The sequence below is a fragment of the Caloenas nicobarica genome, chromosome 5 (assembly GCF_036013445.1).
Source record: "Caloenas nicobarica isolate bCalNic1 chromosome 5, bCalNic1.hap1, whole genome shotgun sequence".
Lineage (NCBI taxonomy): Eukaryota > Metazoa > Chordata > Aves > Columbiformes > Columbidae > Caloenas > Caloenas nicobarica.
In genome coordinates this window covers 24,547,414-24,608,361 of record NC_088249.1, presented here as the reverse complement: position 1 = coordinate 24,608,361, position 60,948 = coordinate 24,547,414, and the positions used below count along the sequence as shown (strand labels likewise).

The window sequence follows — 60,948 nt, the reverse complement described above, 5'->3', positions numbered from 1 at the left end:
CCACCACCAAGGCGAGCAGGAAGGGCACCCGTGCAGCTGTCCTGCAGCCAGCCAGGGCTGGCTCGGCCAGGAGCGCCACAAACCGGCACCCTGTGGCAATACACAAGTCTGTTTCGTACGAGGAATCGTAGGTAGCATAACTCATAGGTAACGGGACGCGTAACGGCCTGCTCCTGCCCCAGCCCCCCCGCCCGCCATGGTGCCGGCCCTGCTCCCCCCGCCCCGTCCGGAGAGCTTCGTCCGGTCCTGCGCGCTTCCGGCTCGCGCCGGGCCTGCTTCCGGTGTCCGCCCTCCGGCTCCTCCCGCCGCCGCCGCCGCCGCCGCGATGCTGCTGCTGTGGCGGTCCCGCTGCCTGGGCCGGGCGCTGGGCCGCTCGCTGCGCGCCCTCCGGCAGGTACTGCCCGCTGCGGGCACCGGCCGCGCGGAGGGAGGAGGGAGGGCGGCGGTTGGCCGGCCGGGCGGGCGGGGACGGCGCCGCCAAGGGCACCGGGACGCGTCCCCTCCCAGCCCCGCCGCGAGGCACCGCCGCCGCTGGGGCGCGCTGAGGGCGGGGAGGGGCGGCGGGTGCCCCCCCGGGGGGCCGGGGTGAGCGCGGCGCTGCCGCTGCCCGGGCCTGGCGCCGCCGGACCGTGTGCCGCTGCCCCGGGCCGGGCCCGCCGCCCCGCCGCGAAAAGCGGCGGCTCTCAGCGGGGAAAAGCCGCTGGAAACCGCCGCTCTTGGGCTTCGCCGTCCGCGCCTGTCGATGGGCCGGAGCTTTTGGGCGCCTCTCTGCCTCAGCCGCTTGGCAGCCCTCGCCTCACCGGCAGAGACCCTTCCCGCCGCCGTCAGCCCGGTGCCGGAACGGCAAATAAACCGGTGTCTGTTTGCGTATTTAATTCAACTTCTCGGTTCTCAGAGCAGCCGTTGAGCCGCTGCAGGCGGCAGCGAGCGGTGTGTGACAGCCAGAGCCGCTGGAACCAGCACCGGGGCTGCGCCCGGCCCGCCGGCGGCTGCCGCTGCTGCCGCATCGGCCGTTTCACAGCGCGCTGCAAGCTCGGTGTACGCACACGTGTATGCGTGCATGCGTGTGCATACACGTATATGCTAACCTACAGGAGGAAAAAGGTCTCTTCCATGTGACCAGCTGAAGCCTTAGAGCATGAGATTTGATTTTAGCCATCGTGTGAATGTAGGCGAGCAAGTGTTGACAGCCAGTTGTAATGCTGGACATTAACTATGTCATGCATCCCCGTAGGGCTGTTGTATGTTAAATGCTCGTCTCTGGGTGCTACAAAAAGGTTTGTGTTTATAATTATGTCTGTATATATATATAAAACTCCATTATAAACAATTTATAATTAACTACGTAGTTTTCTTTTGCTATACGTATATGTAGATACAAGTTGATTGTAGTGCAGTTTAAAAAAGCTTATTTAAGTGGCAGTCCAACCATACTTAAACTTTGTCAGCTCTCAGTGGTGCTGTGTAATTATACAGAACAAGGGGGAAGCCAGATGGAGTATTCAAACCTTTTACAAAAGTAGTCTGCAAATCAGGAGGTTATAGCTGAGTACTAGGAAGGGGAGATAACTTTAGTTAACCCGTTAAATGTACTGGGAAAGTTGAGAAATCAAGATAGTGGTAGTAGTTTGATTTCCATTTGAGAAAGGATATGGGAAGTAAGTTTTGATGAAGGGGATGATACAGGCTTTTTGGAGAGACAGAAATAAACACCAGAACGTGGCAAACCTCTGATGAGAGAAGCGAGAACAATTGACATGTACAAAATTCAGAAGTGTAGGGTTGAATGGAAGAATAGTGGAGTCAGCAAAAAACAACAAAGGTAGGGAAGGGTTGTCTGGAATTTTATGATATCATAAAACAGAAGAAGGTCCTGGATTCATATATCAAGTAGAAATCATGAATGCACATCAATATCCTGCATCTGAGCCTGTAAGACTTGGCGTAGTAGAGGGGAGGCAGCTGTTGAGGGATGACCTGAAACAGTCCAGAGAAGAGCTTGTCTGAAAAATGATAGTTTGATCAGGAGCTTTGAGAATCAAGTCCTTTTATTTATCTGGGGAAGACTTTGTAAGGAACTTTTTCTTCCCTGTTTGATCCTCCCCACATGCTGGAGGAGTTTTCAGCCTGTTCTCTCAGTAACAGTATCCTCTGCTGCTCAGCATTGTTATCTCCATCCCATCTTAGCATCTGCCCTGCCGTGCTCTATATAATTGTGTTAAAATTGATGAAAGATGTGCAGAGGTTTTTTTGTCTGTAGTAGTGGTTTGCGTTCATCCTTGTTTTTAAAGCAGCAGCTTCTTTGCTTTGAAGAAGCCGGGGCTGGAGAACCAAATGCTGCTTTGCCTGTCATCAGAGTCACCCAGCACCTGGCTTCTGTTTTGCCTCTGTTGAAATTAACTGTACCTGCCTGTTCAGTTCATGTCCTCACCTGAAGTGGTCCCTGCTCCTGCTGTTGGAGAGGAAATCTTTGGGTATACAGGCTGTCGCTTTAACTGATTTATTCCATAGTGTATTTCAGTGTGTAGTGACCTACTGGAAGGTGGCTGCTCCTTGAAACGTGTGGCCTGGGACACCGTGTTCCAGGGCTGCTTTGGCATAATAACAGTTGTAAAAACAATTCTAAGAAGTCATGTGAAACGTGGGGAAAAAATTAATCACTTGGTACATGAGTCACTGACTAATTAGACCAAGACTTATTTCTCCAAGTGAAGGCTCTTTTTAAAGTGACCCGAAGTGCTAATGCCAGTTAGCAAAACCTAAATGTTTCCATTTTAACTGAAGAAGCTCCAAGATCAGACAGAGGGCAGATTTAGCCAGGTGATACCAGGAGCAGGTACAATCACAGTGATTCCTTCAGGGAAAGAGGGAACAGGAACCAGCCCTGTCAGGCATCTCCTAGAGCTGCACGTGCATCTCCGAGGTACTGTAGTTAAGAGGTGGATGCATAGCGGTACTGCAGAACACAAGACAGAGGAATCTCAGTATCTTTTATTAGTGGCTATCAGCTCATATTAGAGCTCTTTCCTTCATTTCTTAACCTAAAAGACAGAAGGGTAGAACGGTACCATTTTTTTCCTTAATTTTGCAGCAGTTGTGTCACACAGACTTGGCACCTTTCTCGGAACAGAGCTGCAGATGTGTTTTGTCAAACTGACTTATTTTAGGACAAGCCTTCTAAACTTTTTTTTTAACCTTACAGTAAACTGGTCCAGAGCAAATAAAATTCGCTGTTTCTGCTTCAGTCTGAGATGTTATTCTTTCTTAACAAGTTGTTGTCTGGAATGTGAGGAATACCTTTAACCAGTTTTTTTATAAAGCACCCAGGAAAACATTGATGGGCAGAGGGGAGCTCAGGTCACTTGATATTTTATTTGTGATTGACTTCGTATTATCTGTGACACTATGGGAAGTGGGAAGAATTTGATCAATACAGGAACTAACACGTGCTGAGGGTTGTGGTGCTTAAGCTGAAGTTCGCCTTACTGATCCTAGCCTAGGACTGGCTCTACACAAACCAGATCTGAGTTCGCAGGGGACTGGTGCTGCACCAAGATTAAGCCTTGTAGTCTTCACAATGACTCTGCAAAGTCTGCACAGTGCTCCCTGCTCTCCCTTTGCCAGTCAGGCCTGGGGCAGGGGCTCCAGCTGGCCCTGCCGGAAGCCAGTTTTGCAGGACGGTGGGTCCAGGCTGGCTGGTCCCTGCAGTGGGCTGGCAGGCAGGGTGGCTGCGTGGGGCTGTGCTGGAGCTCCTGAGCTCTGCCAGACCCAGGCTGGCTTAGAAGCGAGTCACCCTGGCTGCCTGCATCCTCGGCAGAGCTAATCATAGCCCTGTTGAACTGCCCATTGATCACTGACTTGACTCTGTGTTAATATCTGAGAAGCCAATAAGTTTGGATAATTAAATTGTCAAGGGGTTGATTCCAGGCGTGTTAGTAGCTTTGATGGTATGAAGTGTTCAGTGAATGTATTTTTGTATGCTACAGTGCTCAGTCCTGTAGATGGTGTGACAAACTTAAGTGTCTCTTTGGTCCTTGATCTCTATGTTGTGTTATCACACGCAGCTCCACGAATTATTTCGATATTTAAGATCAGTTTTATCCCATCCTGCTTGCTCTGGTGAAGCTGAAATCAAGGCTTATACGCAAACTTCACTTCAGACACTGAAGATGTGAATGAAATCTAATTTTTACTTCTTAGCTTAGCACCTGGATAAGGGTGCTTTGAGCTGTTGAGTAGCAGCTCTTCCAAACTGCATTTTAGTCATGGTTACTGTGATATTTTCCTATAGCTTTTAAAGAGTTCTTAGGTTCTCCAGATCTGCAGGTTCGATGCTGAAGAAATGTATAATAACAACAGGGAAAGTAACCGGAATATGTCTTTTACTTTTGAGGAATGTTATGCTGAGCTAGGAGTAGAGTCAATGATTACATGGGTATGAAGGGAAACATCACCAGAAGGTGGAATTCCTGGCTCACTGAAGGCAGTAGAAATTTTGCCATTGAAGGAAATTCTGGCCTTCTGGAGTTCAAAGGCTCCATAACCTTAAAATAAACAAACAAAAAATCCCAGATACTGCATTCATGACTGTAGGAGTAAACATCATGGCATGTTTTTTCATGATATCCAGTAGCTACCTTTGACCTTCTCATTCATAGCAAATTTTAGTGAATGTGTCTTTAGAAATCTGTTCTTTCTTAAAGAGGAAAGTGTGCGTGAGAAGGTCAAAACAGCTGGAGCCGCAACTGAAAATGAAGTGCGTCAAGTTCAACGTCACTCCATGGGAAAGCATTCTGGAAACAGCCAAAGCAAAGAGAAGGGTGTAGATGCTCTCACCATCTTCTCTTGCACACTATGGGGTTGTAGTGTGTCTGGAGTGTGGGAATGGTGGGTCTCATCTCTTATCCAGGTCTTGTGGGAAAACTAAAGTCCTTCTAGGGTGGGTCTGTCTTTTTGCAGTACTGATAGTTCCTCTTCTCTCTGACAGGGGAACTGTACTCTGGCAAGATGCTCTCTGTCTGGTGAGTCTTACACTTTTATTTCATTTCCAACTACCTAGACAGAACAGAGCTGATGATGGCAATTGGTAATAAGTTTCATTGGGGTTTGTTTCTTTCAATGATGTAATGAAGAAACAGTTGGTGAAATTAGCTGTGTTTCCATGTGAGTGCCCCCCTTGCCTAATGTACATGCTGCCCCATCCATTCACCTCTGGTGAGGATTTCACAGTAGCAGCACAGTATATTTCAAGCATTGCAGCACTTGAAGCACGTGCTGTTGCAGAGCCTGGATCTCTAATAAACTCCTCTGAAAATGATGGGTGAATGTTAAGTGGCATGTCAAATCTAGTATGCCTGTGAACTCCTCTTCAGTGCTTAAACCGGATTTTCCCAGACCTCTGTTTTTTCTAGCTGTTCTGTGTTTATACAGCATTACATCACTCCTGGTTCCGCTTTGAGAAACCAGTTAAATCTGCTTACCTTTTCTGCTTTCTAGAGCTCCAGTGTCAGCTCTTTAGTAGGGGATGGTGTAAATATTGTTTTGCTTTAAAAAAAAAAATCAAGTATGGAAATGGTTCTTCCTTCTGGTGTTGTGTAATTGAGATAATTATGTTCTCCTATTGCTATGCTGACTCTCTTTAAGATTGGTCTGGAAAACTGCCCAGTGCCCTGAAAGAGACAAAGGACAGGGGTTCAGTTCATAATAGAAACTGCAGTTTGAGGGCAGTGAGCAGTGTGGGGAGGGGGCAGGAGCTATGTGAGACTGAGAATCTATGCAAGTAGCTCCCTGCTGTGAGTTTTGGAAAAGAAGTGTTCCTGGGATAGGGGGTGGACAGAGAAGAGGGATGATACTGGTTTGCTACTCTGCCCTACATCTTGTTTTCATTCTTTTTCTTCCTCCTTACCTGTCCATGCAACTGTGAGGCTTCCTGGGGGTGCCTGTTAGGCAACTGATTGCCTTGCTTCTCTTATAAACTGCTTTGTGTTGGTGAGGGCAACTCAGCAGCAACTGAGGTTTTAGCAGTCCTGGAGATGTCCCTTGTAGCTGTTTCCTAGTTTTGTTCTGACTGGGGCAGCTGCTGCTTTGTTTAGCCTTTTCAGAGTTATTAGCCTTGTGGTCAAGATGTAACTGCTTCTCCCACCTCTGTAAATCTAGATGAAGGCAAGACCACTGTTTTCGGCATGCTCTGGGCAGGTTTGGTAGCACTGGAGTACCTCTATACTGTTATATTCTCCACTTAGTCTCAAGGTTTTTTTCAGGGTGAACAGTGGTATCCTCTGCACTCTTTTACCTGGCAGGGACACCCGAGGGCTGGAAGGCTGGGTAACGTTCCTGTGGGGTAACACCATTCTCATTCACAGGTGTGGCTGGGAGCCAGGGACTGGCTTACACCAACAGCAGGAAGCTTGTGTAAGTATCCCCAGGACAGCTGCGATGTGGGGAGGCTGGGGCTGCTCCAGCCCTGGTAAGATTTGGGGGCTGGAAGGCAGAATATGGTTGGCTGTCATAAAATCCCTGTACATATAGTAGGAGCGTGGAGCTACCCTTACAAAATCTAGGTTTTGAGGGTCAGGAACCGTGACATGCTTAAAGAAAATAAGCTTTGTTTGAAACCAGATACCGAGGCAGGGAAGGGACAGGAATGAGGAGACTGGTGATAAATGGATCTCTACCCTTTGATTAACTGACTAGAGTCTTGTTTGCTCTATGGTGGCCTCCTGGAAGGACTTCTGTCAGAAGTGGGGTGGTTCAGGAAGCTGTTGTTCATACAGCAAGATTTGCATTGCAGAACTGGTCTTGTAAAAATGTGTTTAGGGAAATAACATTAATAGTGTATCCATAAAAGCCCTAAATGCTGATCTCTTTGCACCAAGTAGCCTGCATTAGCAGAAATGCTAAAGCGCTTTTACTTTAGGTTTCCAGATGTGGTGTCAGTAGGTGTAAAAAACATCCTTTGGAACACTTGGGATTTCCAGCTCCTTGTGAAGAGACGTGGTGGAGAGAAATAGCTGTCTCATGGTTGTGTTGACATAGGCAATTTAAGGTGCTTTCTCTTTTTCTGGCACAGTCTAGCAACTTCTGTAGAGATGACAGTCCTGATCTGGAGGTAAAATTGGTTACTGTGCTAGTCTTGGGCATAGGTTGGGATGGCTAGGTCACCCTTTTATCAGTATTCAGACCACAGGGATTCTGTTGGGTTGTCTTCCTAAATTAAAATTCCATAAATGTCAGTTCTCGTTGAATTTCTGAGGGCACTAGTGATAGTAAGCTGTAATGTTTCCTTTCTTAGTGGGGTTGTTGCAGCATGAACAGTAAGTAGGAGCCCCTTGAAACAAATGCATCAGAACAGCTGAGCAGCCTTTCAGATCAGTTAAGCAAATGTAAGTTCTGTACTTGAGCTTGGTGCCAGCAGCCTGTAGAGCAATGTACTTCTGTGTTCATACCTTTCTCTCTTTCTACAGAGTAAATAGCTCCAGTGTCTTCACTGTCCGTTACTTCAGAACCACTGCAGTACGTGGTAAGTAAAAAGTCAGGAGTCAGTGGGATGGCTCTTGTGCTGCCTGTTGCTGTCCTGACACCAGCTGAAGCCACCTCTTCCATCCTTGGTTTAGGCCCACTGCTGTCCCACCTCGATGGGTGGCTGAGGGTTTATGTCATGGGGCCCTAAAGATTTTGTCTGGTGTTCCTGTCACAATGTGACTTTCAGTCAAGTGGGAATTTCTCTTGTGGTTAGATGTCGATCAGTGTTGAAGCAAGAAGGCGGCCAGCATTTGGTGTATGTTGACCTACCTTCTGTACCAGAGACCTGGTGACAAGAATGAAGCAATGCCATAACTTTTGAGCTCTGAATGCATTCAAGTCTGTCTGTCTCACAGGGAATGACGTGATTACAGTGAACACACCAGCCTTTGCAGAGTCAGTCACAGAAGGAGATGTCAGGTGGGAGAAAGGTAAGCAGTTGCCTCGTCCCTGAAATTCTCAGCACCGTTGCTGCTGCACTGGACAGTTTAGGGATGGATTGTAGTTCACAGGCTCCCAGCCTGCTTGCTGTCTTGCCATCTGTGACAAATGAGGCAGTTAATTGCAGTTCTCCTAAGGAGTAAGAATAGCAGTTACTGCCTCGATAACTCTTTGGCATGGGCGATGTTGGGCGAAGGGTGATGTCTAAACTGGAATCAGACTCTGACTGTTCAGTAGATTGATTGTTTGAGCTAGACTTTTCTTTAGAAGTTGTGGAGAACTGGGATGATAAAATTCTGGGCTACTGGGGGAGACTGCTGTGGGTTAAGAGGGGAGGCCAGAGCACACCTCCCTCCTCACAGTGGTCTTCATATCTGTCACTCAGCTGTTGGAGACACAGTGGCGGAAGATGAAGTGGTGTGTGAGATTGAAACAGACAAGGTAGGAGTTTTCTGGACCAAAACTTTTTCTAGTTCTGTAGCGGGTACCCTGTACGGCTCCTTTCCTGCTAAGTGCTCTTGGAGCCTGCAGGCCCTGCCTGTGTCTTCCGCTCCCTTCACAGAGAAAATCTTTTCTCATCTAGTATGAAAGCTGGCTGTGCCTTAAGTGAGAATTCTTTGATAATTCTTCCTCATACACTTGAGTAAGCACCAGTGGTGCTGATGTTTGTTGCAGCTGCAGTTCCACTCTTCCTTCTAATTTGGTCCTCTAAGCTTTGAAACCTATTTGTGTTTAAACAGAGGAGAAATCTGCAGAGCCATAGGGTGTTTTCAGATTGTTTTAAATTTAGCCTTTAAATTTACTCACTCCTTAAAGGACTCTTAAGCTTTGAAGTTCTTGCTAAAGCTCCCTGCCAAGTTCTGCTTTGGGTATTGCTGTCAGGAAGATGCTGGCAGTAGGTCAATTCTTGATTGTACCCTGGAGCAGGAAGATCAAGCTATATGTTACACTGCCAGCATCTCCTAAAATTTCTAAGTATTGGCACAAAATCCCAGTGGAGAGTGTGAAAACTGCTGCAAATGGTGCGAGACAGAGCTGCTGTCTGTGCCAAATTATGTGTATCTGTGCGTATTGGTATCTTGGGCATTTGTTCTCCATCCAATGTTTGGAGGAATTTAACTGATTTTCCTTTTTGCAGACATCAGTGCAAGTTCCAGCCCCAGCAGCTGGTGTGATTGAAGCCCTTTTGGTACCCGATGGTGGCAAAGTGGAAGGGGGGACACCTCTGTTCAAACTCAGGAAAACTGGAGGTAAGTCAGGCATGCGTAACTTGCGCAAGCCTTCCTGTTTCCACCAATCTTTTTCTGAAGATGGAATCAAGGCATTTAGGGGGATCCTGAGAGAGGTTAAGTGTTTCCTCCATCTGCCTCTGTAGCTGGAAGAAAATACTCCTTTTGTCCATTAACAAAGCATAATTTTAGTCCTTCTGAGAGGGGAGTTCTTCTTTTGCTCCTTCTGGAGGAGACTGCAGCTCTAAGCTAAAATCAGTTGAGGATTCCTCGGATACGATTCCCTTCTCCACCCTCTTTAGCATCCAGTCTCCTGCACAATGAGGAGATCTAGGGTGTCAATGAGTAAAACACTTTCACCATGGGATCCTCTTGTGGTGGCTCCGATCAGTTCAGTAGCGCTGAGAACATAAGGCACTCTCCCAGAGGGTCAGCTTTTATCAGGTTGGTTGGACTCAGGGATCCCTGACAGTAGAAGCTGTCTTTGCTCTTACCATGGTTCTTCCTTGTCTTTCAGCTGCTCCTGCCAAGGCCAAACCAGCAGCAGCCCCTCCTCCTCCTCCTCCTGCAGCCCCTGAACCTGTAGCTGCAGCTGCTCCTCCACCTGCTGCAGCACCAATTCCCACTACAATGCCACCAGTGCCACCTGTGTCAGCTCAGCCCATCGACAGCAAACCAGGTGAGGCAGCATCTGTTTTCTCCTATTTTCAAGGCTCTTTTCCTTGGGGAGAGTGTGTAAGGTTAAAGACAACAAACAGTGTGGCGTTTATGGTGAAGACCTCCCTGTATTATAGCCCTGCATGCTCCAGGCTGGAGAGCTCAGCTCTGCCTGGTACCTGCACAGCCCAGTTCAAGGCTGCTTCTGTTCTGTGTTGCTTGAGCAAGGAGCTCAAATGGGCTTTCTACCTCAGGGTGTTGTGATGAAGCCTTGGCTTCCCTTTTTGACTGATGTGTTCTCTACCCTCAGTGTCTGCAGTGAAGCCAGCTGCAGCCCCAGCGGCAGCTCCTCCTGGGGAGGCAGTGCCCAGCAAAGGTGCCAGATCAGAGCATAGGGTAAGCTGCGGGAATAGGGTCCTTGCCAGCACTTCGGTTGCTGAGTGACAACTTGTTCTGGCATAAGCCTGAAGCTCTTTGGATGTGTCCATATCTATCTGTTCACACCCAGCTCGGTGGGCCTGTGACGAAGAGATGCTCTACATGGGGGCACCACTTAGAGATGGGGTGGAGGAAGACCCAGGTCAAATATGACTCAGGTCTTTTCTAGGTAGAAGTCTTGTTTGAGCTCTCCTGACTGAGCACAGAAGGCTCAGTGTGATCAGCTTGGTCCATCCACAAGCTCTCAGCAAAGTGCTGAGGCTGCTGCACCTGCCTTGTGTGTTCTTAAGATAACCTGTTTGAGCAGCCTGCCTGCTTAGCAGTCTCGCTCTCCCCACATTTGTCTCATGCTGAAAACTGCTGAGCTGAGCAGCTCCGTAGTGAAATCAGCTCCACAGCCTGTCATGCTCCTCAGGGAGACCTGGAGCAAAAACCTAGGCCATAGGCATCCCTTGCTAGTCAACCAGATGGCAAGAAAAAGGGTCTTTTGAGTTTCTTCTGCATTTTGTCCCTTGGGTGAACTTGAGGCAACTTCTGCTCATATCTTTTTAATTTTCAGGTGAAGATGAATAGGATGCGTCAACGTATTGCTCAGCGGCTGAAAGAGGCTCAGAATACTTGTGCCATGCTGACCACTTTCAATGAGATTGATATGAGGTGAGGAGCAGACCTCTTTTTCCCTTTACAAGTAGAAACAGATGCAGGCAGTCTTTTTTAAATACCAGCCAAGACCTTGCTGATTCTCTTTGGAGAGAACAGCAATGTGCCTTGGGGCCTCTTTCTTAGCTGTGTACCACCATCTGCACAGCTCCATCAAGGCCATGTTGGTGCTGTGGCGTGAGGGGTATGTAGCGTCCTAACGACCTGTCTGTCATTCCTTGGGAGTCATCTGCTGCTTGTAGGAGGGGGAACCTGGTTCTTCATCTGTGTGCTTCTTGGTTGAGGACTGGTAGATTTTGAGCAGAAGAGCAGGAGTGACTAGTGTCACTTGTATAGTGGCTGTCAGGAGACACCAAGATGAAGCATCTGCTTTCTGCGGCCCCACCAGATTACTGGTGTTGGAGGTTGGCATATTTTGCTTCCCATGGGTAGTTCTCCAGGGCTCGTCATCCTTTCAGGTGAGCAGTAAATATATCTGAGGCCCTTGCTCTCGGATGGTGCAGCTTTCCAGAGGCAGACTAGCATCCTTCCCCATCCCCTTCGGGCATGTGGGGGTCTCCTGACTCAAGTGCTTGCATGGACCGAGCGCACTAATGGCTTTGGAGGGTGGGCAGCTTATGTTACAGTGCATTAAGGGGAAATTGTGCCCAAATCAAATTGCCTTGTGAAATCCTATTCTGCTCCTTAAGACAAAACATGTAAATATTTGGGTCTCAGAACAATAAGGTTGGCAAAATAGTCTTGATTGGAGTGGAAGTGCTGCAGCTTTATCTCCTCTCAGAGGTTCATCGAGGTGTCGCTTTACGCTGGCCTCCGGCTCTCATTGCATCTGGTAATCTAGTTTGGATTGATTGCTGTGAGGTTGACTGGAGAGGGCCTGCACTGGGGCCTCCTGCTTCCCGTGGGGGTCAGTGTCTGAAAGGAGGAAGCCATAATGAGCCAGTTTCATAGCAAACCTTGTCCTCATTGCTGCAGTCCTTGTGTCTTGGGAGGCACTAATGTCTTTGGGCAGTAATCCTAGCCCTAAACAAGGTTAGGTGCAGGAAAACAAACACTCTAAACTGTGGAGACCCCTGCCCCTTGCTGAAACTGTCTCTTCAAAGACTCAAGGTCTCTGGAGGGGGAAGGGATGGACTATGCAATTCCACAGCATCTGGTATAAGCCTGGAATAGGCAGAGCTTGTAGCCACGGCTTGGCTGACTTTTCTTAAATGGCCTCAGTTCTGAAAAATAGAAGCAGTGGGGAAACATGATTAGTCTGGTTGAGGGTACGCCTGGATCATACTTGCTCAACTCCCGAAGCCAAAGGGTTGGATATGGGGGCATCGTTGTGCTGGCTGGCACTGGACTTGCACAATGGTTGAAGTCTTTTGCTTCCCTTGATCTCTACATGCATCTTTTCTGCTCTTGGCATTTCCTGGTTTTTCACCCTTCGAGGGCGAGCCCAGCCACCCTGGAGTTGCTCTCTGCCGTGCTGCGCTGGTATCAGCACTGGTGTCTCCAGAGAATTGGTGGCAACATCAAGCCCAAGTGTGAAATACACTGTGCCTCATCTTGTTTTTCTGCTTGGCAGTGTGGGCCAAGCAGATTAACCCTGTCCTGTTGAATTTGTGGTCCAGGACCAGTTCCTGTTGGATCCTTAGGCAGGATCCTTAGAGCCACCCTCAGCCCATTTCACCTGTGACATTTGAAGGATTTTTTCATCAGACTGGAGCTTTGACAGTTGGTGGTGCAGGTTTGTGGTCCTTGGGGCTGGCACTGAAATCTGTTACAGAGTGAGGGAACAGTGTTTTCTCGAGCTCCGTGCTGACCAGCACTGCCATGTGTTTTACAGCAACATCCGGGAGATGAGAGCCGTACACAAGGATCCCTTCCTGAAAAAGCACAACCTGAAGCTCGGTTTCATGTCAGCTTTTGTGAAAGCTGCAGCCTTTGCTCTGCAGGACCAGCCTGTTGTGAATGCAGGTGAGTGGTGACCCTTGCTGGCGAGTTGCACATCTCATCAGCAAATGTGGTGGAAAGCAGAGCGAGGGGAAAGCAGGTGGCCAAGTCCATGGCAGGGCTAATAGCCTGGGCAAGCAGGACCATCCTACGTGCTGCAGCTGATTTTGCTCATGCCACTGATGTAGGTAGAGGACAGCTTGCCAAGAGGGGCTCTGTTAGGAAGGGGTTGCCAGGAGCGGTGCTGGGGCTGTGTGTACACAGCCTGCAGAGGAAAGAGCTGCTGGTTGGTGTAGAGGTGGCTGCTGTAGGTGCAATGCAGTTCCTGGGGGTGTCAGAGGTGCTTGCCCAAATCCAGAAGAGGAGAATAACCTAGGAGATGACTGAGGGGGACTGACCATCTGGACTGTGTTTCCTTTCTGTCCATCCTGATGCTTCTCCCGCAAGTGCAGTGAGGGTTTATTCTTCTCTGGAGTTACGTTTAAGCTAGAGATGAGCAAACTGTTATGATTTTGTGGCTACTTCTGGCCTGTTGAACTCTTGATCTTGGGTATTGCATGTGTAACACAGCTTTTTTTCTCCTAGTGATTGATGACACGACCAAAGAAATTGTGTACAGGGACTATGTGGACATCAGTGTCGCTGTGGCAACTCCCCGGGTAGGTACCTGGGATGCTTTGGCCATGATTCCTGCAGCCTCAGGTCTGGGATGATCATATACACGGAGCCAACTCAGCTTTGAGCTCCTCTGCAGCAGAAACTTTCTGATGAGACTGGGCTTCTGAATGAGATGTCTGATATACTGTGGACTGCTGAGATGGGTTTTGGGAGAAGACAGAGGACCAAGAATAATCTGCCACTGTACTAGGAGATGTAGTAACAAGGTCAGTGTAGATGTCAGTGGTTGATGAGTAAGGCCAAGTTAAATAAACCCTTTTTTTCATGGACCTGTGAGGATATGTCATGGACAGTAAAAGCTTTGCATGTCCTGTCCTTCGGCTAGCCCTGCTGTGCTGTCCCACCATTTCTGTGAATCACATTGCTGCTTCAAAGAGGTATTTCTGTCCAGGGAGAGTATGGGGTAGAGATTCAGATGTTGAATTTGTTGGTTCTGTTGTGAGGCAGAGGTTTGACCAGGACTGCAGTTCTGTCACTGCTCCCAAAGTCTGGGGAGGTCCAGCACAAAGGGACTCTGCTCACCCAGAAAGAGGAGGCAGCTGAACTCTGCCCAGTGCCTCACCTGCTTTTATGGATGCGGAGCTGGATCCAGACATGCTTGGCTGATTATACGAGATGTGTTTACAAAGGCAAAGAAGATCTCATTTATGATGTGGCCTTTGGTGTGTGTTGTGCCAGGTTTCCCGGCTGGCTGCCAGGGCGTGAGGCAGCTCTGCCAACCACCTGCTGCGGGCCGAGGAGGCGGCAGAAACTCTGCTGGGCTGAGGCCAGGCTCCTGCCCGATAACAGTTATCTGTGTGTGGCTGTGCTGACTTGCTGATCGTGCTCTTTGCTTCTCCCTAGGGTCTTGTGGTCCCTGTTGTGAGAAATGTAGAAAACATGAACTTTGCTGACATAGAGCGCGCTATCTATGAGCTGGGGGAGAAGGTAAGGAAAGTCGGAGATTTTTCTGAAAAGGGTTGGGAGGAATGGGAAAAATCGAGGGTGCTGAATATGCATGAATTGAATCAGTCCCTCTGTGTTGTCATCTCTGACCTCTAACACACTGAGTTGTGCTGTGGGGAGTGATCCAGTTACAGCTGTAGCATTGCCCATGCCTTACAGGATAGGCCTATCTACTTCTTGCCCTTCCAGAAGACTGCAAACTATGCATTAGTGATACGGTGTGTCTTCACCCTGGTCTTTAGAGACCAAGACTGAACTGCCCAAGGATAGAAGTCCCTCTGTCTGTCTCCTGCAAAAGCCAGAGTTGGCAGCGAAGGCAAGAGAATCCTTCCCCAAAGCCAGTAAATGTTCAGATCTAAAGACAGGATGCATTTTCATGTAATTCATACTAGTTTTCAGCTGAACAGATCAGTAAGTGAAGCTCTTGCCATCAGCATTTGTTCTTGGAAAGGATGAACATCCAAACCCTTGTCCTCTGCTCTCTGTGTCTGTGTGGCTTTCTAAGACCTTACTTTTTCTTGCAGGCACGGAAAAATGAACTGGCCATTGAAGACATGGATGGCGGCACTTTCACAATCAGCAATGGAGGGGTTTTTGGGTCACTCTTTGGGACACCTATCATTAACCCACCCCAGTCTGCCATCTTAGGCATGCATGCCATCGTGGACAGGCCTGTGGCTGTGGGAGGCAAGGTAGGTGGAGCTGCACAGGAGGTTTCAGTGAGCAGAGAGGAGGGCTCAGTGGGATGAGGACCATAGCCCATATGCTTTTTCTAGAGGGTTGGTGGCAACTTCTAAAAGGCTCTACTGGGAAGGAGGAGCAGAGACTAATGGGTGTAGGGCAGCTTTGCTGTCACTGGTACTTGCCTGAGGTGTGCAGGGGGCCTTGTCCTATCCGCGAAGGGGGAGGACTGGATAATCTACTTAGGTGTGGGGAGGAGGAGGAGGAGGCTTTAGCCTTTGTGATGGAGAACAGCTCTGGAAAGGGACCTAGTCTTGTGTGGTGCGGATCCAGCCTGGGTGGTGATCAGTGCCTGGGGGAGTGAGTGGGTAGGTAATCCTGCCAGGCAGGACACATCCAGGAGGGCCTGAGCCCTGGATTCAGGATAGGAAAAAAACAAGTCTGCCCTGAGTTCCCAGGAGAGCATCATGCAGGCAGTAAGGCTGAGCTTACTGATGCCTGTCTTATTCCTCCCCTTCAGGTCGAGGTGCGGCCCATGATGTATGTGGCGCTAACATACGATCACCGGCTGATTGATGGCAGAGAGGCAGTGACTTTCCTGCGCAAGATCAAGGCAGCGGTGGAGGATCCCCGCGTGCTGCTGCTCGACCTGTAGAGCAGCCGCACCCCCACACAACCCACCCCGGGCAGGGCCGCAGTACCAGCAGGGGCAATGCAGAGCATTCAGGAACTGGCAGGGGTGATTCCAGTCTCCCTCCCTCCACGGTGATCGGAGCTGTCCCAGAGGGAATTGTGGGGATAGCTCCTACCTCCTTTCCTATTCTGTTTAACGGATGTTCAGTTTCTCATGGGGAATTGCTATGCAGTGGGCCAACCGCTGAATGGCACTGCCTTTCCAGAGCCGTCTGTATGGCATCCTCTCCCTCACAGCACCAAACTCTCACCTCTAGCTTGTCCTATACCACTGGAAGCTGCTTGCTGCTGCTGTGCTAGGGTATCCTTCCCTGCCACTCTGAGGCGGGTTCAGCTTTATTTCCTAGCACTGAGGTTCCTGGGAGGAAGGGGAGAGGAAAGGCTACTGTTCTGTCCCTGTTTTGCCTGAAATAATTTCACAGTCGTCTGCCTTGCAAGGGCAGCCTGGGGAACCCCAGGCCACTTGCAGCAGAGGTTTAGAGCAGAGCAGGGCTTGAGGTAGGTGTCATGCCTCTGGCAGCGCCCTAAGTTACACTCCCTCTACAGACAGGAAGGCAGCGGTAGCAGCTCCCCTGCTTTCCCTTGGAGACTGTTTCTCTCTCGCCAGCCTGGTCACTGTGGTGTGAATTGATGTCTGGGTGGGCAGAGCCCATGACCATGTGGAGGTAGCACTGTTCCTGGGGGGACAACCCCTTCACTATCACATGCCCAACACGGGGGTAAGAGCCAACCCCCAGCAGCTCTCCTGGAATCAGAGTTCACTGACGGTGGATCCGACTGCTGGCTTCCTGCGTGCGAGGTCTTGGCCTGCCACCAGCAGACAGCTGGGGAGGGCCAGGTCTTCAAGTGTCATGTATATCCCAGCCCCAGGCTGCTGGTTTTGGGGGGAGGGGGGCAGTCCTTAATCTGATAGCGCACACATGTATCGGGGAGTGAGGGGGTTGCTAGTGCCTGCAGAGTCTATTACTCTTACCCTCTACACAGAACTTGTAACTAAAATATTTAACACAGCGGATTTTAAATGAAATAAAACTGGGCAATGACTGCGAGGTGGGGTGTGTTTGAGGGGGGGAGCAGCAGCTCCTGGGCGAGGACTTGGGTATCACTAGCATCCCTAGGGTAGTGCAAGAAGCCTGTTATCTGGTGGTGGAAAGAAAAGAGGAAATGGGAGCTGGGCCCACCACTGGTGAAACTGAGGCTTCTCTAGTTGTGAACTCTAGTGTCCTCACACTCTCTTTGGCACAGAATTGGCTCTTCCCAGCAAATATGAGGTTTTCAGGACTGGAAATCATCCTTTTCTTTGTCTAGGAACAGAACTCTTACAGCTGGTGAGGAAAGCCTGCTGTTTGCTAAATGGCATGATGGCCAAGAGGGAGACCTGGGACAGGCTCTTAAACTACAGGTGTGGAGCCACATTGGTTTTTTTCCTGCTACAGCAGGGGAGACTTGTAAGTGACAAAAGGTGGGGGAAAAGGCTGTTCAGGGTTGCAGAGGGAGAAAGGAGTTGAGATAATAACTAAAGCAAAAGCTGTCTGTGGTGCTAAGTGTTTCCCCGAGGACCTGTCCCTGTTGGAACAGTATGAAGTCGTTCCTGGATCAGGGCAGGGTTTTTCCAGCTCTGTCATCAACTTCAGAGAATGGTTTGCCCTTCCCAGCTCAACGCCTTTTAACGGAAAACGATTGCACTCACAGCTGGCATAAAGACGAAAAGGAGAGCAGTTCCTAGTACTTGTTCCTACGGCTTCCTGGCAGCTATGAACAAGTGCATGGAGTCAGCTTTCCTCTGTCTCTAGTGGAGGTAGAAGGTTAGGAGGAGAGGGAAAATCCCTTCCCTGTACTGTGAAGGAAAGGCAAAGAGTCTCACTGCTCTTGCACAAATAAATTGAAAGAGAAGGTTCCGATTAAGGCTTGCTGCCCTCAGTGCTGGTTTAGGATACAGAGGGGCCACCTTGACTTTATACATGAGCCTGGGGAAGGGCAATGCCTGTGTTCTGTCTGGAGATGCAATAAATGAGGCCGTTGAATTACCCAGAGAGTGAATGTACAGTCAAGCTCTTAAAATGTTGCAGCCTAGGAAACTGCTTTACTTAATCTGCCCTGTTGGGTTTTGCTGTAGGAGGGTTGTGCAGCTGCCATGCTTGAAGCTTCCCTTTTTGCCTCTCCTGGATGACACCCATGGCACTGTGTTGCAAGAAGCCGTGCCGTGGCTTTGGCCACAGGGTCAGTCCTGCTGAACCTCCCCTGAAGCACAGGAGCTGGTGGCCAAGGGTGGAAAGCTGCTGCAGGAGGGGTCTGTCAGGGCAGGCTGCCCAAGAGAGGGAAAGCCCCAGGCTTGGCTGTTCCTGCTGTGGCATTAGTGCTCAGCTCCCTGGTCAGTTCTCTTGCTTCTGCACAGATGAAGGTGTCCCCTGCCTCTGCTGGAGTGGGAGGTGAGTTTCTCCTGGGCTCTGCTTCCCTCTCGTGGACAAGTGCTCCTGCTGCCACCCCAGAGCCAGGCTGAGTTGGCAAGGAGCAGGGTGTTGCTGCTGGTGGCAAGCAGGAGCTGGAACCAACTACCCACAGAAAAGTTTAACTGGGGCTGGTAATTCCTTACTATTGGGGATGAGTGAGCAACGGAGGGAGCACTGGGAGAGGTACGGCAAAACTTCCCTTGCCAGCTCCTCCTTCAGCCTATGCCTTGGATGTGCACGAAGGAACACAGCAGCTTCTGCCTTGGGCTACTGGCAGGTGCCTTTTGTTCACATTTATTTTTCTTCCAGCCTGGTTTGTATTTACTCTGATCCTCCTTCCAGCAGTGCTGTTTCTCAGAGTTCTCCCATTTAAGGCCTTACTGTTATACCAGGAATGACCATGCTCAAAGCACAGTAACAAGGGCAGCGGGGCTGCTGCCATGCGAGCAGCAAGGAGCATCCAGGCATGGGAGGCTGGAGCCAGAACGGGTAACAACAACAAAAGTCAAGGCTGGAAGAAAACACAGGAACTCTGTGCACTTCCCTGACTCTCAGAGGCAGCTGTGTGGCTGTGTGGATCCATGGGGCCGTGAGACCCTCAGTGCCATTTTCTGGGTTTTGGCTGCAACGTGCTGACAGCTGCTGGGTGATGCCACTCCTGGGCTCCCAGGCGGGTTTGAGACAGATTTGGGCCCCCTGCTCACTCTGCCCACGCTTCCCAGGTCCAGCTTAGACAAAAGGACAGTTCTGCAATTGATAATGAGTGTTTATTCTCTTCAGAGAGCCAGGGGGAGAAGAGCAGAGGGCTCCCTCCCCTCACCCCACAGCAGGCATTACCCACACCCACATGCAGCCAGGGAGGGGCACAAAGCCTGAGTCTCGGGAACCAGCCAGCCAGGCCTGGGGGGGTTGCACTTGGAAGCCACAAAAAATAACAGGGTGTGGGGTCACAGTGGTAGCAGCAGAGATAAAAACCACAGGGAGGGAGTCCCAGGACACCGTGCTAAGCTGAGCAAGGGATGTCCAGAGGGGAGCATGGCCTCTCCCCAGGGGTGGGCACCTCGGCTCCCTTTCCCACCAGAGAGGACCAATGGAGAGAAGACAGCCTGGCACAGACTGCAGCTGCCTTTTAGGGACACCAACACACACAAGCAGAGACAGACAAACATGTAAGGCTGCAAAACCCCATGCGTACCCCAGCCCAGGGCAGTCCCTGCAGGCAAATCTCCTCCCACCGGCAGAGCTGCCAGTGCCACCTGCGGGCACAAGTGACAGGGACAGCAGATCTGGCCCAGCTCCCTGGGGAAGGACAGCCAGCCTAGCCCACCAGCTTGTTCCATGGCACGCTGCTGAAGAAGGAGTGGGACTTCAGTTTTGCTATGCCACCTCCTCCAGAGCCCAAACGCCGTTTCGGGTTGTATTGTAGGAGCTGCAGAGAAAGTGGATGGGAGAGCAGGAGGGGGAGATGGGGAGACTGGACAAGCTACCCAGACTGGACCCTCTAGCCTCATCCTTCCCTCCTGTCCTCCCAAACACCTCACCTTCGTGAGCAGAGACGTCGCAGCCAGGCTGAGACCCTCTGGCAGATGCAGCTGGGTGTGAGGGTGAATCCCTGAAGGGTGGTTTTGGGACAGCGGCTGCAGGAGGCAAAGGGTGCTGGTGAGTGGAGGGCAAGGCACCCTTTCAGCCCTGCATGGCAAAGAGCTCTTGTGCTACCGTGTCACCTCCTCCCCGCCTCCTTGCAGAGCTGCCCTAGCTCTTACCACTCCTGTCAGCAGCTCGTACAAGAGAGAGCCAAAGCTCCACCAGTCAGCTGCTTCGGTGGGCTCCACGATCCCCCCCACTTCTGCAGAAGAGCAAGAGAGGGGTCAGAGCTGGAGGCAGGGAGCAGCAATGGCTGTGCCCTGCCAGGCACATCTCGCTGCCTGCAGAAGCCCCCTCTGCCCCGTCTGGCAGCACTGGGCTGAAGGCAGGGGGATGCGCCCCTTACCTGGGGCACTGTACAGCTCCTCCCGTGCCTGGCTGCAGCACTGGGGCTCCACCTCTGTCCACTGGCCAAAGAAGGTGAGGCGGATGTGACCTGCAGAGCAGCACAGAGCCAAAAGCAGGGAGGTGAGGACAAAGCTAGGGACTTCGGTCAGAGCACAAAGCAAAGCCATATCCCCGCAAGTGGGAACAGCCAGGGCACTGGGTCCCTGCCGTGCCCTGAACTCAGAGGCACTGTGTATCCCCCGGCAGTGTGCATCCCCAGCCTCCCAGTGCTTGCCCCAGACGCCCAGCAGGCCTGTGCAGCTGGTGGGCTCCAAGCTCGTGGACCTCAGGGCAGGCTGTAGTGAGGAAAGAAGCAGCACCACAGGCAGGAATGTTAGTTTTCCCCTTGCAAAGCTCTCCGCATTTCTCTTTTCCTAAGCAATCTGTACCTCTCCAGCTTGCCCCAGTTGTTGCCAGCTGAGCAGGGACATGCACTCAGCTTGCACTGACAGTGGTACCCACGGCTTGAAGGGATGGGTAGGCTCCAGAATACACCAGTGAGCAGTAACTACAAGCTGGGGAAAACTGCAATCCCACTAACCTCAGGCACAGTTGAGCTGGTCTCAGCTTCCCCATGCTGGGATTTCCCAGGCAGCCAGCCACAACATGGGAGCAGGGACAAGGCATTCCTGTGGCTGCAGCCCCTGACTCTCCCACTGCAGAGCCATCTCCTGTAATAACCACTTGGAAATCCCAACTGAAACCACATTTCCAGGTTCAGAAACATCCAACCTCCCCCCAGACTTCCATCCTCCCCCAAAGTAAACTCAAGAAAGTCCTTGTCCCTGGAAATGGGGCAAACAGCAGTCTCCCAGTCAAGAGGCCAACCTCTTTCTCCTCAGGGCAGCAACCTGGGGTACTACCTACCAGCTGCATCAAGCAGCAGGTTCCTGGGGTTGAGGTCCCGGCACAATACACCCTGCTGGTGAAGTCCCTCTAAGGCCAAGAGGATTTCTGCTGCCCACAGCTGCACCTGCTCCTCCTTCACAGCCCACGCTCTCCAGCCATGCCCATGGGCAGCCAGAGATGGGCACTGTCCTGAGCACGGCTGCTCCCGCACCGCTGGGTCAGGACCACGGGGCTTGCCAGAGCTGGATGGGGCAATTCCTGCACGAAGTTGCCTCTGGCCCGAGAAAGTCAGGAGAGGCCGAGCCCAGGGGACCTCAGACATTTGCTGAGATGGCGGCTCCCCTGCCTCTGTCTGGCTCCTTCTCACAGTCTTTGGTACAGGGCCGGGTGTATGGGGAAGCCTTTCACCAGCACATGGCCCAGGGTCTGGATGGGAGGCTGCTCTCTCCGATGCATAGCCCATGCCACTGGCTAGAGCGTCCCAGGGGTAGATGACCAGGTCCTGGTTGATAAGGTGGCCAGGGCCTTTGGCTGGTGCTTCTGGAACATGGTCCACGACACCAGACATAGCCTGGGTCACGCTCAGATCCTGCCCTCCAGGTGCAGCCCTTGTGCCAACCGCAGGAGCCAGGCGAAGCCGGCAGTGGTTCTCCAAGCCAGGATCCGTGGGGTCGGGGGACTGCTCCAGAGGGGGAAAAGCATCAGTGTTTCCTAATACTTGGTGGGTCACAGAGTCTGGGAGGCCACTGCCTGTCCGAGCAGAGAAGATGGAGAGTTGGCTGCTGCCCTGGGAGCTTCCCATATCATCCTCTATGTGATGGTCCCTCAGGGCTTGGGTGGTGTTTGAATCAGCAGAGCCCTGCTGGACACGGTACTTGGAGCGGAGGTGAGACCACAGTGTCTCCCCTGGAAAGTGGAGAGAAGAACAAGTGATGGGACAGAAAGCATCCCCGGTTCCTTGCTGCAGACACAGCCCATTCCAGCACAGACCAAGGCCTGCACGCTAGAGACGTGACCAAGCATCGATCTCCCCAGCAAAGCCCAACTCTGTGCAGAGTAACACTCCCCAGCCCTCATTTCCTTCTCTTTTAGCAGACCTGCTCCCCCTTCTGCACCGTTGGACTCGAGGATCTTGAGGGTCTCTTCCAACCAAAATTATTCTATGATTCTATCCCTTGATCTTAGCTCTGCCACTTCCATGTCACATGTCAGCCACATCTTCACACATGCCCCTGATCCCACCGCCATCCCCACTTTCCCCTGAAAGCCTTTCCTCCCTGCGTGACAGCGACACTAGAGAGCTCCCACAGCATGGCACAGCCCGTGGGTCAGCAGTGAGCCAGAGCAGTGAGCCCTGGAGCCCACAGCACTCTGCCAGGGCTTCCCAGCCTCACCACATTCAGCTGCTGGCTGCCTTCTGCAAATTCATCCTACAGGGACACATCAGGAGCTGAGTCTGTTCTCCAACACACATCAGCCTTCACTTGTCATCGCTGGACTGCACCCACTGCTCCCCACACATCCACGCAACCCATAGAGAGCAAAGAAGCTCCTTGAGACAAGCCTCTACCTTGTGACACTTCTTCAGCAGGATCTAGGACAAGCCCCAAGCTTGCCTCCTTGTACCCAAACCCCAATGTGCTCTCTGCCCTTTATGCCCCAATTCTCTATCTCCTCTCTTTGGTCTGATCTCAGTGTGGCCTCTTCTTCTGTAACCAAAAAATGTTTTATCAAAAGATTGTTTTGTTCTACAACGCTCAGAGGAACTACCTCACTTGGTTGTCCTTCTCCATCACTTTACTGTCATAGACAAATGGTATCAGTAAAATGAAGCAGTTTTTTCTTTTCAAGACACTGGACTACACCAATCTCTTTACCTCAAGGCATGACCATTCCCTCCCATGGGACTCAGTGCTCCCTAAGGTTAGTTTTCATGTAACACCCCTCCACACACAACCTCTTTCTCCTTGTAGGTCTCCACAGGCCCATTTCTAGGTTACTTCCCCAGTCAGCTCTTACCAAATCTCCAGAACCCCCAATACAGCTGAGCAGCTCCTTCCACAAAGTCTCCAAGCCCTGGTACCCATCACTCTTCCATGAAGACAGCGTGTGCTGTTACAATAAAAACCACTCCCAAACCAGCAAAAGAAACATATTTGAGGCTTTAAAGAATAGGAGGCTGGGGAGAAGAGCAGGATGCTCCACAGCTAGGAGGCAGTGCTTTCCCTACTCACCCTGCACATGCTCCAGGTGGAGGAAGATGGAATCCTCACTCGCATAGTAGCACAGCAGCTTGACCATGAAGGGGACCCCATGAGGGATGATGGTCTGTCGCTCACGGGTCTCAACATGGGATTTGGGGAGGCTCTGAGGAGGTACAGGTAGATGGCACCACAGTAGAAGCTTGGACTCCCTGCAACCTGGCAGGGCAGCAGGCCAGCCAGAAAGGCAGTGCGCCACCTGCGAAGTCCCATGGCTGCCCGCTGCGTCACCTATCAGCCCCCAGCACCCAGCTGTGACAAGACAGAGCGCTCCCCACCCACAGCTCCACACCCACACTGTGGCACCCAGAGGACACCGCTGGTCCAGAGCAGTGGCTTCTCCTGCAGCTGCCCCGACTTCCTCAGGTGGGAACCCGCCATCCCAGCACTCTCTCCTCTCCCACCTGGGGATGCTTCCTGATGTTTCTCCTTGTCCTGCCGGAGCCTTCTTGTCCAATTATTAAAGTCCTTTATTTTTAGTTCTGAGGGCACTGGAAAATGCCCTAGGACTTGCACTGACCACACCTCACACACCACTTGTGTCAGGGGCTGACCCAGATTAACACAGGCCTAAGGCTCAGCTGTCAGCATTACGAGGCAGAGGCACGGATGGCCAAGGAGAATCACTTCCCTGCTGATCACAGGTGGCTGAGGCAGCCAAAAGAAGCTTTATGAACAATGAAGTTCCTCTAAGACTTCTGTGATCTGCTATTTTTTGGTCCTCTCACCTGCCCCAGCCGTCTGCTTGGACAAGGAGGCTCTGGCATGACGGGGAGAAGCAGGCAGATGAAACTGAAAGCAACCCACCTTCAGTATAAAGGTCCCACCAGTGGCCGGATCCTGGACAATCTGCACCTGGGAGCAGTATATGTATATATAGTACTGGTCAGAAATGGTGACTGCTCCCACCCCAACACACAGCCCACAGGAATGACCCAGGGGACTCAGCTCTGGAACTGAAACAAACTTCCACCCAGCTAGAGGAGTTTGGTGGTGCTCAAACCCCTACTCTTGGAATATAAAAAGCAGGTTATCAGCCATGAGACAGCCATGCAGCCAGGGAGCAGAAAGTTAATTAAACCAAGAGGTGACTCCCACACCATTTCTGCTTCCCTCACAAAGAAGGGTTTCACACGGCTCCTCCTGGGCTCTGTGGGGTGCACCGGGCTGCCTGCCTGGGCCTAGGCAGGACAGGAGGAGTGCACCAGTCCTGACAAACTGAGATGTGTGAATGGCAGAGGAGAGCAGCACGCCAGTGCGTTTATGGAGACAGAAAGCCTGGCATCTTCACTCCAAGATCATGAACTACTAATTAGTTTATTCATCCAGATAACTTGTCTTCTGCTGATGTCTAGATTATCTGTAGGAGCCCACCATTGCGGTATCTAGGCATCAAGATCAAATCCATGCGTGGGAAAGAACTGGAGGCACCAGCATCCTCATAAATATCTTGGGAGCTCTCGTAAAAAAAAGTAAGGGCGACATTAATGGATTTCACAACTAACTCCTACAGGGTCTTGCGTCGTCGCCTGTGAATTTTCCTTGGTGAGAATGGTATCAATGGATACTCTCCCATCCTTGTTGGGCGCGCACCCCCATCCCAGCTGCCAGGACCCTCCAGCTTACATTCCCTTTGGTCCAGCATCACCTCCCCAGTTCCAGGTCGAGTCATTACCTTATCGACAACTCCCACAACCTTACAGCGTCTCAGGTTCTCCACTGCCGAGCTCAGCGTCCTGATGGGTCGGAAACGCAGGCTGCTGTAACCCTGCAAGGTGGGGAGAGAACAGGATGAGGGACCTAGAGATGCTACTGTCCATGAAAGCAGGCGGGAGAAGTCTCCACATTTTCCAGAGGAGGCAGCAACACTGCCGGGCTGGTCAGCCTTCAGAGACGATGCTCCAACAGCCAAGGTTGATTCCTAACATCAGCTAGACTGTTGGGGTTTTTTTTCCAGCACCTGGATTTCTGAAGTTTTCAGGGAAAGCTTGCACCTGCAGCAGAGGTAAAATCACTCCAAAATTTGGGCCTGGACCTGGACTGCTTCAATACTAAGGAGATCTGTATGGAAGGTAGTTGCCTGTCTCTCCCCATCCTTCTCACCAGGCCCCAACCCTGCACTGCCTCACTCCTCTCTTCCTTCATTAACCACCTCCTTCCCACAATGCAGCAAGCAACCACTGCCTCTGGCTTCCATCCAGATGGGAACGACGACAGGGAAGATGACGCTTTTAATATCTGACAAGGTGGTTCCCCGCAGTGACTTCAGTCCCACAAAAAATGGCCATTTTCACTATGGTGGCAGCAAGCTAAACATATGAACTTCAGAGGGGTTCCAGGGAGCACCCCAGGCAAGCTGGGCGCACCTCAGCTCTGCGATCCAGGCAGGGTGAGGGGCTGCCAGCCTCCTTGTGGGCACCAGCATGCCGGGACACTCTGCAGCTGATGTGTCTGTCATTTTCCCTCCACCACCTTACCGTGGCACCTGGCAGAGGCAGCCGAGGAGGCTCACCGGGGCTGCTTTATGTGTGTGTCCCCCCAGGTTTCCCAGTGCCACGGATCCGCTGCCATCCCACCCACGCCGCCCCGCGCCAGCCCCTCACCGTGGCCGTGGGGTTGCTGCCCCACGCAGCTCGCTGGAGGTGGCAGTTGAAGATTTCCTCCGCACGCCTCAGGTACTGCGTGATCTTCCTCTTCACGGCCTCGCGACGCTCCTTGTTGGGGTCAACTGCGGTCGGCGCAGAGGGCGGCCGTGAGGGGCCTGCCGTGTTCCCCGGAGGGATGCCCTGGTCCCCTCGCTGCTCTCCCCAGGGGGATGCCCGGGTCCCCTCACTGCTCTCCCCAGGGGGATGCCCGGGTCCCCTCGATGTTCTCCCCAGGGGGATGCCCGGGTCCCCTCACTGCTCTCCCCAGGGGGATGCCCGGGTCCCCTCGATGGTCTCCCCAGGGGGATGCCCGGGTCCCCTCACTGCTCTCCCCAGGGGGATGCCCAGGTCCCCTCGATGTTCTCCCCAGGGGGATGCCCGGGTCCCCTCGATGCTCTCCCCAGAGGGATGCCTCGGTCCATCCACCCGCACTCCCTGGAGGGATTCCCCTGTTCCCTGGCCACAGTCCCCATGGGGATGCCCCAATACCACCACAACACTCCCCAGAGGGATGCTCTGGTTCCCGCACCCTCCTCCCAGTAGGGATGCCCCGGTCTCCCCGGCAGCGCTTCCCGGGGGGAGGCCCCGGTCCCCCGCCCCGCGGGGCGGCCCCACGCACCCTGCACGCCGCGGAGCAGCACATCCACGCCGTTCTGGTAGTGGTTGAAGGCCTCCTCGTAGTCCTCGCTGACGTCCCGCTCCAGCGCCAGCCGCAGCTGCCGCGCCGCCTCCACCAGGTAGTCCCGCCGCCCGCCGCCCTCCGGGCCCGCCGGGGAGACGCGGCTCCGCAGCTGCTCCAGGTAGACGCGGGCCTGCGCCAGCGCCCGGGAGCAGGGCTCGGCCTCCGGCCGGCTCATGGCCCCGCGCCGCCGGCAGCCGGGGAGCGGGGACGCGCGGGTGAGGGGCGGCGCCCCGCACGCCCCGGGCCTCTCGCCGGCCGGTGACCCGCCCCGCCCCGCCCCTGGCCGGGCCAGCGCTCCCGGGCCAGCGCTCCCGGCCGCGTCCTGCGGCGCCGCCAGATGCGCCGGGCGGGGCGGGGCCGCGGGGCTACCGGGGCGGCGCTGATTGGCCGCGGATGAGATCATCGTCATCCCCGCCCCCGCGGGGAGGCGCCGGGGGTCCGGGGTCCCGGCCGGGGACGCGCTGCCTTCGCTCTGCCCCCCGGCAGGTCCCTTTCGCTGTATTAACGCGCTGAGCGCCGTTGCTCTGCTCGCTTTATTGTCATCGTTAGTCACCATTAACTGTCCGTAATTAATAAAGCTCCCGTTCATTAAGTACTGCCTTTGCGACCGTATTTCCTTCCTCTCTTAACACGTAATTAGCCGTCTTTTAAATAGCCTTTGCCCCTACCTACCTCTCAGAGGGTGCACCCCGTTTGAGGCAGCAGAAGCCGGCGGGGTGACCTGTCTCCTCTGCACGGCCCCGGTCCCAGGCGCTGGTGATTCTTCCTGATTCGCATCTTGCAAGCGGGTGGTGGTGTACCCCAACCCTGGGCTCTCGGCTGGCCCTTTTACGAGCTCTTGCAGAGTCATTTGGTTTTACAAACTTATTTCAAATCTAGGGAAGGTCAGCACAAATGCATTAAGGTGCAGCAAAATGATCCCAGCTGGTGGTTAATAAATGCTTTGTATGTGGAAAATACCTGTCTTTGGCTTAACCTAGAAGCGTGCACTCCTGGCCTGGCTTTTTCCTGGACGGCCAGGTCTGCAGGGCCTGCTAGATCACCACAGTTATTACCCAGATTTTCTGAATCAGGAGCGCTCAGCCAGTTACGGCTCAGGCCAACTGGTTTGCTGTGGCTGTGGAATGGTTGATCCGGGACCAAATAACGCTCCTTTCTGGAGGGGTGGCAGGAGACCTGCAAAGGGACGAAAGGTGGCATGAAATCCCAGTGGTGCCCTAAGAAAGACTGTGCTAAATTCGCCTGGGAAGAGGGAGGCACCTGCATCTTTGTCTATCCCTTGCTAATCTATGGGCATGTCCCATTGCAACCGGAGACATTTCTAAAAAGGCGGTTTTGCTGTGACAGGAGCTGGCCCCGTGCTGTGCCATCGCAGCCACACCAGCCTGGGCGGTCACTGCGTTCGGCCCCCCACTGTAGCTGGTACTCGCTGTGGGGCTGGATCCAGCCTTTTCCAGGGAGTGACCAGGTGGCATCTGAGCCCAGAGCAGAGTGACAACCCCAGAGCCAGACCAGGATGCCCGAGGTGGATCCCATTCATGACTGACCTGTTACGTCGTACCCTGCTCACTGACGGCAGGGGATCTCCCCTGGCTTTGCTCCCCCAGGCAGCTCTTTTGCCCAGCCCAGTCTGTTAACAACAGAACAGGAAAGTAAAGCCCATGCCTGTGGCTCAGCTCAGTGTGCAACAACTAAACACTCGCTTCCTTACAAAGACCATTTCCTTGGGAGTGTGAAAGGCCTCAGAGGACAGATCTGGTAGGATGCAAAGGGTTCTGCTTTGTAAGACAACCCACTACCCAAACATGATTCATGTGCTTGGTTTTTTGGTTTCTTCTCAAAACACCTCCAGGTTCCTTTTTCCCACCAACCTCTACCTAACAGGGACAAATTTATTGTGCCCATCCTGTTCATAACCTCCAGTCTCCAGGACCTTTTAATTCCCAACAGGATCCAGGGGCTCCACCTTCAAGAGAAAAGTCTGAGCAGGAAAGAAGTGAAGCAGGGCCTGGGATGAGAGCAGGGGCTCTGCCAGCATGACTCACATGCCTGATTTCAGCAGATCTTTGTGGGCCTGGAGAAGACAGAGAGCATAGGTAAACTACAAAAGCCAGCGCAAGGTATCTATAGAGAAGTTTGGATATTGGGGTGATGGTGACAGAGAGATGTGTGAAGAGGAGGCACCAGAAGAGGAGCAAAGCTCCAGTGAATTCATTGCCAAACGTCTCCTTCAGCCCTTGTAGAGATAAACCAGCCATTACCCAAAGTCACATCAGGACTGTATTTAGAGCATTTTACTGCTTCACACAGTCCAAGCTGTGTCCCTTCTGCATGGGAAGGGAGGAGCTGGAAGATGATGCTTTGACCTCCTTTTGGGTGCCCACAGCAGAGCTTTGCAGAGCTGAGCGGGGCTGAGTTTGTGCAATGCTGGGGTGGCTCAACCCTGAGCAGTCACACCGCAGGGCCAGCAAGGTGGAGGGGACTAGGAGGCAGTGCAGAAGAAAGTGAGCTGAAGACATCAGCAAGAAGTGCCCCAAGGACTGGCCTGTGAGGAAGAGCCTTGCAAGGGGAGAAGATATGTACCAGCCCTGAGGCACAGCAGCCCTTACCTGTGGGCTTCCAGTTTCCCATGTCAGTGCTGTCTGAAGGATGTTAAATTTGGAGGATTATTTTTAGATTAACCTGCCAAAGAGCTTGTGGCCCTTGTTGGGAAGTGGGAACTTCCAAAGCAAGACCAGCACCAACAAATAACAGGGAAGGGAATGAGAGCTGCCCTTTTTCTCACAGCCTGAAATAGGTGCATGACAGCTGGCAATTAAGTTTGGGTACTTCCCCAAAAATACATGAAGTTTTGTTCCTAGTGCAGCCTGGACCCCAGCTTATGTTTTGTCTCCCCTATAACTCTCCTTCTAAACCATCTTGCTGCAGCTCTGTCTCCTAAAGCCTTATTAAACAAACCTTTGCTCTGTACAGCTGGAAGGCACAGGGAGCCCAGGGATGCTGATAAGCCAGTGCTGCACTGCTCCCGTAAGACAGCTGCGAGGCATACACAGGCAGGGGAAGGATGGCAGATTTGGGAACACTGGGGCTTGTTTGTTGCCTGTCTGTGGAGGACCAGCATGGGCATGTTCTGATCCCCACGGGCTTTGGGGCTGGGATCTGTCCCAGTCCCTTTGCAAGGGAACCAGTCCCCTCCTACAGCCCTGCTCTGCAGCGCTTGGGGGACATGGGGTGTGCAGATGTAGCTGACCTTGTCCGGGTGCTCATGGAACACATTCGCTGTGGCCAGGGGGAGCTGATAGGAGCTACTGGTGTAAGCCTCCGAAAGAGGCACAACTGGGAGCAACACAGTGCAGCGACAGGCAGATAGCGGCTGGTCCCTTTGGGAGGGACTGTGGGTGGTGGCTGTGAGCCCAGAGGCCAGGAGCCCTGACCATCATGTCACTGTTGGGTGCAATGTCCTGCTGGAAGTTCCTGCCACTCTGGGATGATGAGGGTCCTGGGGGTGTCCCCTCTGGCAGGGACATGCAGGGACAGGGAAGGGAGCCAGTCCTCCCCTGGGTGCATAATGCCTGCAACAGCCCTGGGAGTGTCAGGGAGCTGCTAGGGCTTATCAGGTTCCCCTCGCTCATGAAGCCTCAGTGAAACACCCCCTGGAGCTGGAGGGAGCCCCAACACCTAGAGACGCATCTCCCAAACCTCCTGTGCTGGTGGTGCCTCCCTCTGCTCCTGCTCCGTCCCAGCTGATCCTCTTGCCACTGCCACAGCAGGACAGCCACATCCCTCCCAGGTGCCCACATCCTTGCTGTCCACTCCGACACCCATTGCTATGGCAGGAGCAGGGGATGAGCTGCGCACAGCACCCAGGGGACTCAGGCAATGCAAGGGGAGAAGTGACACAGCAAAGCAGACATCCAGCCCTGCCAGCTCCAGGCAGAGCTGCCTGAAACCTCTCACTGCTGAGCAGCAGCCAAAGAGGAAACAACAAATACCAGAAACTGTTAGGAAAAGCTGCTGGGCAGGAGTTTGAAATTTTTTTAACCCTAATCACCACTCTTGACAAACTTATTTTTATTAGTTAACATCCTTGGGTTTATGTAACTTCCTTTTTTAAAGGTTTAATAGTACTGCGGTGAAACTTTTACTGTTAAAAACAACACAGAAACCATCACATATGTCCCTTGAATGCTGTGCACGCTTCTCCTTAGCCTCAAAGCACAACCAGTCAGGCTGAACTGGCACATGGGGATTGGGAGAGCCTGTACAGACCAGGACAGGCCACTGGAGCCAGGGTGCCACATGGCCCACACAAACCTTGAGCAGTGTGGGAAGGGGAGCAACGAGTCCCTCTCATCCATGAGGCAGCCAAGGAGGAGTTTCATGGGCCATTGTTGAGGCAGAGCCCACACAGGCTGTGCCCCAGGACATTGTGGATGCCAGAAGAGGAAATGGTCTCCAAAGGTATTCCAGCAAGCTCCTGAAAAACATATCCAGCTGCATGGGTGCAACTCATCCCATCCATGCCATGCTGCGTGGTGGCAGCATGGAGGTTCACATCACTTCAACACCCACCACCAGCTTTCCCTGCCAGAGTAGCACTGCCACAGGACCTGCCCTGTCCCCATGTCCTTGTGCCAGCCCCAGGAGAAACCAGCATTACATCTCTGAGGGAGCCTGTCCTGACTACAGGCTGCCATGTCAGATGTGTGGAAGAGCTGCCTTGGACCCCAACACTTGCTACATTAGGGTCCACTCTTATTCCTCATTGCAGGATAAACCACAGGTCACCTCATTTGATAGTAGCATTGAAGGCTTTACACATCTTGCCCTCCAGCCTTTTGCTTGAAGCTTTCAAGAATATCCCTTGGTTTTGTTTTAACTCCATGCCAGGGATGCTGCACAAGCACGTTGCTGCTCACTCACCCTTAGGGTTTGCAGCTGTGTGCGCTGCTCCAGGGTGCAGCTTGCATGGAGCACCAAGGGATGCATTTGGCAGCTAGATCCAGCCCCTCTGCAGTAGCAGCAGGAAAAGGGAGAGGAAGAGCCCCAGAGGCACTGCTTGAGGCACACAGAAACAAGGACTGTGGCTGCCCCCCAGACCCAGGCACAGACCTGGCTGACTGGGGAAACAGCAGCACCCACAGCCACCTCAGTGAGGGCCACCAGCCCCCTACGCACCCCAGGATGTTCCCAGTAAGAGATGAGGCCCCCAGGCCAGCTTGCCCCCACACCAGGTGAATGAGCCTGGGTGGGGTGTTTCTTGGGTGGGAAAGCCCATGGGCAACCTGTCTCCCACTGCTCTAACTTTACATCAGCCCAGCCAGTGAGAAGGAAAGCCACAGGGCAGTGAGCCAGACATTTGGACTGGAGTGAGAACAGTATGGGGATGGTAAACAGGGAGAGGTACCAGCCCTGCAACATGGTGTGGAAGAGAAGGGCAGTCACCCCAAGAGTATCTCAGCACCCACCTGAACTCCAGCACATGAGTAGACCTCAGGCTGGGGAGCAGCTTTATCCTGACCTGCTGGTTGCTCATGTCCAGCATCACATCAATAGCAGCCCCTTGTGTGCTGCGGGAGTTCGTGCTGGGGACAAGCCCTGGGCCACCACAGGACTGCCCTCCTCCAACCTTGGTGGGTGCCCATGGGGAAGAGCCCAGCCTGAAGCTGCTGGAAAGCAGACAGGAGTGCTCACACTGCCAGCTCCTGTGTCTGACCACCAGATTTTATTAAGCAGGGCAAGGCTGGGATGTGGCTGTGAGTACGTGAGGAGCCCTGGCAAACCCAATTCCCTCCCTTTCCCCACCAGGAAGGCTTCCCAGGCAAGCTCCCTGGCACCCATCTGGGCTGCCCCATGCCAAGGCTGGGACGGATGCAGCCCTGCAGCTTTGCCAGCCCCAGGTTTCCTTCCTCCCCAGCTGCAGGACACTGGCAGGACAGAGCAGTTTTGTAGCTGCAGCCCTTACAAGCCATCCCAGCTTGACCTCCCATCGTGCTGGCCCCAGCCAGCTCCAGCAGCACATCCACCAGCTCCGCTCCTCATTGCCCCCAAGATGCCCTTGAACACTAATACGCTGCTTGATCTCCTCATCTTCAGCCCCAGGCCTGGTCATGGGTCCTTTTGTCCTGCTGCCAACGGTGCAGATGGGGCAAGGGAGTCCTTGGTTCCAGGCTGTGTTGCCGTCAGGGCCAAGCAAAAGTCCAGTCATCTCGTCCCTGCCAGAGTCCTGCTCCCTGCCGCTGCTCGAAGGGGCACAGCTCCACAGGTCCCCCACGCCGGGGGAAACAGCTGGCTCAAACCCAGGCAGCAGGAGCGAGGCCAGGGGCAGAGCGGAGGCTACCTGCGTGGCGTGCCACATCTGCAAAGAGAGCACGGCCGGGGTGAGTGCTGCCAGCATTGGGGAAGACAGCAGGACCTGCAGGCTCACAGCTCTGCCCCAGGTCCCCCCCTGCCTGTGCTCAGCCTCTCTGGCAACAAACTGTGGGGCAGGAACTGCAGGCAGCCTCTCCATGGGGAGGAGCAAGGGCGATGGGGCTGTAGGTGCTGGCTGAGCCCTGAGCAGCAAGCTACAGACAAAATGGAAATATGCACTGGGAAAGTGCCAGCCACAGGCTTTGTACCTAAAGTGTCTGCAGTAACAGACCAGCCCATGCTGTTACAGCAAGCGGTGTGAGAGAGTCAGCTAAATGTGAGGGAAAGGGTAGCATAACCCAAACAACAACCAGTCAAGGACTGCAGGAAGGACATGGCTGGCAGCAAGATGAGGCTGAAACTGGAAGTTCATGGATCCAGGAAAGCCAGTGTGGTCTGTGATGGTGATAGAGATACACATCATCACATCACCCAGCCCATCCATCCCCACCCTGGGTGGGACTGACCAGCTTGAGCAGCTGAGCCTGGAGACTACCGAGCACCTATTGAGCCTTTAGTAAAAGGCTCCTTTCCCCACAGCCGCCCACTGTCTTCTCTGTCCTGTTTCCTCCTGTGTCTGCTCTGCACAAACCCCTCACTGCTCAGTGAGGACCCAAAGGCTTAACAAAGCTGCTCATCCCAAAGAAACTAACCCAGAAGACACCAGCCATACCTGCCCCTGCTCACTTACAGTTCACAGTCTTTACGTCTCTTCTTGTCTTGTTTTCTCTTACCTCGGCCCTTGGACCTCCTCCTTCAAAAGGAAAGTACCACAAGAGAGGCTGATGTGTGGGAGATGAGACCCACAACCCCAGCCAGTAATGCCGCCCCTGATGTTGCTTACCTTCCCAACCTCATCAGGTCCTGCCGGGGCCTGCGGGGTGGGAAAAGGAGAGAGAAGTGGTTACCTGGGCAATGCTGCCTGCTGAGCTGCTGGAGGTGGTTTACTGAGATGCCCCAGTGTGCAGCACAATCTACCTGTTATCATTCATGCTTAAAACAGACCAAATATGACTTCTCTCCACATTGTCAACTCCTCAGCCAGGAGCTGACTGCAGTAGGCAGGGAGAAGGCAGAGACAGCAAAGGGGAAGGGGATGGTCAGCTTTGGTGACTCCTCTGGGGATGCGACATTTTGCCCACAAGGCCAGGAAGCACAGGTCCAGTTTCAGCTGCTCTCAGTGACAGCTTGCATAGCTCAGCTGGTTAAACAGGATGCAACATCCCGAGTAACGTGGGATTTGCTGAAAAGTCTCAGTAGTGGTTCTCATACAACAGCCATGACATACTTGGCTTAGGCATCCCCTATAGGGGCCAAGGCCAGGACATCCATCATGCCTATGCTAAACTTCAAAGAGCAGCAAGGTAAAGGTGTGGAAGGCTACTCAGGGAGAAGCCAAAAGGTGCTGCAGCAGCGAGAAGTTTACACATATTCAAAGGCAGCCCGCACAAGTGCTCACAGGAGATCCCCTGGGAGTTACTCTAGGTAGGGAAACCATAACAGGCTCAGGAAATTCCCTGCACGGAAAATAGCTGGAAGCAGGGAAGGAAATAACACATGTGCTTCTTCCCACTCCCTCTTCTGCATCCACTGACAGATGCTCCAGAGGCGGCTCAGAGCTGGACGGGTCTTGGGTCTGCTCCAGCACAGCCGCTCTTACAACTGCAGGGGAATACCGACCCGGGGATCCTCAGGCTCTTCTTCCAGGCAAGGATCACGTCTAACAGCTGCCCAGCAGGACACTCATTCCAGAGTTTTCACAATACTACATTGCCCTGGGGTCACGATCGAGAGTGAATACCCATGCAGGCGGTGCTGGAGAGGCTCTGCAGTGGGGACCAGCTGTGGGCAGCACCAGAGGCACCCCCTGCTCCCACAGCTCCGCAGCCCCCAGGCAGAGGCCCTGTCCTGCCCAAGCTCACACTGCTTCTGGGGGGCAGCGAGCATCCCAAGGGATTAACTTAGTGCCAGGAGTCCGTGGCAGATTGCTGCTGTGCATCCATCCATCTTGGGCCAGCACTACATATCCATGCCAGGCTGGCGCTGCACATTTTCAAGCTTTCATTTGTCAGTTTGGGCGTAAAGCCCCAGTGCCCAGCACTGGATGGGGCAGCCTCTCTGAAACAGAGGGTCAAGGTCCAGCCTTTCAGCTGTCTCTCTGGCCAGGTATGCCAAGCCATGGAATTCCAAGCTGCACGCTGCCCCACATCAAACACTGACCTTGGGGGCACTATGCTGATGTGCCAAGGCAGCCACAGGGATGTGGGCACAGACATCCCTGCTCTACAGAGCCACAGCAGCTCCAGCCCTGCAGAGAGCACAAGGCACCTGACCATACAACACTGTGCACCCCTGTGGCTGTGGGGAGCAGGCTGCGAGGACATGGTGCAGCCTGCTGCTGAGCAAGGGAAGCACCAGCAGAGCCCCATGAAGAGACAGTCTGGCGAGGTCCCAGCACAGCCAGGGTTCCCCCATGGCATCCTTGTCCCACACGCAGTGTAAGCTGACAGGGTTGCTCTTGCTGGAGGGGCAGAGGGGTACGAAACAAGCACAGGGGTCCCTACCTGCACTCGCACTGCTTGTGCTCAGTGAACGACATCTCCACATAGGGTGCCTCCCCGTTTGGCTTTATCTTCAGGAGCTGAAAGAGGAGCAAAGGTTACTTCCCAGATGGAGGGGGCTGGAAGGGCTCCCGCGACACTGCCTTGCCACCCCGGCCGCTCAGGCAGACGCATGTCTAACCTGTTCCTCGGGACCTCCACCTCCACACTCAGGCAGCACCGGCCAGGCCCAGCTGTCCTGGCAGCTCGGGAGGCTCTGCTAGTGCTGTCCTGTGTCTTCAGGGCTGTAGCTTAAGTCCCGTGGTCTTGGGATTTCCCAGCCTTAGAAGAGATTTTTCTGTCTCTGCCTTTGTGGACAGCTTACACAAAGTGGTCAAATATGTGAATCTCCCTTCTCTGTTGAAAATATCCCCCCAGTCATGTTTTCCAGGCCTTTCCAGTTGCTGCTGCCTCCTCCTGGCCCCCATTCCCACAGCACTGAGCCCAGACTCAGTACCTCAGCACCTCCCCAGCCTGGGCTGCAGGATTTGCCCTGTCATGTGTCAGTCCACAGCCCAGAGCTTGACTCAGATATCCAGGCACTTCACGGGGTATGTTCATAATTGTTGCGATCCAAACTAGCCCCCACGAAAGTGCCTGGTGTTGCCACCCTACATATGGCCGTGGGATCCTCTCGTGGAGGGAGGCCTGTGCTTGGGAATGTGCCTCCCATTCACGTCGGGCTCTCGCTCCACCTCAGTTAAGACTTTGTGCAGACTCTCACTCTGCTTTCCAACATGCTTTCATCTCCCAAAGGACCAAAATCATTGGTGACTGATTGTGGGTACTCTCTAGCTTGTCACCCACAGCAAAGCAGAGTTTTTCCACTCCCTGCAGCAGCAGCAGTTGATCTCTGGCAGTGCATTGCAAGGGCTGTGGTGTGAGGACAACGGCTGCCTAGCACATGGGGAAGAGCCAACCGGCAGCTTGTTCACAGCCCGGAATCTCCCACCCCACTTCGCAGAGCTCCCTCAGTGTGGGCTGCAAACGCAGCTGACACAGCCCTTCATGCTCACCGTGCCCCCAGCACACATTCACTGTCAGCACCACTGCAGCCACCTCCTAGCACACCAGAGCCTTGCTTCTCCCTGCCATTCAGAGGCAGCGCCTGCTTTGCCCCAACAGGCAGAGTCATGAGCAAGTGGGACACCCCTAGCCCCATTGCAGGACAGGTAAGGTCTGGAAAGGCAATGGCAGTCAGCAAGATGGACTGCACAGAAAGGAGAGGGTGGAGAAGCAGGGAGCAATGCCAGTACTATCGGGCATGTCACCTGGCTTCAGTGACAAGCCCAAAGAGCAGGCAAAGGGACCCTCCTGGTTTGGCATGCATTTGAGCAGTTGTGAGTAAGCCCCTTCCCTTGTTATCCTTGCTGCTACGATGCCTGGGGGATGTGAAGCTGTAAGTTCACCCTCCTGGCACTTGGCAAGGAGCCAAACACCTCCTTGGCGCAGCCACAGCCCCACAGTGGCACTGCTTACCTGCATGGTGACTGTGCTTGTCTCCACGGGAACACAGCGGAGACCCTCGTCCCCACAACAGCCCCCACAGCGCTGCAGGGAGACACAGGAGGGTCTGAAAATGTACTCCACCTCGTTGGGGAACTCAGTAATAACATCCACCAGCTGCTCCAGAGGCCGGCAAAAACTACGGTTCCAGATCTCCCGAAAGGTCAGGACTGCAAGAGACGAGACCAGGGTGGGGGGCTATAAGAAGGCACTCCGGAGACGCTGAGCCCAGCCGAACCATTGCCAGGCAGGTGCGGCACCCGCGGTGGGGTCCTGCATCCATCAGGGGGGCATAGGGATGAAGAGGACCCCCTTGTGGCCCCTTAAGTCCATCACCGCACTGGTGCGGGGGCTCACACAGCCACCACATCCACTCCGTTGGGCTCTTTCTCCACCAGCCCTCCAGTTCTGTCTCCTCCTGCTGAGGCACCGCGCTTCCCCTCCGCACCCCGCCGCGGCGGAGCTCCCCCGTCTCGCCCGCCCTCCCTCGGAGGGCGCAGAAGCCCAGCCCCGCAGCGCAGCAGACAACCGTCCCCTCGGGTTTCCCAGCGCGGAGAGCAGAGCGGAGCCGAAGCGGAGCGTTCCTGCCCGGGACCCCGCATCCCGGCACCAGAGGAGCGTCAAGCCCAGCGCAGGGCTGCGCTCCGCTCCCGCCCGCGGCAGTGCCCGGTGCCGCAAGCACCTGGGGTGGGCTGGGTAGAACAGGCTGCTCCGAGCCCCAGCGGAGCTCCCCACTGTCCCCTCGGGCGTCGCCGCGGGGCTCCGGGAGGATAACGGCCCCGTGGGGTATTGAGTCCCCCCCGCCTCTGCGCGTAGCTCTCCCTGGGCTGCCGCCCCCTCCCAGCCGCGGCACCGGCGGCCGCCCGCTGCCAACTCACCGGGCGGCTCCGCGCTGGCGGTCCCCCGCGCCTCCGGGGCCTGCAGGGAGGGAAAGGCGGGCGCTGGTGCGGGCGGCACGGGGGGACCCGCCGCCGTCCCCCCACCAAGTACCGGGACGAGCTGCCCCGGAGGCCACCGCCACCGCCACCCCAGGCAGCAGCACCGGCGAGGCCGTGCTGCCTCTGCTCCGACCCCGCTCCCGCCCACCGGCTCTCACCGGGGCGGGCGGCGCCCCCAGCGCCCCGGCCACCAGCAGCCGCAGGAAGGCGCCGACCAGCAGCATCGCCGCTCCCGCCGCTTCGGCTCTCACTCAGCGCCGCCGCTACCGCCCGGCAGCCCCCGGCATGCCGCCCCGCCGCCGCCGGGCCACCGGCCCCGCCGTGCCGCCTCCGCCGCCGCCGGGCCACCGGCCCCGCCGTGCCGCCTCCGCCGCCGCCGGGCCATGAGAGCGCGCCCCGCTCCGCCGCCGTATTTCACCGCCGCCGCCCCGCCTCCGCCCGCCCCGGCCTCGCCGCGGGGCGGGAGCAGGTGCCCAGCCCCGGCGGCCGCGGGGACGCGGCCAGTGCCTCCGGGCGCCGCGGAGCCCCCGCCTCCAGCTCCCCGCACTGGCAATGGCCGGTTCCCCATCGAGCTGCCCCGGGGCTTCTAGGAACCGGCCCGTGCTCGGTGCAGACCCGAGGGGTGGAAAGCACCGGGGCTGTGTCGGGGCTCCTCGGCTTGCTGGGCTTCCCTGGCTCCTGTCCACCTCTCGGAGGGTCGGTGCATGCTGCCCTGTGCCCATCTGGCCACCCCATGCCCGCCCAGCTGCCCTGTGCCCACCCAGCAGCCCCTTTCCCACCCATCCACCCCATTCCCATGCCGTTTCTCTGTCTCCACCTTGGCACCCCATGCTTGTCCACCCACCCTGTTCCTCCTGAGCAGCCCCATGCCTGCCCAGCCGGCCCCTGCCATCAGAGTCCTGGCAGGGGGTTTCCAGCCCCCTCAGCCCCAAGGTCACCATCCCGGTCCTGTCTGCCGTGGGGGGTGCCTCCAGCTTGGGAGGGACGGGCACACGGAGGTTCCCTGGAGCAGGTCTGAGGCCAAACCCTGCTGCCAAGGATAAACCCAAAGGAGCTGTGTGGCCTTTTCTGTTCTATTTTTAAGCCACAGTGGTCAGAGAAGATGGAGCTATGGGAGATGGGAATGGAAGTGATGCCAGCAGGCAACACGATCCTCCGTCGGATGCAGGCCCCAGGGAAATAACGGGCTCTGTGTCCCTGCCGGGATTCACGTTTCTGTCCTCCTGGGAGAGCAGAGAGGCTGCCCCAGGGCTTCCCTGCCCACCTCTGTGTGAGGTCCATCCCTGCGGTGTGAGGATGCCAGTGGCTTCTCCCAAGCCCCATGGGGTCTGTTCCCAGGGGATTTGGGACACACCAGCTGCCTGTTGCCAGCCTCACCAGACCATGCAGGTGGCAGCAGCTCAGGCATCAGCGGGAGCTGAACTCTGGCTGGAGCTTCTAGGTAATGGTACCACTGAATGTATGAGAAAGCTGCTGGAGTGTGGCCTGTCAAATTAGCAGGGAGATGCTGCAGAGATAAGTGCACAGAAAAAACCCTGCCCTGCCAGGGAGCCCGGGTGCACTGCAGTTCATCAGTCAGCAGCAGTATAGCACGGCAGCTCCCAGGGACTGCTGTGGTGATGTTTGGTGCCTGTTCACACTCTCTCCCCTGGCTAGGAAGCGAAGAGCAGGTAACATCCGTGCTGCAATGGCTGGAGTATGCCTGTGCTCTCTCTCTGACACTCCAAGGTCCCCCCTGGGCCAAAAGGACGCCTCTACCTGCCCATGGATGAGATCTGAGGCAAAGGAACCATTTCCTCTCACTGGAGAGCCCAGACCAGAGGCTGCCCTGAGCAGCAGCTGCTGCCAACTCACTGGACAGGCAGAATCCTGTTATTGCAAAGACAGTGACCACACAGGGCCTCACGCTTGTCCTTGCAGAAAGGTCCCTCGGGGCCACCTCTCAGACACAAAGCCAGTCTCTGGCGCTGGAGCAAAGGGCTCTCCCCTAGGAGCCATGTGGCTGGGGAGACCAGCCCTTAATTGCCTAGTGCAATCCTGTTCCTGGTCTGAAGCTATTTCCTCAGAGGCCTTGGACAGAGTTTACATTCCTGGGATGAGCATCCCCATTCTAGGCAGCATGGAACAGAGGCAGTAGCAGAGAAATAATATTTGGACACTGGTAACTTGCGACCAGCAACATCCTCCAGCAAATGGGAGAAACATCCAGCTGGCTGGGGCCATGGCCGCTTGCTTTCCCCTCTGCCATCCTCCTTCCCTGGGGGCCAGGGAGCTGAGCCTACTCTTCCCCAGCTGCAGGACAGAGCTGAAGGTCGATGCTATAAATGCAATGGCGTGACCCTCAGGCTGCCTCCCACCAGGCTCTGGGGAGCCGAGCTACGCACTTTGGGAACAAGGGACAGAGGAGGCTCAAGGGACCATCCAGGGACATGAGGCAAATAGAGACATTTCCTTAAAGGGCAGATGCCTCCCCCACAGTGAGCCAAATGCGGTGGCCGTGGGCTGAGAGCATCGCCTCAAATATGCTGCCACCTGCCTGTGTCACCTCCCTGCCCCACTGGCAGCGCTGGGCAGTGAGGCAGGTGGGGAATGATGCCCTTGCGGCAGGTGAGCCCTGGCAGTCAAGTGGGGATGGGCGGTCCCAGCATGCAGCTGCAAGCACGCTGCGGTGCAGCCCGGCCGGGGAACGGGCTCACCTCTGTGCCTCTTACTCATGGGTGAGGAGCAGGGGCCCGGGCTGCCCATGAGCACTGAAGGAGCCCAGCACAGGCAGCAGCTCTCCCCAGTGAAACCTCACCCTGCTCACTACAGGCGAGCTCCCTCTAAGTCCCCTTTTCCATGACAGCCCCATTTGAGCATCAAAATCAACTCACGGGCATATTTTCCCCTACAAAATCCCACTTCCAGTATTGTAGATGAAAAGAGCCCAACAAAAACTCATCCCTGTGTTACCCTTAAGCTGACTGTACCCAAGACACTCTGTGTCACTCCCAAAGCCCTTGGAGGACACCCCTGAAATCCTCAGGGCATTATTTTTGCACCGCTGCTATTGATGACACTGGAGTCAGTCAGATCAGGGCTGGAGGCTTCTGCTAGGGAAAGTGCCAAACACACCATGCCCAGCGCCAGGCACGGCTACCTCCTGAGGCTGCTGCTGCTGCTGCTCAGTGGGCAAGAGTCCCCCTCGCAGCTACCTGCACTGTGACAAGACTTGCAAGGTCAAAGCAGCATGAATATGTAAGGCGCTGGGCTCCTCTTGTCTGCCCTTCATCCCAGAGTGCCCATGTTTCCCTGTTGGTGTTCTGTCTGATTGCTTTCCCCAGCCCTGCAATCCATCTCTTAGACTCTCCCAAGCTCCCCTATAAGTGAACATGGAGGACTTGATTCATAGCTAACGCTGAGATAAACCTGCTCAATGCTCTGCAGGTTGTGCCTCCACAGTGGAGGTGGGAGGCAAAAGGCAGAGGGTTGGAGACTGTCTGGTTGGAGCTGCATGTATCTGCATGTGAGAGAGTAGGAACGGGGATGAACATGGTCTGGCAGGGGCTCCCCTACCACCAGCCTTTCCACACCAGGAAACCCAGGCCTCTGCGCCAGGAGATTGCCACTGATTTTTTCCAGGAAACACAGGGATTTCCAGTGCCTTTTCAGGAAAGCAGGGTGGTACCAGTGACCCTGGATGGTCAGCATTGCTCCTCAAGGAAACAACCTGCAAACAACCTCCTGGTGCATCTGGGCCCCAATGGACTCCCCAGAGCCATGTGGCAGTGGCTCCAATGCTGAGGGATGCCAGCAGCAGCTAGACATGAAGAAGAGATTTTTTACAAGGAGGGTGGTAAAACACTGGCATACGTTGCCCAGAGAGGTGGTAGATGCCCCATCCCTGGAAATATTCAAGGTCAGGCTGGACACGGCTCTGAGCAACCTGATCTAGTTGAAGATGTCCCTGCTCATTGCAAGGGGTTGGACTAGATGAGCTTTGAAGGTCCCTTCCAACCCAAACTTTTCTGTGATTCTATGACCCCTCGCTCCTGGCGGCTGCTTCCCGTGGTGTCAGTGCCTCCTCCCAGCCCAGGTGCGCAGGGGGATGTGTTTGCCGAGGGGGAGGCTGACAATAGGGGGAAATGGGCCGTGCCGTGCACCCCGATGGTGGTGGCTCGCAGCCCCGGCTGCCCACAGCAGGCGGAAGCGCCGGCCTTAGTCAGCCCCGGCTGCACGTGGCAGGAACTCTGCTGTTTGTTTTGGTTCCTCGGGGGAGGTTTGACCTCCCTGGGGGCCCGTGGCTGAAACCACAGGCACCTGACAGCCCGGCCCCACGCTTGGGGAGAGTGGGGTCTGTCCCCACAACACCACAGCAGCTGTGGGTACAGGCGCTGGGGCCAGCCCAGGTCAGACACAAGTTTTGGAGGGGCACAGGAGCGCACTAGGGCTGCCTGAGAGCGCTCAAGGCAGGAGACCCAGGTGAGGGGAACAGCTTAAATCCCCGAGAGGGGCCAGGGACAATGCCACTGAGGAGACTGTCCCTGAGACCACCAGACCCAAGCCCTGGGAAGCCAGGGCCCTCAGGCAGGGATGGCAGACCCAGCACTGCTCAGCTTAATGCTTTGCCTTTCAGTGCCAGCCTAGTTTAACACCAAAGCTGAGCCCAAGGCAGGGGACAAAGTCACCTTCCCACCAGGGCAAAGCCACAGGCAGGCGGCAAAGTGATGCTGGCAGCAGATGGGAGGGTTAATGACGACCAGCGGTCTCCCAGCCCAGCCGCTGGTTGGCTGTGCCTGGTGGGGAGGTGACAGAGAGCTCACACCACCAGGAGCAGCACCAGGTGGCCAGGAAGCCCCATGCAGCAGGGACCAGCCAGGCCATAGGTGTTTGCAGGAAAGCACAACACTGGAGCAGGGCAAGGCACCAGGGAGCCGAACCGCAGCCCCAAGCTTACGTGGGTGCCTACAGGTAAGTGTTGCATCAGCAGCCTCCATCGGGCATGCAGCGATGGTGCCAAAACAGCCCCTTGCACATGAGGTGCCAAAAGTCTGGAGTAAGGACATGCAGCTCCCATAGCATGGCTCACCCTGCTCTGCCCAAGCTCCTCTCCTGAGCCCTGGGTGGGAGCAGAGCCACGAAACACCAGAAACCCTGCGGGGATTTCCACCCAGCAGCTGCAGAGTACTGCACTTGTGGAAGCCAAAACAGGCTGCAACCAGGACAGACTGGTGCCGCAGCATGTGCGTGACCCGCCACCACCAGCAGACATGAAACACCCCAGGCCCATGCGGGGCAGGAGGGATGGGATATGGCAGCCCTGGGAGGGACAGGAATATCCCAGCAGGAGCGGAGCAGCCCCTCTTCTCAGGAAAGAGACGGAGGTTACTTCTCCACTGGACAACCAAGCATATTCTGCACATCTATCATGTTTCATCTCCGCCGGGAAAAGGGCAGCGAGCATTGAACGGAGAGTCGCATAGACACAAATCGCCCACTGCTCTGCCGCTGCCCCTCACCTCCCAGCTCTCCCAGCCCAGCCAGCTGGCAGGCAGGGGCTGCCAGGCACTTTTCTCCTCTGCCAAACTCAAACCCAATCCACACCCAGCCCAGAGCTTCTGGCTTCTTATCATGTGGATGCAGTTCTCCTGCTTTTAGCTGTCATAATATTGACACAAAGCAAAATAATAGTGATGGCGAGACTCTGCCTGGCTCTGGAAGGCAAACAGGCGAGGAGACGGGGAGCAGCAGGCTCCACTATTGTGCAGGACGAGGCAGCAGCCTGGGCTGCTTCCAAGCTCTGCTCCCCAGCATCCCGCCTGCTGCTAAGGGGGGGACGTGGGATGCAGGCGGCGGGGGGATGCAGGCTCTGCAGCTTGCTCTCCCAGTCGAGGAGCGAACGTGTGCATCGGCAGGGCTTCATCCCGGAGGCTTTCCCAGAACGTGGGTGGAGGAGTGGCTCATCTCTCCCCTTTCCTGAAACCTGGCAGCCGCTGAATAGCTGCCATCACCCGCAGCAGACAATGAGCAAAGCGAGCCCGGGGCCAGCTGCAGCACCGGGAGCAGAGGAACTGCAGGGAGCTGGCCGGTGACCAGGAAGCAGCCCAGACTGATGGTGTCATGGACCCCTCAGTGACCACAAAGCAGCCGAGCTGCGCTTTGTCTCACCTCGAGAGCTCGGCTTCCTGCAGCAGCGCCAGGTTTGCTCGGGGGCTTCTCCAAAGCTAGCTTGGAGGGATGGACCCCTGGCATCTCCTCCCCCCCGGCCCAGCCAGCCTGCAGCATGCCCTCTGAGCAGGACAGAGCCACAGCCAGCACCTGCACGATTCCAATGAGATTCCTGAGCCAGCTGTGCCTTTGGTGGCACCGAGCAAAGCCAACACCTCTGCTGGGTGTCAAGGCCCAGCACACCACCAGCGATGCTGGGGCCAGCACATCCCACCCAGACCCACGCCGCACTCCCTCGTCCCTTGCTAGGGCTTGTTTTCCTACATGACACGCAGCAACTTCCCACACTTCCCTCATCTCTTCCTGACCAGCCTGGCCTCTGAACTGGCTGCCTCCAGCTGCCTGCAGCCCGCACGGAGACCTGGGGAACCACCATGGGTGAACGAGCTGATGAGTGAAGCTCCACATCCAGGAGAGGCATTGGGAGGCCAGCTTCCCAGGCCTCTCCCGGGGGCTGGGAAGGGCAAGGAGAGCCCAGCCTGGGTGGCTTCTGCAACAAGCCCTAGAAAAACCCTCCTGCTTCCCAGCCTTAGTCTCTATTTTTAAGACTCCAAAAAGGAAGGGGTGCAATGTCAAACTTGCTGGCTGGATAGACAGAACCACCTACTCATTTCCCACAGGGATCATGGACTCCATCGGTACCACAAGGGTCTGGCTATGGGCTCAACCTGCCTGTGGGTGCTGCGTTGACATGAGGATGAGCCAGCAGCCATTTTCCAGGTAGAGAAAGGTGCACGTACACACGGGCTGCTGAGCAAGGAGCTATATCAAATCCTTCACCAACCTGAGGCGCTGAGTCCATCCTGTTACTCCCCAGAGCAAGCCCTGCCTGTTTCTCTGTGGCTGCCCAGGCGGTTACAGCAGCCACGCTTTCCCGAGGATGGCCAGTTTAGGGGACAGTTGTTATTATACCAGGGTCATCAGCAAAGACCAGCAGAACACGTGCCCTGGTACCTGCAGCGTCAGCTGTGAATTTCAAGCATGCTAAAACTGTTGATGACTCAGGCAATGTGTGTGTGTGCCTCCCACAGAGCTGAGCTTTCCAGCTATTAGTGTACCTGCTTTTGATCACGGGCTGTTTGTTTGGGTTTTTTGTCTTCTTTCACTGGAAGCTCAAGTTTTAAATGTGCATTCAGCACTCGGTTCCATTCCTTTCACTTACTAAGTGATCTACTTTCTTACTTTCTCCCCTGTAGCGCACTGGTTTGGGGTGCCTCAGCCCTTCAGCAGATTCACTCCTACCTCCTTACAGCTGTGCCTCCACATCTGTGGCTGTGAAAGCTTCAGGCCTGAGTCGTCCCCTCTGTTTTTGTCTCAAGCCTTTGAGCATGGACTTTCCAAAGAGCAATCATGTCACACTGAAGATACCTTTGGTGCATCTTTCTCCTTAGACTGTGCTCCATGTTCCACCCACTCCTACGCACCATGCCATCCTTAACTCAGTCACTCATGCTCAGTGAGCGGCTCAGGCATGCAGCAAAGACCCTAACCTGCTTCCTCCCATGTCACCTATCCCATCTCTGCAGTCCGTGCTGTGCTGACAGCCTGCCCTGCTCCTGCTGGGCTGCGGCTCCACCGGCTCTCGCCTGCTGGCTCCTTCCCTCCGCCTGCCTGAGCACGAGCAGCTCGCTTGGCTTACCCGGGCGCTGCAGATGAGTCCAATTACTAGAGTTCAGCAAACTCTGATTCCCTTCCCTGGCATTTCATCCAGCCCACTTATCCGCCGAGGGTTCCTAATCCAAACAGCCTCCCAGCACAGGATGTTCCAGTGCTCCCAGGCTCTACCCAGCCTGTCCAGCCTTCTCCTCCCTCACATGAGCACTTGGGGGATGACAGCCAGCCCCCGGGAATGCAGAATTCACTGGGTGAAGGGGACGCAGTGTTTCCAGCAGCCATCCCTGATGGTACAGAGCAGGACGCCGTCCTGGGCTGGCTGTCAGCTGTCCAAGATGAGCCAGATTTCAGCTCCTCTGCAGGCCCAGAGAACGTGCTGCCTCGCTCGGCCGGCCAGCTCATCCCCTGCTCAGCTCTCTGGCGCACAGCACCAGCACCGTCTGCAGTCACGTCAGCCTCCTCGCTGCCTCATGCACCAGCTGGGAAGCCACAGCAGCTAACTCTGCCCCAGGGGACCTGGAAGCACCTGGGAGGTAAAGGGAAGGAGGGTGTTCTGTGCAGCAGGCAGCTGCCTGTGGCCGCAGCAGGAGAGAGGGTCCCAGCAGCCGTAGCCCACCAGGTGAGTCTCCTTCCAGCTGTCCAGGGATGCACACACATACCCCTCACATTGCCTCGGCCACAGTAGCCAGCACAGCCTGCAAGGCAGTGGGATTTTAGCTGAGTACACCAGGACACCACCATGTGCCCCAGAGCTGCCTTCCCCACTTGCCCCACGCTCCCTGCCCTTCCCTCACTGCTACTCTCACTGCTCCCTCCTTTTCCGACCTCCTGGGCACTCCTTGCCTAACGCACTGGGGCCTGGTGACAGCTGCTGGCTAATGACAACCAGATGTCTTGTAGCCATGGTGCCTCTGAGCAGCCGGAGCCCGGGGTTTGTCTCAGCTCTCCAGAGAGCTGCAGGTTCTGGCTCAGCTCAGCTACACGGGGCTAACAGCTCCCAAAATCCCCATTCAGAGGCTTTCATTCATGAAATACGAGGCAGCAGACCAGGCACAGGACTCTGCCCCCAGGGGACATGGGACTGCTGGCCGTCTTTGGGCAGCTGCAGAAGCAGTGCCCAGCGGAAAGTGCTGTAGGGAACAAGGCAGGAACGGCGCAAGCAGGGAAAACCTCTGCAGCCTGGCAAGAGGCTGAGAAGAAACTGCCCTGCAATGGTTATTGAGACTAGAGCAGGGAATGTAAACAGTCCGGCATCCACAAGGAGGTCATAACCTCAGAGTCCATTTTTCCTTCCTCTTCTCCTCCTGCCTAATCTCCAAGAGCTGCTCTGTTTACTAGCAAGATAAGTAAACAAACAAAGGAAAGCTTCCAAGCAATTTTTTTTTTTTTTTTTTGGCCAATTCACTGCATGCCCCAGTCCCAGGGTGCACATGTGGGAGCGGTTTCTGCACGCCACGGCAGCTGGCACACAGCAACACGCAGGGACGGTCAGAGGCAGACAGCCCTCCCCCAACCTGCCTGCAGCGTAGCTTCATGGAGGGGCAAAAGGGACAACTGTGTTAACCTGCACAAATGCAGAGCTGGGCGGGCCTTGCTCAAGGAAGACCCCTAAAACTGGGGAGACGGAGAGAGAAGGCAACAGGGAACAATGATGTGCCTGGTCAGCACAGTAGGGCGCAGCACAGCCGAGCCAACAACAGGGCAAACCCTGTTACCCTCTGCCAACTCTCTCCAGGGGCAAAGGACGAGACAAGCTCATTAAGGAGGGAAACTCCAACTTCCAGCCAGGGCAGCAGCACCCCCAAGCACATCCAAGCAAACCCAGACACATGGCCTTTCGCCAGGCATTCGAGGGATGCGGTGAGCTTCCTTCCCCAGGCTGGCTGGCACTCTGGCTTCAGGCACACGGGGGCACTTGGGGAGGCAGCAGCAGGAGAGAGGTGTGGAAGGACTCTTGGCCCAGCCCAGGCAGTGGGTGACAAATCACCTGCGATACATCCTCACAACCCTGCGCACCAGCTGTTGGTATCTTGCTGGGGACCCAACAGTCCCTGGACGGCAGCTGGCTGTAGGGAACCAGACAAGCACAAAAATGATGTGATGAGCACCTCAGGCCCTACAGGCCACTGCAGGAAGCACCCGCCAAAAGCTGCCAGCATAAACCAGTTCGCTATGATTTCCTAATCTAAAACAACAGGACACAGCACAGAGCCACAGAGTAAAGTAACACCGCAAGTTACACCACGGCTCCTGCCTGGCCCCTGGACACAGAGCTCCAGGAACCAGACACAAAGGAGCTACATTCCTGCCTTATCCAGGGCCGGTTCTGGCTCTGTCAGCAAGAACAATCGCACTGCCAGGAACTGCGCCTTTCCCACCCCATTTGCTTTGGCTCCTTGCGCCTGGAACACCGCACAGTCCAAAGTAAATCCCTGCACACGGGCTCTCCCTGCGGCTCGGCGCAGACCCGGCTCCCTCCCGCAGGCCCCTCCCGGCGCCGCCCGCTCCGCTCCCCTCCAGAGAGGCGGCAGCCCGGCCAGCACACACCCCCCGAGCGGTGCCTCAGGGGCGCCTCCCCGAGGGGCTGCCCGCGCCTCCCGCTCGCCCGGCTCCAACGCCCCGGTGCCCCGGCAGGAGCCCCGGCCACCGCCGCCCCGCCGGGTCCTCCGGCCCGGTCCGCCGCCGTCCCACAAGCCCCCGCGCGGCGAGCGGGGTTGGGGGTCACCGCCTGTCTCCCGGCTTAGCAGAGTCGCCCCCCCGCACCCGCCGTGAGCCGCAGCCCACCCGCCGGTCGCACTTCTCATTGGCTGCGCTGCCGCCGGGGGGTGGGAACACTATGGCAGCCTTCGCCAATGGGAAGGCGGGACGGCGGAAGTGGGAGCGGCGCGTGCCCCCGCGGAGCCCCGCCGGCGCGGAGCGCAGCCGCCGCCATGCCGGGCGCCGCTGAGCGCGGCTCCGAGCTGTCCGAGCAGATCGAGGCCTTCGTGGCGCGGCTGCGGGGCGGCGGGGAGCGGCCGCGCTCCGAGGACACGGCGCGGCAGACGCTGTCGCTGCTGCGGAAGATCGTCGGGCACGGGCGATGGAGCCGGGCCGGTGAGGGCCGGGCGGCGGGCGGACGCAGCGCTTCTCCCGGGAGCCGGGCGGCGGGGGGAGCTGCGGGAGGGCGGTGGCGCCTGGAGGCCGTCCGGCCGTGCTGCTGCCGGGCCCGGCGCTCCGGCGGCGGCGGGAGCAGCAGGGCCGTGGCGGCTGGAGCCTCGCAGCAGCTGCCGGTGGGTCTGGGCTCCCGGTACGCGTCGTGCCGCCCCCCAGTCCTTTAAAGTGTGCTGCGCTCACCGGCGGGAGCGGCTGCACAATGTCCTCCGCGGTGCGTGAGGCCGCCGGCCCCGCAGCAGCTGGTTTCCTCCGTCACTGAAACGGCCTTCCTTAAGTTTCGAGTCTGCCTTGCATCCAAATCCTTATAGAACCAGCTGCTGTGCGATGGCTTCCTGCTCACACCTCTGTACTTCTCCCCAGTGCTGCGTCACTGGTGCCGGCGCCTCTGGCCCCGGGCTGCTGCGGGGTGGATGCGCGGGGCGATGCTCGCCGGGGCTCGCTCTGGGCAGCTGTGACAGAGGCCGTCCCCGCTTTCAGGGGAGCTCATGGACCTGATCCGGACAGAGGGCCAGAGGATGACGGCAGCGCAGCCGTCTGAGACAACCGTGGGCAACATGGTGCGGCGAGTGCTGAAGATCATTCGGGAGGAGTATGGCAGGTGACGCTCCCCTCTCTTGCTGTCTCTACCCCTTCTAGGAGCCCAGAACAGCCCACCCATGCAGTGTGTTCTGCTGCTTCTGTGAGACACGTTTTGTTTCCATCACCCCCTTTTTCTGCCTCTCCTACAGAAGGATTCAGCGAGTTTAACATCAAGGGAAGCCTGTTGTTTTCAGCGTAGCTGATGACATTTCCTCTAGTGAAATTCCCCTTGGTGTATGTGACGTGGGTGCGTGACAACAGTCTATGCCCTGACCTCAGGCTGTTCTGTCCTGTATTCCCAGGAGGGTCCCTCTTGCTGGAGCAGTAGCCTTGAGCCCACTCCTCATCTGTGGACTGCAGCATTTGCACACAACTTAGGAAGGTGCTTCCTGGCAGAGCTCCGGGTGTCTTTCTGCCAGAGACAGCTAGGGAAGCTCTGTGGCATGCCGTGTCTCCTGCGTGTGGTTTTCCTTCCTCTCTGTTTAGTGTGCTGCGCTGTGGGGACACTACTCAGCCTGGCCGTGCCCCTGCGCTCTCTCCCGAGGCTGAAGAGCTGCTTCTCTCTGCAGGCTTCACGGGCGCAGTGAGGAGAGCGACCAGCAAGAATCCCTGCACAAACTCCTGACTTCTGGAGGACTGAGCGAGGATTTCAGCACCCATTATCCTCCCCTCAGAGCTAATGTTATTGAAGCTATTAATGAGCTGCTGATAGAACTAGGTACAGATGGGTCTGAACTGCCCCATGAGTGGGGCTACTTGTGGGATGAGACTGATGCTTCCCCTTCCTCTTAGGCAGAAAGAAAACAGGAATGATGTGGGAGGGTTAATCTGAAGGAATCAAAGTTCTGCTCCTCCCAGGACTTAGTTCAGGTCCTCTTAGGCTTACAGGGAGATGAGTGGAACACGGTGGAGGGAACAGTATGGGGGCTATTGGCCTGTCCTCTTGGTCTTCTAGGAAGTTAAGAGTTGAGCCCTCTGAAGAAGAGTATCAAAAGTATGCCAAGATTGGACCTAATCCCTGTGCATGTATGACCTGACTCTTGTCACAAAGTACTGTTGTATGTTTTTCTGCAATCTTGTGACAGATCAGATATCCGACTCTTCTTCTGAGGCCCACGTTGCCCTGCCTCTCCTTTCCACCTGGTTCTAGTGCTGTTGAACTGTAAAACCTTTGAATTTCTGTCACTAGTTGTGCAGGCGTGGTGGTTATCTGGAGTAGTGCTGACACAATCCACTCTCCTCATGACAGAGTTTTCAATACAGCTATTTCTATGAGCAGCTAGGGGACACAGGGCATTCAGCTTCTTGGTCCCTCTCCACTGGTAAAAAGAATGGGGAGAAAAGCTGCTCCTGCTCTGTCAGTGCTCATAGCATCGCTTTAGTTAAAACGATCTTGTTGGAGGGCAGCCCTAGCAGCACAGGTGTTGCTTTTACACCCAAAGCTTCCTTCTGTTACAGAGGGCACCACGGATAACATCGCTATGCAGGCGCTGGAGCACATCCACTCCAACGAGGTGATCATGACCATTGGCTACTCGCGCACTGTGGAGGCCTTCCTGAAGGAAGCTGCCCGCAAGCGCAAGTTCCAGGTCATCGTGGCAGAGTGTGCACCGTTCTGCCAGGTAAGGCCCAGCCTGGGCTGTCTTCTCCAGGTACCATGTTGTCCCGTGCATTCTTGCTGAACTCTTTTCTCTGGGGGCAAGCTGAACGTTACAGAAGCTCCTCTGCAGTGAAGAGACTGAAGACAGCTCATTGTCCTATCCTGTGTCCTTCAGTCAGAGGGCTGTATTTGTGCCCCGTTGCTTGGTGTTTTTGTGGTTCACACAAGAATTCAGTGCTAATATCCCTTAGCAGCTGTACTGCAGGAGCTATGTCCCAGGGGACCAATTGGTTTGTCCCTCTTTTTAGGGTCATGAAATGGCTGTTCGACTGTCTAAAGAGAACATTGAAACTACTGTCATGAGTGATGCAGCTATTTTTGCTGTCATGTCCCGAGTCAACAAGGTAAGGAGGGCTCCACTGGAGGAGGGAGTTCATGTCAGGTTTGGAGGTTTAGGCCTTCCAAACCAGCTGCAGGTCCCAGCAGTGATGGATGCGTTTCTTTACTGAAGACTCACAATTGTAACGGTCCCTATTTACAGCTGGGGTGGAGATTCAGTGTGGAACCTCAAGTCAGTACAATGACTAACTGCCTGGTTTTTCTGCCTTAGTGGCTAACAGGCAGAACAGGTACAAAAAACCAAGACAGCAAAGCCTCAAAGGCTTAAATTCACGTTTTTTTAAAGAAGATGGAACAAAACTCAGCATTTCCAAAGGGGAGAAACTTTCTTTGTGTGGAACACGAGTTGCCTACTTTGCAGGCTTGTAGAACGACAGAGAGCACAGCCCTGTTTCTGCTTGGTGCTCCCTGCAGTAAAATGTACGTGTGTCCTCTGAAGTTCTCTGTGCTGGCCTCACCACGCTGGAGTCATGCTCTTGTTAGTGAGGAACGTCTGTGTGCCAAGCCAGTGCCATATAAAACACACGAGGCATCCAGCTGCCCTATGACTCCAGCTTTTGGCTGGTTGGCTCTTCTGACAAACTCGTCCAGCTTGTATGGCAGGGTCAGAGCCAGGAAGCGCTCCTTCCCCAGTTTGCTATGGAACATGCTGTCTAATGCTGATCTGCCTTTCAAGGTCATCATTGGTACAAAGACAATCCTGGCCAATGGCGCCCTGATCGCTGTGAGCGGGACTCACACCCTGGCACTGGCGGCTAAACACCACTCCACTCCGCTCATCGTGTGTGCCCCCATGTTCAAGCTTTCACCACAGGTAAGTGCAGCAGCTCTTTGGGACTGCACCTGCACTGTGTAAACATGGGGCATGATTTTGTGCTTATGGAAGCTGTGGGTGGAGAGTACTGCCTGTCCCAAGGTGAGGCGGGTAAATGAGCCACCTCCCCCTCCAGCACTGTTGCTTCAGGTAGGAGATCCTCACCCGGGTCTGGCATACCTGCAGATCTCCTTGAAGCACTCTCCTATGCCACCTGCGCTGAGTACGCAGTGCATTGGGTATAAGGATGTAAACTACCTACCAGAGACTGACATCACCGTACTTATTTTTTTCAATTTATATCTTTAGTGTTCAGAGACTCTCTGTACTGACAGAGGAGGTAGGTGGAGATGCTACAAACTTTCTTACACTCAGTACATTTTCGGTATTGTCAGATGAAGTTGCAGACTGAGGAAGTCACTTCTCTGCTCCAGTTCCCTAGGCTTTGCACAAGGGCAGCCAGATCATAGAACGCTCTAAACACTGAGGAAAAAACTTGCACCTGTAGATGTTACAGAAGTTCTAGGCACAAGCACTATTTTAAATAGATGTAGTGTCACCTGGCAAGTCTTCCTCTGCTTTAGTTCCTTCCAGCACCCAGGATCTGTTTTCACTAAGATAATGAGGCAGTCTCTTTTTTCATAACCTTCCTGTACTCTTTCTCATTCAGTTCCCTAATGAAGAAGATTCATTCCACAAGTTTGTGTCACCACAGGAAGTGCTGCCATTCACAGAAGGTATCAGTTCTTCTTTATACAGACTTGTCAAGCTGGTTCAGGCTATAATTTTAAAATATTTTTAAATAGCCCACATAAAATTTAAACATAAGACTGTCCAGTAACCAGACAGAAAATCCTTTTCTATTGTCTTAAGCAGAAAAAGGTGCCAGGAACCATCCTGTGTTATACGTAACTTTTTATTACAGAAAGTACAGAAAAAGGATTTCCTTTGAAGACTATGCACTTCTGCTTCTGCTCTGAAATAGTCAGTGTTTTATTATAGGATTGTGATAATGGTTCCAGGCAGGTGGCAGTTTCCTCTGGGACAGAGCAGATGCACAGCGCCAAGGGCAGCTTCCTTTCCCTCCTACAAGTCACATTAACTTATTGAAACTTCATTATGTGATCCATTTGCTGAAACCCAATCTCTCTGCAATGGGCTTCCCACTCAAGCACCATCTTTAGAAAGGCATCAGCCCACGTAGTAAAGTCTCTTTCAAGGCCCTGTTCCTATGTGATGAACTTTTGAAATTAAGAGATGAAGTTCAGTGCAGATTTTTGGTTTTGGCCTTCTGAGTTTTGGTTGAGATAATAACCTTGGCAGCATCAGGATTCTTGCATTCTAATTACATATTTGCAAGTTTTACGACAACTAGTTAATCTCCACCAGAGGAAATTTAGGGTTACTATTGGTAAAAACTACCAAAAGAGAGTTCTGCCACTCATCCAGGATTGCTGTGTATCTGTAATTCAATGACATCAGTGAGGAAGCTGGATGTCCCAATAAAGGATTCAGGATGTCCCAATACCGACTTTAGGGTGGTATGTGTGTAGACAGTTTCTTTAAGGGGCTCAGGAAGATGTGCAGAAGGCTAAATTTACTTATTTGAGTTGCTTTGTCTAATATTGCTGCTGTTCACTTTACAGGGGAGATCCTGGCCAAGATCAATGTCCACTGCCCAGTGTTTGACTACGTCCCCCCAGAGCTCATTACTCTCTTCATTTCTAACATTGGGGGTAATGCGCCTTCCTACATCTATCGCCTCATGAGTGAGCTCTACCATCCAGATGACTACGAGCTCTAATGCCATGAAGCACATCACTCTCCAGACTTTTCTATCTTTCTCTATAGAAAGATGAAACAGCTAATTAAAGTGTACGTTGCAAAGATGGGTTGCTGTGGGGAACTGGCTCAGCACAATGTCTTTCCTACCCAAAAGCAACTGAAGGCAGAGCTCTTGTATGGGTATTGATCACTGTGCTGTGTTACATGGAGCTGCTCACCCACTTCAATTTTGAAACAGCAAGGCGTGTGTGTAACATTCTGGAAGAGCTAAGGTGTTACTTCAAAGTGTGCTGCAATAAAGGCTGTTTACAGTGATCTCACTGTTAAGCACATTTTCCATACAGAGTTTATTTCATTCTTTAACTAGCAGAAGTTTAATGAGTGTAGGGAGTTGCCTGTACCTATGATGCAGTAGCAGGCTTTAAGGTGTGCTTTCCTATATGAACATGAGAGAGAGCCATTTGCAACTGTCTTCAAAATGGATTTTTTTGGTACAGTGTTCTGACAATTTTTGGCAAGTTACTGAAATACAAACAAGCTTTCTGTACAGTGCTGGAATGGAAATTCCATTCTGGATGAAAGGCAGACCTTCAGAAGTCCCATCAGCTAGCTTGTCCACCTCCCTGTCAGAAGGCAGAGCTCAAGCTCTTGCTTCACTTATTGCAGTTGGAGGGTATTTCCTCTCCTGTACTACCTGCGTGACATAGATTATTCTGCTTAGGTGGACATCTTGTCTCATTTGGAAAGTTCTTCATTTTTGTAAGGGGCAGCATGGAATGTCTTAGAAATATTGGGCTCTTGCAGGTCAGTCAGATCATTTTTCCTGAGTCCCTTTTACCAAGGTATGGCAACACACTACACCATGGTTAAGGCACCAAATTGGAGTAGTTTCCACTCCTTGTATTGCTTTCGATTCAGCAGATGTTAATATCTAGCTGATTGGTTTTGAGTTAGGTGTCTATGATTAAACAATTATGTATTTTTTTATGTGGTGGTTTTTTTTTTTTTTACTGTTCTGAAATAAACTCTACTCCTTTATCTTAGACTGAGATACAAAACAGAACTGGAACCTGTAAAAAAGTCTGCCTGTTGTAAAAAATGCTTTGGGTTATTTAGTTATTTCTCAGGGGGTTAGTTTCTGTACCCTGAAAATGTGGGGCTGTGCTAGGATTTGAAAATCTCACTCAAGCATGCAAACTGCAGGGAGCTGGAGAAATCAGATGGGCATGTCATTCATTACCCATTTAAATAAAAAGCATGGGTTTTGATGCTAAGTTGGCCTATATATACACTGCGAAGCTCGTCAGTCCTCATTCCAACTACTACCATAAGCCCAAAGAAAGAGTTTAGTGTTTATTAATAAATACATCCCCATTTTCAAAGCACTATAAAATACATGAAAGTCTCCTCTCTATTACACAGCATCATGCTGTGCTTGCAGAGAAAAAGGGCTTTAGTAACTCTGAGTGGCTGCAATTTCTTGCCTCTGAGAGTCAAGCACCAACTTAAGTCCCAGGCTCACAATGTAATTCCTTAATGTTGAAGATGATTCTCCAGGCTACGAGGTGAGCTCCTGCTGCCATGTTCTTCTGGCTGGACTCTGCTCCTTGGGTCAATACTTGGAGCAGAACTTCAGTGACCGCACTGGCTCAGAAACTTGGCCCCACACAAGGTATTGTTGTCTTATAACAGGGGGACTTGCATTGTACCAACACTTCTAGTGGTTGCAGCTTACAATCTTAACTTGTTTTTCATTAGAGTCATTTTTTTCCAAATAGGTGCCACGCTCGTGCCATCTTCCGTAGTCTAGCCAAATTAGGTTTAGGCTGGAGGGAGAAAAATTAAGCAGCACTAAATCATAACAAAGTAAATGAACTTCAATGCCTCCATACTCCTTGCTCTAATACAGTCCTTCCCAAGTTTTTTTAATATCTAATTCAAAGTCCTACCTGACTTTCAACAGAATCCAATTTCATAATTCAATACAGCACAGTAATGGCAAAAAGGAAGGAGTAATGATTTTTTTTTAATTTAAATCTTGCTATTTCTTTGCCTTTTTTCCCCATTTTTTCCCCATTTTATATCATCTTAAACTTTGGGGAAGAACACATTTCTTTAATTAGCATCTTTACCACTAGTAGAATATCAGAATTTACATGTTTTCCAAGTTTTACACTTAAAACCTGCAAACAACTTAAATATATGCTTAACTTTAAGGACTAGTGGACCCCATTCAAGTCAATGTACCATTCAAATGAAATATGGTAAGACCCTTGCTAAATTGTTTGCAGGATAGATGTTTAGTGTTCTGAAGTTTTATTTTATTGGTAACAGCTACGCAAAAATTCAAGTAAGATAAGCCAGTGGTGATGGTTTCAATCTGGTCTGTTCTAGTTCTAGCACACACGTACGTGACATGCCTCTGATAATCCAAAGTGTTGATTATCCGAGGTGTATCTGTGTCCCACATAGTACCTGCTTTTCCTGCTGTAGATGGTCTATGTCTGCAAGAGGCATCATGGAAGGTCTTCCGTGAGCACACTGGAAGGGCAGCTGGCAAGATGACAAAGCTTTTATAAGCCTGCAGCTCTCCTCCAAAGTCAAGTGTTCATGAAACTTAATAGCTCCTGAAAGAAAGATACAAGTTCTTGCACATGCTGCCAAAGGGAATTCAAACCACCCAGCAGACTTCCCTGCACAGCTGTGGTTTTCACAGAAAACAGGGCAGCTCCTGAAGACTAGCTGGGAGGCTGCGAGGACAGCCCAAATGCTGCAGGACGGCAGACTTAGGGCTTGGCACCAGCCTGCAGCATAAGGATCAGCTTTCCGTGGCCTAAGCTTTCACCTAAACCAAGTGTGATGGATGGTAAGATGATCGGGTTTTGGCTTTTCAGATGATGTTGCAAGAAGCAAACGGGCTGCCTTTTTTTTTAGTGTATGTGTGAGTGATGGCTGAAGACACAACCAGCTCACAAATCAAAAAGTATTAAACCAAGGTGATAGCTAATACCAGTTCCATAGACTTTATCAGTTCTATGTGCCTGCCACTGGCAGACATCAGTCCCAAGACCAAATGCCAGCTCTGCCACTAAGTCCTTTCTCACAAGTGAGCACTTAATGGCATCCAGAGGAAACCCAAGCAGAACATTAAGGAGTAATTTCAAAGGTGTTTGCAACCTTTAGCCTTCACAGATGTACAAGACCACCTGCAATCCGCCTTTCAGCCATGGGACTTTTATAGATCTAAAAAAACTTATGCATTGCCTGGTGCTTGTAGAGTGCAGTGAAACTCTATGAAAATAGATGCTGTTGGTTCATGTTTACCCTTTCAGCATGATCTTGTTAATACTGTATATGGCACAGGAACTGCCACAATAGGCTAGAGCTGCTGCAGTCTTCACCTGTAAGGTTTGCTCATTTCCAGGTGCTGGAAAGCCACAGTCCCTTAGAAGATGTAAATTCCTACTGCACTCCTTCCAAAAGTACTTAAAAGGTCACAGGCACACTTAAACTAGCATTTTTGATACTTATATGAAGACTAGGTCTTCTTTCCTGCTTGCTTTCAAGTAGATTCCAGCACCTTCCCCTGCCCCTTCACAAAGCTGTTATTTAAACGGTTTAGAGCTCACACAGGTGGGTGCATCTCAGAACTGTGTTCTGTGGTTCATGTGAGGGTTGAAAAGTACATTAGGCTGAAACATGAATAAATCAGTGCAGTGTTGTGTGTCCCTCATAGTGCTGTCTATGAAAAGGCCACTTTCTCCTCATCCCTGTGAAACACACAGTCTATAATCCTGGAATTCAAGCACATTCTGAAACCACTGCCCCAGGGAGGATGTTGTGTAGAGACACGTTAAAAAAAAAAAAAAAAAAGAAAAAGAAAAAATGAAAGAAAAGTGCGGTTTCCCTACCATGACAGGCCTGGGAAGCAAACATCTTCAGAAATGTCAGAGGCAGTGTCCCTCGTGCTCCTGCTCCTGTGGTCTGCACTAGCTGAAAGCAGTAAGGGAACATCATCTTACTTTCCATTTAGGATGAGAAATAGGAAGAACTGTAACACAAAGGAAACTAAAAATGACGAAAAGCTAGTGGACTATCTAGTCCACTCTAGTCTCTATTTCGAGGCTTAACACACTGCCTTTGGTTCATGCAATAAGCTTTGCGTTATTACAGTCGACGTTAGAAGCAGAGTGCAACTCACCTCAACTTGTTCTTGAATAAGCTCCTGCAAAGAAAAAAGTAATACCATCAGTTGCCATTTCTCCATTTCAGCACATACCCTGCTCCACATCTGTGTATAATTTATTGTGTAACTGCCGGAACCAGGAAAAATGATGCTGTTGCAAGTACACTGATCACAGTGTGAAAGATCTAGATGCAGGTCTTGGCCTCTCAGAAGTATCTTACCAGACTTTAGACTAATCACGTGGTTTCTCTCTGCATCAGTTTCCTATCTGTAGAATGGGTATAATGGAACTCTCATACCTTGGAGTGCAATGACTGCACGTTATCTTTGAATAGCTAACTTTTCTTCTTTGGATAATAGCCATGTGGGTTTCATTTCTGATGTTTAAAATGCAATAAATTCATAATCAATCATGAATAGGTGCTACCACTCTTAATTAAAATAAAAAGGACTGCAGAATAGATCTGCCAAAATGCTCCGGAGATCTTGAGGCATCAGCTGAGAATGAGTGCTCATGAGGCACAGACCTCCACCATTTTTATTGCTCTCGGCTCCCAAAACACACCAGGACACTGTATTTTGAGTTCTTCCTGATTATAGCAAGGTTGGAAAAGAAAATTTAATCAGATGAATCATCTCTGTTTCTCAAGACAGATGTATGGCAAGACCAGACTGATTCACAATGGCTCAGCCTAGTGGCTGGATACGGTACTCCAGAAAGGATTTTTAAGAAGTCTGTGAAGCAGTTAAGATAGTGGAGAATTGTTCACAATGGAAACTGCAAGTAATCAGTTCAGCAATTTCTTCCTCAAACTGCAGAACACCTGGAACAGCAGCTTTTAGAAAGCTGCACTGCTCTTGTAGAGATTTCATGAAAACAACTTTATATCCTAACAAATAATATTTCTGTATCAGCAATATCAATCATTTTACTGTTCATTCAAGCGTTTGCTGTTCATTGGAGTATTCATAAGCAGTAAACTGTTGAAACATCTGCACTATATACTATTTTTCTTAGCTTCTCCACCAGTCCAAGTCTGAAATAGCGTCCTATCGTTTCTGTTATAGTTCAGGGATTTCAGCTGTTGGACTCTTTAGCTCCTAAAAGGGGTGGCACCCACATTTGCCAAGGGACTTCATTGTCTCCCTCATAACAGAGACACTCATTATAATACCCTGGGCTATTAACACAGAACAAGACCCAGTATTGCAATTTCACCCATATCCACGGCTGACCTCAATGACGCTTTTAGTGACAGGTTGTCTTTTCCGTTGTAATTCATTGGCATCTCTTTCTGTAGAACACAGTGGCACTTTCGTCGCTAGAATCAAGGAGCTGTTGGTCTCAGGAAATGACAATTCAAGGCCCAAGTCCTCCAAATTTTTGTAGCAGCATCTGAGAAAAAAAAAAAAACCAAAAAACCACCACACAACAGAAATAAGACATCAAACACAGCATAAGTAAATGTTTCTGTGGTCCCTATGTATGTTTCTTCCTGCAACAGTTTCCAGTCTCAATATCCATGCATCAAGAGACTCCAAGTAATTTTGCCTTTTCAGCCTACAGTCAGCCAGGTTTTTTCACTCCAATCAACTGTGCATATTGCATGTTCCACAACCACAAGATCTAAGAGTACCTGTACTATGTAGAAGCTTTACATCTATCTCTTCTGAAGATGCACAAGGTATCTGGTTCAACACACAAACACTCCAAATATTGAAATTACACAGCATGAAGACCCCTTTAAGTCTCACCTAAAAATTTTTTCAGTTTACACATAATAGCAAACACCTAGAAGGGAAAAAAATATTTTAAGAAATATATGCTGGTTAATGAACTTTAAGAAATTTATGCTGGTTTAATGAACTTTCTATCTCACTAAGCAAAGAGAACCCAGGAAAGAACAACCGCTAGTTTATCTGACACATGTCACCCTGTGGATGGAAAAATACATACAAAAATGGGATTTCACAGTCAGATGAGAACTTCTCTTCAAAATGAAAATAACTGTAACAATATATAGTTTATTTTATTAACTCAGGGAATATTAACTTAAAACAAAGGTGGTGAAGGTCAATTTTGGAAGAGATTCTTTGAACAAAAAAGAAGCTAATCTAAACTTACTAAAATCAGTCACAAGAATAATGCAATTATTAGCCTCCATATGGACACAACTTGCGTAATTCTACACCACAAAAGACAACATGTATGGCCTTCAGCAAGAGCAGAGAAAGACAGAAAAAGCCCATTGTGGTGAAATGACAGAACCCAAGCAGCTATTGAAGTCAATTAGGTCTTTTTTTTTAAAAAAAGGGAAAAAGAGGAAGTTCAAGAGTGTCAACAGAACAATGCA

The 60,948-nt window shown here is 53.2% G+C and overlaps 5 protein-coding genes across 10 annotated transcripts in view; 2 read left to right on the top strand and 3 right to left on the bottom strand.

The window, feature by feature from the left end:
* Positions 1-277: 277 nt before the first annotated feature.
* DLST (dihydrolipoamide S-succinyltransferase) lies at positions 278-17,912 on the top strand. Its single transcript, XM_065636355.1, has 15 exons — positions 278-394; positions 4,988-5,021; positions 6,363-6,411; positions 7,464-7,519; positions 7,878-7,952; positions 8,348-8,403; positions 9,101-9,212; positions 9,709-9,870; positions 10,159-10,244; positions 10,846-10,943; positions 12,781-12,911; positions 13,473-13,546; positions 14,409-14,492; positions 15,035-15,202; positions 15,712-17,912. Exons 1-15 carry the CDS (start codon positions 326-328, stop codon positions 15,844-15,846), a joined length of 1,389 nt encoding a protein of 462 aa, XP_065492427.1. The 5' UTR covers positions 278-325; the 3' UTR covers positions 15,847-17,912.
* A 1,167-nt stretch (positions 17,913-19,079) lies between these two features.
* On the bottom strand, positions 19,080-27,121 carry RPS6KL1 (ribosomal protein S6 kinase like 1). 2 transcript variants are annotated; one of them, XM_065636771.1, is made up of 10 exons: positions 26,740-27,121; positions 26,079-26,203; positions 25,151-25,243; positions 24,283-24,330; positions 23,449-23,581; positions 21,233-22,120; positions 20,325-20,414; positions 20,098-20,180; positions 19,876-19,971; positions 19,080-19,763 (listed from the first exon to the last, which is right to left on the bottom strand). In XM_065636771.1, exons 1-10 carry the CDS (start codon positions 26,975-26,977, stop codon positions 19,653-19,655), a joined length of 1,905 nt encoding a protein of 634 aa, XP_065492843.1. In that variant the 5' UTR covers positions 26,978-27,121; the 3' UTR covers positions 19,080-19,652. The 2 variants fall into 2 exon arrangements, with proteins under 2 accessions (XP_065492843.1, XP_065492842.1); XM_065636770.1 differs by lacking the exon at positions 19,080-19,763 and adding an exon at positions 20,907-21,036 and having other exon boundaries at positions 19,882-19,971; positions 26,740-27,074.
* A 3,728-nt stretch (positions 27,122-30,849) lies between these two features.
* Positions 30,850-39,256, bottom strand: PGF (placental growth factor). 4 transcript variants are annotated; one of them, XM_065635776.1, is made up of 7 exons: positions 39,102-39,256; positions 38,198-38,237; positions 37,293-37,489; positions 35,778-35,854; positions 34,058-34,087; positions 33,905-33,967; positions 30,850-33,160 (listed from the first exon to the last, which is right to left on the bottom strand). In XM_065635776.1, the coding sequence occupies exons 1-7, from the start codon at positions 39,147-39,149 to the stop codon at positions 33,139-33,141; spliced, it is 477 nt and encodes a 158-aa protein (XP_065491848.1). In that variant the 5' UTR covers positions 39,150-39,256; the 3' UTR covers positions 30,850-33,138. The 4 variants fall into 4 exon arrangements, with proteins under 4 accessions (XP_065491848.1, XP_065491844.1, XP_065491845.1 ...); XM_065635772.1 differs by lacking the exon at positions 39,102-39,256 and adding an exon at positions 38,416-38,496; XM_065635773.1 differs by lacking the exon at positions 39,102-39,256 and adding an exon at positions 38,416-38,496 and having other exon boundaries at positions 33,948-33,967.
* A 9,696-nt stretch (positions 39,257-48,952) lies between these two features.
* Positions 48,953-54,747, top strand: EIF2B2 (eukaryotic translation initiation factor 2B subunit beta). Its single transcript, XM_065635429.1, has 8 exons — positions 48,953-49,171; positions 49,709-49,829; positions 50,380-50,528; positions 51,269-51,432; positions 51,719-51,814; positions 52,486-52,623; positions 53,294-53,360; positions 54,270-54,747. The coding sequence occupies exons 1-8, from the start codon at positions 49,009-49,011 to the stop codon at positions 54,425-54,427; spliced, it is 1,056 nt and encodes a 351-aa protein (XP_065491501.1). The 5' UTR covers positions 48,953-49,008; the 3' UTR covers positions 54,428-54,747.
* Positions 54,748-55,748: 1,001 nt separating this feature from the next.
* The window catches only part of MLH3 (mutL homolog 3), a 19,939-nt gene continuing 14,739 nt past the window's right edge, over positions 55,749-60,948 (bottom strand). For both annotated transcript variants that reach the window (XM_065635427.1, XM_065635428.1), the window contains exons 8-12: positions 59,831-59,990; positions 58,610-58,633; positions 58,320-58,401; positions 56,884-57,035; positions 55,749-56,234 (exon numbers count right to left, since the gene is read on the bottom strand). In XM_065635427.1, coding sequence (XP_065491499.1) covers positions 56,169-56,234; positions 56,884-57,035; positions 58,320-58,401; positions 58,610-58,633; positions 59,831-59,990 — 484 coding nt within the window. In that variant the 3' untranslated portion in view covers positions 55,749-56,168. The remainder of the gene's footprint in view (positions 56,235-56,883; positions 57,036-58,319; positions 58,402-58,609; positions 58,634-59,830; positions 59,991-60,948) is intronic.

Bases quoted from the DNA above. Each gene is read 5' to 3' on its own strand.
- DLST (XM_065636355.1), top strand. From the start codon at position 326: ATGCTGCTGCTGTGGCGGTCCCGCTGCCTGGGCCGGGCGCTGGGCCGC. The intron at 5,022-6,362 runs GTGAGTCTTACA...TCTCATTCACAG, and splicing joins GGCAAGATGCTCTCTGTCTG to GTGTGGCTGGGAGCCAGGGA. The intron at 10,245-10,845 runs GTAAGCTGCGGG...TTTAATTTTCAG, and splicing joins GTGCCAGATCAGAGCATAGG to GTGAAGATGAATAGGATGCG.
- RPS6KL1 (XM_065636771.1), bottom strand. From the start codon at position 26,977: ATGAGCCGGCCGGAGGCCGAGCCCTGCTCCCGGGCGCTGGCGCAGGCC. The intron at 26,204-26,739 runs GTGCGTGGGGCC...CGCCGACCGCAG, and splicing joins GCTGCTCCGCGGCGTGCAGG to TTGACCCCAACAAGGAGCGT. The intron at 24,331-25,150 runs GTAATGACTCGA...TACTGCTCCCAG, and splicing joins TTGTGGGAGTTGTCGATAAG to GTGCAGATTGTCCAGGATCC.
- PGF (XM_065635772.1), bottom strand. From the start codon at position 38,481: ATGCTGCTGGTCGGCGCCTTCCTGCGGCTGCTGGTGGCCGGGGCGCTG. The intron at 37,490-38,197 runs GTGAGTTGGCAG...CGTCTCTTGCAG, and splicing joins CGCCAGCGCGGAGCCGCCCG to TCCTGACCTTTCGGGAGATC. The intron at 33,968-34,057 runs GTAAGCAACATC...TTCCTTTTGAAG, and splicing joins GACCTGATGAGGTTGGGAAG to GAGGAGGTCCAAGGGCCGAG.
- EIF2B2 (XM_065635429.1), top strand. From the start codon at position 49,009: ATGCCGGGCGCCGCTGAGCGCGGCTCCGAGCTGTCCGAGCAGATCGAG. The intron at 49,172-49,708 runs GTGAGGGCCGGG...CCCCGCTTTCAG, and splicing joins CGGGCGATGGAGCCGGGCCG to GGGAGCTCATGGACCTGATC. The intron at 50,529-51,268 runs GTACAGATGGGT...CTTCTGTTACAG, and splicing joins TGAGCTGCTGATAGAACTAG to AGGGCACCACGGATAACATC.